Raw genomic sequence first — 72,089 nt, 5'->3', positions numbered from 1 at the left:
AGAGTGCTGTTCGGCTCTCCATCATTTTATGAGCAATTTCCAGGTCGTTAAGTTGTGTAGATGGGAGCAGGAAGTTACAAAAGAACATGCTCAGACCAAGTGAGTGGGCAAAACTATGGCAAATGAAGTTCAATATGGGAAAGTTTGAGCTCATCCACTTTGGATCTGAGAAAGACAAATTGGAATACTGTCTTAATCATAGAATCATATAACACAAGAGGAGGCCATTCAGCCCATCATGCCTGTACCGGCTCTCAGAAAGAGCTACCAATTAGTCCCATTCTCCTGCTCTTTCCCCATAGCCGTGCAAATTTTTCCTTTTTAAGCATTTTTCCAATTCCCTTTTGAAAGTTACTTTTGAATCTGCTTCCACCACCCTTTCAGGCAGTGCATTCCAGATCATTACAACTCACTGCGTAAAGAAAATTCTCCTCATCTCCTCCCTGACATTTTTGCCAATTATCTTAAATCTGTGTCCTCTTGTCACTGACCCTCCTGCCAGTAGAAACAGTTTCTCCCTGTCTACTCTATCAAAACCCCTCATAATTTTGAACACCTCTATTAAATTTCCTCTTAACCTTCTCTGCTCTAGGGAGAACAATCCCGGGTTCTCTAATCTCTCCACATAACTGAATTCCCTCATCCCTGGTACCATTCTGATAAATCTCCCCTGCAGCCTCTCCAAGGCCTTAACATCCTCTCTAAAGTGTAGTGCCCAGAATTGGATGCAATACTCTAACTGAGGTCTAACCAGTCATTTATAAGGGTTTATCATAACTTCCTTGCTTTTATACTCTATGCCTCTATTTATAAAGCCAAGGATCCCATTTGCGTTTTTAACAGTTTTATCAACTTGTCCTGCCATTTCCAAAGATTTGTGTCGGTAACCCCAGGTCCCTCTGCTCCTGCACCCCCTTTAAAATTTTACCATTTAGTTTATATTGCCTCTCCTCATTTTTCCTTCCAAAATGCATCACCTCACACTTCTGTGCATTGAATTTCATCTGCCATGTGTTTTCCCATTTCACCAATCTATGTATGTCCTCCTGAAATCTGCTACTATCCTCCTCACTGTTTGCTACATTTCCAAGGTTTGTGTCATCCGTATACTTTGAAATTATGCCCCCTTATTGGTGAGAGACTATGAGCTGTGGAAGAGCAAAGGGATTTAGGTGTCCTTGCACACAAATCACTAAATGCTGGTGCACAGGTTTCAAAAAGTAAACAAAAAGGCTGATAAAATGTTGGCCTTTATATCAAAGGGGTAGGAATTCAAAAGTGAGGAAGTGATGCTTCAGTTGTACAGAGTCTTTGGTCAGACCCCACATGGAGTACTGCGTTCAGTTTTAGGCACCGCACCTCAGGAAAGATATATTGGCCTTGGACAGGGTATGACGCAAATTCAGCAGAATGATACCAGGACTTAAAGGGTTAAATTATGAGAACATAAACCAGACTTATATTATGTAGAGCTGAGAAGGAGTGATCTAAGCAAGGTGTTTAAAATGATAAAGGGATTCAAAGAGGTAGAATTAAGAGAAATTATTTCCTCTGGTGGGGAAATCTAGAACAAGAGGCCATAAACTTAAAATTAGAGTGAGGCTATTTAGGATCTTTTCAAGCAAAGGGCAGTGAAAATCTGGAACTCGCTCCCCCAAAAGGCTGTGGATGCTGAGTCAGTTGAAAATTTCAAGACTGAGATCGATAGATTTTTGTTGGTTCAGGCTATCTATCAAGGGATATGGGGCAAAGGCAAGTGAATGGAGTTGAGGTAAAGATCAGCCCTGATCTAACTGAATGGCGGAACAGGCTTGAGAGGCTGAGTGCCCCACTTCTGTTCCTATGTTCCTATGTCTCTGAACTGCCTGCAGACCTCCCTCTCTATCTCATCTCTGTTGTTCAGTTTATAATGCACATCAAAGTTGTACCATTTCCTTGCCTATTTCTTAAATCTATCCATATTGATTTTGTCTGAAAACACCCCCAGAACATCGTTGTATTCTTGTGCCATGATAGAATATTCAGACTGCCCCCCCCCACCCTCTTTTTCCCCTTCTGGGGGTATTATAAGTTGGAATATTAAGTTCTCAGTCCTGTCCAGACCTGAGTTACATCTCCATTATAGTTACTAAAGTATGTCCCTCCATGGTTATTAATGCTTCTAATTCTTCAATTTTGTTTTATGCATTCACAAATATACCACTCAATCCTGAATCCAACTTTTTGAATCATTGGGGGTAATTTTGACTTTGGGTAATAATGTTAAACAGACCATATCGATTCAGCCATCCGTGACACACCTCTCCCGATTATTATTTCCATTGACTTCAATGCAGCTGATTCGACATTGTCCATTTTACTCAGCCACCTAAAGTCAAAATTACCCCCTTTGACCCTTTCCTGGTTTTATCATTTATTTTTGAAATCTCTTATCCCTTCTACAACAGTGTCTGTATCTCTCACTACCTCACAGCCTGTTTCTTTCTCTTTCTCCTCTGCTAATATTTTCTCATTATTTATTTCAGTTATGCCTTCTATTTCTATTCTACTGCTTCTATTCTGCTTTAATAATCCTACTCTCCCTCTCTAGTCTCAAATCTAAACTTTCCCCACCCCCATCATATTAGTTTAAATCCTCCTTCACTGCACTTTGAAGGACACTGGTGCTGTGTCAGTTCAGATGAAAGCCATCCCTTCAGGATAGCCTTCCCTTGATCCAGAAATCATTCCAATGCCCTAAGAATGTGAACTTCTTGCACTAGCCTTGCAGTCACTGTTGACCTTACTAATCTTCCTCTCCTGTCCAGCCTAAGGCACAGGAAGGAATATGGAGTTTATCATCTTTTGAGGTCTTGTTTTTCAATCTAGTGCCTAACTCTTTAAACTCCCCCTACAAGGCCTCAAATATACTTCTATCTATTTTATACATTTTTGGAACAAGAAGATAGAATAGAAATGTACCTTGGATGATAAATTTTCAACACAGTGAAGCAGCAGAAGGATCTAGGTGTGCAGATACATAAATTCTTCCTACATTACTACAGTGATTACACTTCAAAAGTACTTCATTGGCTGTAAATACTTTGGGACGTCCTGAGGTCGTAAAAGGTGCTATATATCTTTCTTTCTTTCTTTAAGGTGTGTGGATAGGTTTAAAAAATCCATTAAAAAAACAAATCAGATTTTGGGTTTATATCAAGAATAAAAAAACACTGAATGCAAATGCAAAAATGTTTAATGGCTGCAAAATGATGTTTAGGTCATATCTGAAATACTGGTTGCAGATTTGGGCTCTTCATTTATTTGGAGGTACATAATAGCCCTGCAAAAAGTACAATGCAGATTTAATAGGATGATACCAGGAATGAGGAGGCCTGAGGTACAAGGAGAAAGGTAAGAGGAACTGAAAGATTCAGAAAGAATTTGATAGTTATGTTCAAAATGATAAGATAAACATAGCTAATTTCACTGGTAGGTACATTTAAGTCAAGGGTCATGATCTCACAATAAGCCCTAGATATATAAAGGGGAAGATTAGAAAAACTTTTCATGCTGACTTATCAGAATGTTTTACCACAAGTGGTGATCGATGTTAAATCAATTGCAGTATTCAAAAAAAGCATTAGATAATTCCTTGAAGAAGATTCTAAATGGGTGTAGGGAGAAGGCAGAAAAATGAGATTAGTTTGGGGAGACAGCAAGAAAATGTAAAATCAGTCCTTAAGAGGAATCTAAATTCAGCCCCATGTAAGAAGGGCTGAAAGGCTTTCACCTGTGCTAAATATTTCCATTTTTCTGTATTCCTGTCTGTATTGGTGAAGTCCTTCTTACTTTCTAAAATGGTGATCTTTGCATACTTAAACACGTGGTAAATGTGGTGAACTCATCTGTGAAGAGACATATTACATTATTAGAATTTGAACTGTGTGTGGGCTTCTGATATAACTACAGTAAGTTGCTGCAAAATCAAAAGCAAAATTGTTCAAATTATTATTTACTAGGAGCAGATCAAATGAATACGGGTGCAGGACATTATTATCAGATGGTTTGCAAGACTTGACTACACCAATAGGGAAGAATTGCTCGGGTCACAATGTGTAGCGACTTCATAAATCTGATCATGTAGAGTGCATCAAAAACACATTTATGGTTTTACTAGAAATACTGACCAGAGGAAATCTTCATGATTGGACTTACAAGGTCACTGCACACAGCAACCAAAGCAATTCTTCTCTCATAGATGGCATATAACAATGAGCTTTATGAGCTTTACAATATTATGCATTTATGATTGCAAAGGGAACGTAAATTGTTGTATAACTGGTCAGATTCTTCAGCAGCTTCAGATGAGGAGATGGTGTCAATATTACACTTCAGTCTTACAGGAGGGAGCTATGATACATGCTTTGTCAGAGGTTTTCTGGGTGGCATTTGGTATTCAGCTGGTATTGTTTTCCATTTTCTGTTGTGTTCCAATTTGCATTTTGTTGATCTTTTTTATGCATCAATGCATTTCTGCATAGTTTAGAATGTGTTAGCTTTAAGTGATACGAGCCCAAGCTGTGATTCATTCTTGTGGTTTAAAGTTTCTTATGTTCCAAAGAATGATTTTTTTCAATTGTCAGAGTTCCATTACTGGAATAAAATGTTCAACTTCACTAAAAGATGATTGCCTATCCTATTTCTCAGATGCATTTACTGCTCCCAGCATAAGTCCCATCTTTTGCATTGGTCAAGTGACTCGTATACATGAGTAAATGTGAAAAATATTGAACATGGTAGCAATTGTTTGATTGTATGATTACATTTCTGATGATAGTGTGATGAAATTGAAATGATTAAAAAAACTGGGTGTTAATCACTTTGAGCAAATTTAACTGGAAAATGTTGGAAGGACCCACTGTCTGATAATCTAAAAATTTCTTCCTTGGACTCTTAGAAGAAGAAAGAAGGAAAGAGAGAACAAACTTGCATTTATACGTGCCTTCCACATCCTCAGTGAGCTTCATAGCCATTGGATTATTTTTGAAGTACAATCCCTGTGATTATGCAGGTGAGTGTTGCAGGCAGCTTGCACACGGCAAGGTCGCACAAACAGCAAAAGAATGGGTGACTGGATAATCTGTTTTTGGTGGTGGTGTTTGAGGGAGGAATGTTGGCTCGTACCATCGGAGAACTCTCCGTTCTTCCTTGAACAGTGCCATGGGATCTTTTATATCTAACTAGGTATCAGCCTTGGCTCAGTGGTAGCGCTCTCACCTCTGAATCATGAAGGCCATGGGTTCAAGTCCCACTCCAGAGATTTGAAGTACATAATCTAGGCTGACACTTTGGTGCAGTACTGAGGGAGTGCTGCACTGTCAGTATGAGATGTTAAACCTGCCCCCTCAGGTGGATGTAAACGATCTCATGGCACTATTTAGACAAAGTTCTCCCTACTGTCTTGGCCAACATTTATCACTTAAAAAAAAAACAGATTATCTGGTTAATATCTCATTGCTGTATGTAGGCACAAGTTGGTTGCTATTCTTCCCTACATTACAACAGTAACTACACTTCAAAAGCATTGTACTTCATTGACAGTAAAGTGCTTTGGGACGTCCTGAGGTTGTGAAAGGCACTATGTATATGCAAGCTCGCTCTTTCTCATTGAACTGGAAGTTTAACATCTCATTCGAAAGTTGGCACCTCTGTCAATGCAGCACTTCCTCAGTACTGCACTGAAGTGGTAATCTAGATTGCATGCTCAAGTCTGTAGTGAGGTTTAAACTCACAACCTTCCACCTCATAGAATAGAGTGCTACAAAATGAACCAAGCTGGCACCTGTTTAGCTATATATTATTCGGAATTGGGCTCATTATACACCTATTAAGTGAACATTAGTTTAAAAAGCCACATTGTTTGTCAGTGAGGCCATTTGCATGGGATGCCATTATAAAATTAAAGCACAGGTGTTCCAGCTCTTTTTCTTCCTGTGAGGAGGATAACGAGGTAGATTTGAACTATCGGGTGGTCGATTGGTGGAGTGTGCTGAGAGAAAGACTTGCATTTATTTAGCGCCTTTCATGACCTCAGGGTGTCCCAAAGTGCTTTACAGCCAATTGAATACTTTTGAAGTGCGGTCACTGTTGTAATGTAGGAAACGGGACAGCCAATTTGCGCCCAGCAAGGTCCCACAAACAGCAAGGTGATGATGACCGGATAATCTAATTTAGTGATGTGAGTTGAGGGATAAATATTTACCAGGGCACCGGGGAGAACTCCCCTGCTCTTCATCGAAATAGTGCCATGGGATCTTTTACATCCACCCGAGAGGGCAGACGGGGCCTCGGTTTAACGTCTCATGGCACCTCTAACCGTGCAGCGATCCCTCAGTACTGCACTGAAATGTCAGCCTGGATTATGTGCTCAAGTCTCTGGAGTGGGACTGGAACACACGACCTTCTGGCTATCGGGCAGCCCAGGGGGCGACCTGGCCTGCAGATCCAGGCAGGGCGGGGGGTTGCCCTTTCGCGGAAAAGAGGCAGCAGCCCACACACTCCTGCTCCTCCTGGCCCCCTGGAAAATAATTAAAAATGACCTTTTGGTTCCCCTTTGGCTGGACCACCAGGTGAATAATAAGGTTAGAGAGTGTACGGTGAACGCTCTGCCCAGTTGTGTTCCAAAATGGCAATCGAAGTCCTAGGATCTCGATTGGCACAGTAAAAGGGCATACCGCTGAACCGGGCGGCTGATCTGGTTGGCCAGCAGTGGGCCCTTCCAAAGATGGCTGGATGGGGAGGGGGAACGGAGCGGTCGGCTTTTCTACACCATTTTAGGGCCGCTGCTACCCTGTTTCACGCAGGGACACCAGAGAAAATCTGCAGCAGTGTTTCTTTCGGTGCAATATAAAGGAGATGTCTTGTTTGCCATTTTCATCCTGAGAGTGGTGTGTGTATATATATATATATATATATGTATAATTTTGGAATTGTAGTACCTTCAAAATGAAGTCCACGGGGAAAGTAAATGAAATTGCTCGCTTGAGCAAACAATGCTTCAGTCACCCGCTTAATGCAGCACTGCACTGCACTGCAGACTGACTGATGTTACTGATTTTCCCTCTGGCTCCTGGAAAGAGCCTGAAACAAAAGGCTCAAGGCGACTGTCTCCTTGACTGCAACTGGAAGCACTGTACCTGCCCTGGTGTTCGGCTGCATGTCCTCTTGCAGCAAGTGATACAACTTAGTCATGGCCTCCATGTTGAATCTGAGCATGCAAAGGCATAGCTCCTCTGTAAGGTCCAGATACTTCTGTAGGACAAGATATATTCAGTCAGGTTGGTAGCTGCAGGTAGGAGCCCTCCTTCTCCAATGATGCCAGGCATCCTTGGCATCCTGCAGTTCCTGTTTGTCCTCTTCTTTCTCCAAGTATCACAAAAATAGCGGGGTTCCAAAGGGGATTTCTATTGTGTAAGGGGAATGATGGCAGGTGACAAATACGCCTCCAAAACAATCCTTGGAATCCCTTGTTGCCACATTGACAAGGTCCAAAGTTGGATTTACACACTCCTGCTCCTAGGCATTTAAAATGACAAAAAGACACTGCTGCTTGCCACTCTTTTAAGCGTTCTCAGGTTTAACGTGCAGCCAGGCAAAACTTACTACCCCCTTTATCTGAGCAGCTACATATTTTATTTTCCTGCCTGTTGTAAAATGAACAGAATGACAAGGAAGATGTTTTGGTGTCACTTCCAAGTCATTTCAATGTAATCTACATGATGCCACCTGACTCTTCAATCCAATGTTTCAGCCCCCACCAGTGACCCAGAAAAGCGAGTCATTCACTGTTGGAATGCAGACCCAGTGTAAAAGGATCTATGTTCATTTTTCCTCTGAATACCAACCAGATCAAGACTGTGCTTTCAAGAGCTTTGAACAGAATTGCACAGTTATCAGACTGCCTCTTTTCTTGTTTTTAGATAGTTTGTTTTTGTGTATTTGATTCTTGAACCATTTCAGCATCTTGCTGTGTCTTTTTCTTCTTTATATTAGTTCATCTGTAAATGAATTTGACTAAGTTATGTTACCGTGTATCTATTGGGCAGATGGTTATTTTCCACCATCAGAGGTGATGGGAAAACATGGAGGGTATCAGGTATTCATCAGTGAAGAAAGCACTGCGATTTGGGGTTAGTGGTTAAATTTTGTCACACAATGCCCGACACAGAGGTCAATAAGGACACAAGTCTTGGTTTATAAGGAGCTGGATCTGTTTATGGAAACAACTTCATCAACATGAGAGCAAGTGTTGGGGGAAAAGCCCAACCTGTAGCAACTGTGAAATCTTTTCTTTAGGCTGGTAGCAGAATTTGTGCTTAACAAGGATTAAATAAATAATTCAGGAGAATGATACCGCTTTCTTCTTCGCACCAGCTGTGACCAACAGCACTCCCAAATTAGGAATAGAATGGGTTAGATGCAGGTCACAGTTCCAGAAAAATGACGGTAACAATGGGGTTGATTTTCAACTTGTTGCTGGGGCATAATACTGGAGATTGGCCGCCAATTATAGAAACCGACCCATTTTCATTTCCATTCAATGGCATTGAAAAGCGAATGGTTTCTATAATGGGCGGCTGATCTGTAATGCCATTTTTACACCCGAGTGGCAAGTTGAAAATCTCTTCCAATATGCCTCAGTCCCAACTACCCCCACCCGAGTATGTGTCAATATGAATTTTCCATCTTGTGAACTAAACATCTTCACACGGATTCTCTGAATGTCACCAACAAGTTAACGTCAGATTCTGAACAGTTTGGTACCATGGATTCACTGGTTTGAGACTGCCCCTGCTCATTTCACTTCGATTCTTAACAGCAAACAGAAAAATGAGGGATGGGTCGTGTCTGTCTGGTAGGTCCCAGAGGTGAAAGCTTGACATGTGTCCGATCTGCTCAGTTTTTCACTCAACCCAACCCCACCCATCCCACCCCAAGTAGCTGAGAATTTCCTGCTTTATTGAACTGATTACAACATTACCTGATTCCACCAATCAGTTCATTGATCAGTTCTTGATGCAGGCCGAAGGCAGCTGTGGTGAAGTATTTAATTCCATGGAAACAGCCCCATGGGATGTCACTTCAAATAATGTTGTTATTTCTTATTAAAGATCAGCTTAATCACAAGAATGGAAGTCTTGTGTAAAGCTGAATTGTACAGGATAATTAAGCACAAAACTAGAACTGCCATTGATTTTTAAAGAAAGGAAAATGTACTGCTGATCTGTGCAATGATTCTTTATCACGTTGAAAGCAATTTTTTAACGTGAAAGCAAATTGTCCTTCACGTTCAACAGTTTAGACCCATGAACAGGATTATCTCTAATCCAAGAGGTTCTTGGGGTGGCCTTTTGGAGATTGGGCAAGGTGGGACTTTCTCGTCCCAAACACTGGGGTCAGGGGTATTTGCATAATGTGGACAGGTGCCTTCGCTGTTTTCGGCACTACTGGGTGCCCGCCTCAACGTCCCCAAGAGTGTTTTTTCTGCGGAACCATCCAGCAGCGTAAGAAGACCGATGCTACCAGCCAAGAATCATCAAATATTTTTTGAAGAGTCCAATTTTAAATTTGCTGCTCTCTGGAAAACCAATCTTAAAAAGAAAAATGAGCCCTACCTCTGCCAGGATGTGGTCATGCCATGCTAGTACACCTACATCATGCAGGCATACATAAGCATGACTGGGTCCCACCCAAATTCTTCCCCTGCGCGCCCAGAAAATTACATCTTTGCACCCCAGTATCTTTGGGAAATATATCTCATCACTCACTCTTAATAGGATGTTAGGCACAACATAATGACAATGCTTCCATTTAGTGATGTCTCTATTTAAATAAAGTTGTTAACATAAGTTTGTCAGTTAACCAATTCGTATCCAGATTGAGGAAATGCTTTAATTTTAGTCTGTCTATGTATAACAGACCTTTTGTTGATTTGTTATATGTTGACAATGAATTTGGCAACACATATTAATGACCTGGACTAAGGTATACAGGGTATATTTGCAAAGTTTGCAGATGACATGAAACTTGGAAATATAGTAAACAATGAGGATGATAGTAACAGATTTCAAGAGGACACAGACAGACTGGTGAAATGGGCAGACACATGGCAGATGAAATTTAACAAAGAGAAGTGTGAAATGATACATTTTGATAAGTAGCAATATAAACTAAGTGGTACAATTTTTAAGGGACAGAGAGATCTGGGGGTGTATGTACACAAATCTTTGAAGGTGGCAGGACAAGTTGACAAGGCTGTTAAAAAAGCATATGGGATCCTGGGCTTTATTAATAGAGACAGAGGGGGAAAAATTAAATGGGACCGTTTTTGGGCGTAGGTAGCGTGATGCGCTATTACCCTGCGTCCAATGGCCCCTGCGTCCAATGGCCCCTGCGTCCAATGGCCCCTGCGTCCAATGGCCCCTGCGCAGGCAGGACGCAAGTTTGGACCCACCCGAGGATTTACCTGCAATCAGCGTTCCATTCCAGGCCTTGCACGTGGAATCAGCGCAATTCGCATTTTCCACCACCAGGGGAGCTCAATCTCAAGTGGCATCTCTTACCAACTGCACCACAAGCCGCATCCACTCCTCCACGCACTGAACCCCCCAACACCCACCTACCAACAAACTCTTTCCATCAGTACTCAACTCTTCCAACCAGATGCTTCCTCTCACCCTCACACATTACCACTGTTTCAAGCCGCCACCCAAAACTCACAGGCCACACACACTGGCAGCTATTCAACCATGACAGGCACATCATCCAGACACACGTCCCACTTTCTTGCAGGAGAAGGTAGCACACATTAAGAGGCAGCAAGTGGCAGTGGCATTTAGCCCCTTAAGCCTGTTCCACCATTCAATGAGATCATGGTGGACCTGTGACCTAACTCCATATACCCAACTTATCCCCATATCCCTTAATACCCTTGGTGCACAGAAATCGATCAATCTCAGATTTAACATTCATAAGTGAGCTAGCATCAACTGCCGTCTGCAGAAAAACGTTCCAAATGTCTCCCACCCTTTGTGTGTAGGAGCATTTCCTAACTTCACTCCTGCACGTCCTGGCTTTAAATGTTAGGCTATGTCCCCGCATCCTAGTATTCAAGTCCAGGAGACCTCCAAAAACAGTTACAAATGTCTCGGCAGCCAGAAGCAATAATCCAGCCACTAACCTGTAAATCCTGCATGGTCCCTTTAAATGGCGCTGGTGGTGGGTCCTCCAGGCACTCTAAGACACTTTCAGATGGTCGGGGTTAAGACTGCGCGTTGAGTTGAGCGTTAAGTCCCAAAATGGTGTCTATCACTTTAAATCTGCATTGCACACTGATTGAAGCCATTTTCTCCCTACTTTACATGATTCTAGCGTTCGTTATGTGCGCCTGCACTCACTCCTATACCAAGATGGCATCTGGCGCACGTCACGCTGGAAACGTGCGTGTGCATCCAAGACACCATCTTGTATGTCAGAGAGGCCGTGTAGTGCCAAAACAACGGGTGCAACATGGCCCAATTTAACGCCTAAAGAGTACAAAAGCAAGGAAGTTATGCTAAACCATTATAAAACACTGGTTAGGCCGCAACTAGAGTATTGTGTTCAATTCTGGGCACCACACATTAAGAAGGATGTCAAGCCCTTTGAGAGGGTGCAGAAGAGATTTACGAGAATGGTACCAGGGATGAGTTAGTTTACAGAACTTGTCTTCAAATACAGACAAATTGCACAGCTTGATAGCAGACTCTTCCATCACCATCCCTGGGTATGTCCTGTCCCACCGGCAGGACAGACCCACCAGAGGTGGCGGTACAGTGATATACAGTCAGGAAGGAGTGGCCCTGGGAGTCCTCAACATTGACTCTGGACCCCATGAAATCTCATGGCATCAGGTCAAACATGGGCAAGGAAACCTCCTGCTGATTACCACCTTCCGTCCTCCCTCAGCTGAGCACCACTTGGAGGAAGCACTGAGGGTAGCAAGGGCACAGAATGTACTCTGGGTGGGGACTTCAATGTCCATCACCAAGAGTGGCTCGGTAGCACAACTACTGACCGAGCTGGCCGAGTCCTGAAGGACATAGCTGCCAGACTGGGCCTGCGGCAGGTGGTGAGCGAACCAACACGAGGGAAAAACTTACTTGACCTCGTCCTCACCAATCTACCTGTCGCAAATGCATCTGTCCATGACAGTATTGGTCGGAGTGACCACCGCACAGTCCTCGTGGAGATGAAGTCCCGTCTTCGCACTGAGGACACCATCCAACGTGTTGTGTGGCACTACCACCGTGCTAAATTGGATAGATTCAGAACAGATCTAGCAGCTCAAAACTGGGCAACCATGAGGCGCTGTGGGCCATCTGCAGCAGCAGAATTGTATTCCAGCACAATCTGTAACCTCATGGCCCGGCATATTCCTCACTCTACCATTACCAACAAGCCAGGGGATCAACCCTGGTTCAATGAGGAGTGTAGAAGAGCATGCCAGGAGCAGCACCAGGCGTACCTGGTGAAGCTACAACTCAGGACTTCATGCATGTTAAACAGCGGAAGCAACATGCTATAGACAGAGCTAAGCGATTCCACAACCAACGGATCAGACCAAAGCTCTGCAGTCCTGCCACATCAAGTCGTGAATGGTGGTGGACAATTAAACAACTAACGGGAGGAGGAGGCTCTGCAAACATCCCCATCCTCAATGATGGCGGAGTCCAGCACGTGAGTGCAAAAGACAAGGCTGAAGCGTTTGCAACCATCTTCAGCCAGAAGTGCCGAGTGGATGATCCATCTCGGCCTCCTCCCGATATCCCCACCATCACAGAAGCCAGTCTTCAGCCAATTCGATTCACTCCACGTGATATCAAGAACAGGCTGAGTGCACTGGATACAGCAAAGGCTATGGGCCCCGACAACATCCAGCTGTAGTGCTGAAGGCTTGTGCTCCAGAACTAGCTGCGCCTCTAGCCAAGCTGTTCCAGTACAGCTACAACACTGGCATCCACCCGACAATGTGGAAAATTGCCCAGGTATGTCCTGTCCACAAAAAGCAGGACAAATCCAATCCGGCCAATTACCGCCGCATCAGTCTACTCTCAATCATCAGCAAAGTGATGGAAGGTGTCGTCGACAGTGCTATCAAGCGGCACTTACTCACCAATAACCTGCTCACCGATGCTCAGTTTGGGTTCTGCCAGGACCACTCGGCTCCAGACCTCATTACAGCCTTGGTCCAAACATGGACAAAAGAGATGAATTCCAGAGTTGAGGTGAGAGTGACTGCCCTTGACATCAATGCAGCATTTGACCGAGTGTGGCACCAAGGAGCCCTAGTAAAATTGAAGTCAATGGGAATCAGGGGGAAAACTCTCCAATGGCTGGAGTCATACCTATCACAAAGGAAGATGGTAGTGGTTGTTGGAGGCCAATCATCTCAGCCCCAGGACATTGCTGCAGGAGTTCCTCAAGGCAGTGTCCTAGGCCCAACCATCTTCAGCTGCTTCATCAATGACCTTCCCTCCATCATAAGGTCAGAAATGGGGATGTTCGCTGATGATTCCACAGTGTTCAGTTCCATTCACAACCCCTCAAATAATAAAGCAGTCCAAGGCCACATGCAGCAAGACCTGGACAACATCCAGGCTTGGGCTCATAAGTGGCAAGTAACATTCGTGCCAGATAAGTGCCAGGCAATGACCATCTCCAACAAGAGAGAGTCTAACCACCTCCCCTTGACATTCAACGGCATTACCATCGCCGAATCCCCCACCATCAACATCCTGGGGTTCACCATTGACCAGAAACTTAACTGGACCGCCATATAAATACTGTGGCTACGAGAGCTGGTCAGAGGCTGGGTATTCTGCGGCGAGTGACTCACCTCCTGACTCCCCAAAGTCTTTCCACCATCTACAAGGCACAAGTCAGGGGTGTGATGGAATACTCTCCACTTGCCTGGATGAGTGCAGCTCCAACAACATTCAAAAAGCTCGACACCATCCAGGATAAAGCAGCCCGCTTGATTGGCACCCCATCCACCACCCTAAACATTCACTCCCTTCACCACCGGCACACTGTGGCTGCAGTGTGTACCATCCACAGGATGCACTGCAGCAACTCGCCAAGGCTTCTTCGACAGCATCTCCCAAACCCTCGACCTCTACCACCTAGAAGGACAAGAGCAGCAGGTACATGGGAACAACACCACCTGCACGTTCCCCTCCAAGTCACACACCATCCCGATTTGGAAATATATCGCCATTCCTTCATCGTCGCTGGGTCAAAATCCTGGAACTCCCTTCCTAACAGCACTGTGGGAGAACCGTCACCACACGGACTGCAGCGGTTCAAGAAGGCGGCTCACCACCACCTTCTCAAGGGCAATTAGGGATGGGCAACAAATGCCGGCCTCGCCAGCGACGCCACATCCCATGAACGAATAATACATTTTTTTTTAAAAATGAGTAAATTACCTTCTGAGGAACATGTTTGGTGCAATAGGTTGGAATGCTGTCTTCTCACCTCAGGGATCTCCATTTGAATTCTGATGAAAGTCTCCATTTGAATTCTGATGAAAGTCTCCTCTCAGGTTGGCTGCCAAACATGAGCTCAGGCCGTCTCAAACCAATTTCTACAACTCATCGGCTGATAAGCACATAACGCTCTGGAAGACCATAAGGATGGCTCGTGGATAGAGTGAGGAACGTAAACATTTCACTTTGCTGCGAAAGAAAGACTTGCATTTAGATCGTGCCTGTCCCATTGCTCAGAAATATTTGAAAGCGCTTCAGATACAACGAGTTACTGTGAAGTGCAGTGACTGCTGTTATGTAGGTAAGTGTAACAGGAGATAGGCACACAGCAAGATCCTTTTAGTGATTTAGATGAATGACTAGTTAATCTGTTTTAGTTGGGTTGACTGCAGGAGGAATGTTGTTCAGAACACCAGTGAACTCTCTTCTTTTGTGTAGTGCCGTGGGATCTTTAATGTCGACCTAAACCATTGAGGCAAGCACATGGAACTTCAGTTTAACATCTACTCTGAAGAATAGTCACTGCAACAATGAACACTCACCGAGTAGTTGAAGGAGCCTCAGTCTAAATTATGTGTCCAAGTTCTGGAGTGGCAATATTTGGCCTTCGTGTTACCAGTATCTTCTGAAGTGCTCCTCTGAGATTGAGACTAAGGCACGTTGTTGGGACAGAGCAGGGAGTGCTTTACTCTGCATCGAAACGTGCTGAATAAGACCTGGGAGTGTTTGATACTGACACTGGATGCTCAAATCCATTGTCCAATGTCAAATCTCTTACCTTGATAAGCAGAAAAATTCACTTAAAAAATTAAAACAGAAGAACTCTGTGTTTTGATTGTATCAAACATTGGAGTAATCGCTGAAAACTCGAAACAACGGAGATAGTTTTAATCCTATCCGCCCGGTAGAAACCGGCTGGGTGGGCAGTTAGAATAATCCAAATTAATTACTCATCCTGAAGACATGGGGAGCTGAGAAGTTTGGATTTTCACCTGCTGTCCTGATTTTCACCTGCGGCAAGCACACCCACCCAAAGCCGATGGGGCACATTTTTAGCATGTCGGTTCCAGATGATGGCGTCAGGACCCGATTGCAATTTTAACTCGGGGGGGCTGAGCGAGACATGGCAGTGAGTTTGCCTTGTTGGGTCAAAAGGAGCAGGACTGTTGCCCTGGGCCCCACAACAAAAGTTTAGACTTCCCCTGTCACTACTTGCTCCCTCCAACCCTCTCCCCACCCCCCCCCCCCACCCCACAATTCCGAGATCCCAGTAGGATAGCCCAGCAGCTGATCTCGCCACTTGCCTGCTATCGGAGGGCATCTCCAGGCCGTGCGATTTTCTGCTACTTCCTGCTGACTTCCCACCTGGTAAGATGGTAAGGAGGTAAAATACCCAGGGCCTGATTTGTGGAGTAGCGAGTGAGTTCGTGAATAACATTAAAAAAACACAAACTACAGACGTACGGAGCACCTCCTTTGGAGTCTGAGGTAATGTTTTTGAGATTAAGTGGAAATTCTGCTGTTACCTTTAAAGTCATTGCATTAACATTTTTCCATATTCTGGTCAATTTGTGTGAATCTTTTATGAAAAAAATCCTTGTTATGGTTATATATAGAAAGGTAATTTCATTTTTGTTATCATAAACGCCCCATGCTACCTAGTTTATGTTAGCTAACAGTCTATAATACACCACTGAGCAAACTCAGTGAAGGGTAGCATTTTATTCATGGATTCAATTTTGTAAAGCCAAGAAAGATTTCCTCTGGTCGATATGTGTTACGAACATTGTTGACATAGTGGGCACATTTTCTCTGATTGCAATTTCTACTAATCGCTAAAAATTTAGCAAACGTGATATTTTCCCACCGTGACACTGACAGGGATATATTTTTGTCTATAGTATTAATAGCGATGAATTTCTGGCGCTAAGAGCACATCAGGAATTTGGGCACGTACCCAATTTGCAAGTACGTGATTTCCAGTCAGTTAACTTAACTAATTATGACCAAAGTAAAGCTTTGCCCCAAGTGACATGCAACTACTCTCGGTAACCCAACAAAACAAGTTCTCGAAAACTCCAGCACTAAACTACACAACAACAAATTAACCTGTCACTGAGATTCAGAATGGAGACTTCAGATAAACGAATAAGATGTGCCCCAGATTACTGAGCTCAATATGTCACATGTGGCAAATTTGCCCTAAAAATGGCGTTTTCAGCAATCTTGAAAACAAAAAGAGCTAATAGGCTGGAAATTTCTCTGAGCGACGAACACATGTCGCCCACCACTGGTAAGTAACTAACACAGCCACAAACTTTTCGCGGTCTTCTGGGCACCGACTTAGAATCATAGAATGGTTACAGCATGGAAGGAGGCCATTTGTCCATCGAGTCCGCTCCGGCTCTCTGCAAGAGCAATCCAGCTAGTCCCAGTCCCTCGCCCTTTCCCCAAAGCCCTGCAGATCTTTTCCATTCAAGTACTTATCGAATTCCTTTTGAAAGCCACGATTGAATCTGCCTCTACCACCCCCTCAGGCAGTCCATTCCAGATCTTAATCACTCGCTGTGTAAAAAAGATTTCCCTCATGTCGCCTTTGGTTCTTTTGCTAATCACCTTAAATCTATGTCCTCTGGTTCTTGACCCTTCCACCAATGGGAACAGCTTCTCTCTATCTCCCTTCATGATTTTGAATACCTCTATCAAATCTCCTCACAACCTTCTCTGTTCCAAGGAGAACATCCTCAGCTTCTCCAGTCTATCCATGCAACTGGAATCCTTCATCCCTGGAACCATTCTAGTAAATCTCTTCTGCACCCTCTCTAAAGCCTTCACATCCTTCTGAAAGTGCGATGCCCAGAACTGGACACAATACTCCAGTTGTGGCTGAACCAGTGTTTTATAAAGGTTCATCATAACCTCCTTGCTTTTATACTCTATGCCTCTATTTATAGAGCCCAGGGTCCCGTATGTTTTTTTAACCGCTTTCTCAACCTGCCCTGCCACCTTCAAAGATTTGTGCACATATACCCCCAGATTTCTCTGTTCCTGTACCCCTTTTAGAGTTGTACCCTTTAGTTTATTTTGCCTTCCCTCATTCTTCTTACTAAAATGTATCACTTCACACTTTCCTGCGTTAAATTTCATCTGCCATGTGTCTGCCCATGCCACCAGCCTGTCTATGTCCTCTTGAAGTCTATCACTATCCTCCTCACTGTTCACTATCCTTCCAAGTTTTGTGTCATCTGCAAATGTAGTAATTGTGCCCTGTACACCCAAGTCCAAATCATTAATATATATCAAAAAAGCAGTGGTCCGATTAAGAACCCCTGGGGAACATGACTGTACACCTCCCTCCAGTCTGAAAAAACACCCTTCACAACTACTCTCTGTTTCCTGTCACTTAGCCAAATTCGTATCCATGCTGCCACTGCCCCTTTTATTCCATGGGCTTCAACTTTGATGACAAGCCTATTATGTGGCACTTTATCAAACGCCTTTTGGAAGTCGATATACATCACATCAACCGCATTGCCCTCATCGACCCTCTCTGTTACCTCATCAAAAAACTCAATCAAGTTAGTTAAACACATTTTGCCTTTAACAAATCCGTGCTGGCTTTCCTTAATTAATCCAGACTTGTCCAAGTGACTATGAACTGTGTCCCGGATTATCGTTTCTAAAAGCTTCCCCACCACCATGGTTAAACTGACTGGCCTGTAGTTTTTTATCAAGGGTGTAACATTTGCAATTCTCCAGTCCTCTGGCACCACCCCCGTATCCAACGATGATTGGAAGATTATGGTCAGTACCTCTGCAATTTCCACCCTTACTTCCCTCAGCAACCGAGGATGCATCCCATCCGGGCAGAGTGACTTATCTACATTAAGTACAGCCAGCCTTTCTAATACCTCCTCTTTATCAATTTTTGGCCCATTCATTACCTCTTTTTTACTGTGACTTTGGCAGCATCTTCTTCCTTGGTAAAGACAGTTGCAAAGTACTCATTGAGTATTTCAGCCATGCTCTCTGCCTCCATGCGTAGATCTCCTTTTTGGTCCCTAATCGGTCCCACCCCTCCTCTTTCTACCTGTTTACTGTTTATATGCCTATAGAAGACTTCTGGATTCACTTTTATGTTGGCCGCCAGTCTATTCTCATTCTCTCTCTTTGCCCCTCTTATTTCTTTTTTCACTTCCCCTCTGAACTTTCTATATTCAGCCTTGTTCTCACTTGTGTTATCAACCTGACATCTTCATACGCCCCTTTTCCAGCTTCATCTTATTCTATCTCTTTTGTCATCCAGGGAGCTCTGGCTTTAATTGCCCTACCTTTCTCCCTCGTGGGAATGTATCAAGACTGTACCTGAACCATCTCACCTTTAAAGGCCACCAATTGTTCAATTACAGTTTTGCCTGCCAATCTTTGATTCTAATTTACCTGGGCCAGATCCGTTCTCAAGCCACTGAAATTGGCCCTCCTCCAATTGAGTATTTTTACTTTAGAGTGGTCCTTGTCCTGTTCAATAGCTAATCTAAACCGTATGATACGATGATCGCTGTTCCCTAAATGTTCCCCCACTGACACTTGCTCCACTTGGTCCACCTCATTCCCCAGAACCAGATCCAGCAATGCCTCCTTCCTCGTTGAGCCGGGAACCTACTGGTCAAGAAAGTTCTCCTGAACACACATCAAAAATTCCTCCCCCTCTTTGCCCTTTACACTATTACTATCCCAGTCTATATTAGGATAGTTGAAGTCCCCCATTGTCATTACTCCATGGCTCTTGCACCTCTCTGTATTAACCCTGCAAATTTTCTCCTCTATATCCTTCCCACTAGTTGGTGGCCTATAGAATACACCCAGTAGTGCAACAGCACCTCTATTGTTTTTTGAAGGGGTAACCAAGAAGATAGATGAGGGCTGTGCAGTAGACGTGGTCTCCATGGACTTTAGCAAAGCCTTTGACAAGGTACCGCATGGTAGGTTGTTACATAAGGTTAAATCTCACAGGATCCAAGGTGAGGTTGCCAATTGGATACAAAATTGGATTGACGACAGAAGACAGAGGGTGGTTGTAGAGGGTTGTTTTTCAAACTGGAGGCCTGTGACCAGCGGTGTGCCTCAGGGATCGGTGCTGGGTCCGCTGTTATTTGTTATTTATATTAATGATTTGGATGAGAATTTAGGAGGCATGGTTAGTATGTTTGCAGATGACACCAAGATTGGTGGCATTGTGGACAGTGAAGAAGGTTATCTAGGATTGCAACGGGATCTTGATAAATTGGGCCAGTGGGCCGATGAATGGCAGATGGAGTTTAATTTAGATAAATGTGAGGTGATGCATTTTGGTAGATCGAATCGGGCCAGGACTTACTCCGTTAATGGTAGGGCGTTGGGGAGAGTTATAGAACAAAGAGATCTAGGAGTACAGGTTCATAGCTCCTTGAAAGTGGAGTCACAGGTGGATAGGGTGGTGAAGAAGGCATTCAGCATGCTTGGTTTCATTGGTCAGAACATTGAATACAGGAGTTGGGATGTCTTGTTGAAGTTGTACAAGACATTAGTAAGGCCACACTTGGAATATTGTGTACAGTTCTGGTCACCCTATTATAGAAAAGATATTATTAAACTAGAAAGAGTGCAGAAAAGATTTACTAGGATGCTACCGGGACTTGATGGTTTGACTTATAGGGAGAGGTTGGATAGACTGAGACTTTTTTCCCTGGAGAGTAGGAGGTTAAGGGGTGATCTTATAGAAGTCTATAAAATAATGAGGGGCATAGATAAGGTAGATAGTCAAAATCTTTTCCCAAAGGTAGGGGAGTCTATAACGAGGGGACATAGATTTAAGGTGAGAGGGGAGAGATACAAAAGGGTCCAGAGGGGAAATTTTTTCACTCAAAGGGTGGTGAGTGTCTGGAACGAGCTGCCAGAGGCAGTAGTAGAGGCGGGTACAATTTTGTCTTTTAAAAAGCATTTGGACAGTTACATGGGTAAGATGGGTATAGAGGGATATGGGCCAAGTGCAGGCAATTGGGACTAGCTTAGTGGTATAAACTGGGCGACATGGACATGTTGGGCCGAAGGGCCTGTTTCCATGTTGTAAACTTCTATGATTCTATGATTCTATGATTGTTTCTTAACTCTAACCAAATAGATTCTGTCCTTGACCCGTCCAGGACATCCTCTCTCTCCAGCACTGCAATATTCTCCTTAATACTGCCACCCTCCTCCTTTCTTTCCTCCCATATTCTTCCTGAATAGTTTGTATCCAGGAATATTTAGTACCCAATCCTGCCCTTTTTTGAGCCAGGTCTCCGTTATCGCCACAACATCATATTACCATGTGGCTAATTAGGCCTGCACTCACCAACCTTGTTTACTACGCCTCGTGCATTTACATACATGCACTGCAAACCAATCTTAGACCTTCTTGTACTCTCTCTTAGTCTGATCCCATCTAATACCGTACTATTTCTTGCTCTAGTGCTATCTGTCACTCCCAATCCTTTGTGCACTTTGTTTCTCCTTTCCAATGCTACATCCTGGTGCCCATCCCTCTGCCCAATTAGTTTAAACCCTCCCCCACAGCCCTAGCGAACCTCCCCGCAAGGACATTGGTCCCAGCTCTGTTGAGGTGTAACCCATCTGGCCTGTACAAGCCCCAATTCCCCTAGAACTGGTCGCAATGCCCCAGGAATCTAAAGCCCTCCCTCCTGCACCATCTCTCCAGCCACGCATTCATCTGCTCTATCCTCCTATTTCTATACTCACTAGGGTGTGGCACTGGGAGTAATCCGGAGATTACTACCTTTGAGGTCCTGCTTATTAATCTCTTTCCTAGCTCCCTAAATCTACCTATGTTGTTTGTACCGATATAGACCACGACCTCTGGCTGCTAACCCTCCCCCCTCAGAATGTTCTGCAGTTGTTTAGTGACATCCTTGACCCTGGCACCAGGGAGGCAACATACCATCCTGGAATCACGTCTGCGGCCGTAGAAACGCCTATCTGTTCCCCTAACTATTGAATCCCCTATCACTATTGCTCTCCTGACCTTTCTCCTCCCCCCTGTGCAGCTGAGCCACCCATGATGCTGTGGACTTGGCTCTGGCTGCACTCCCCAGAGGAACCCTCTCCTTCACCAGTATTCAGAACTGAATACTGGTTAGAGAGCGAGATGCACTCGGGGGACTCCTGCACTACCCGTCTGGTTCTCCTTGTCTGTCTGGCGGACACCCAGACCCTCTCTGCCTGAACTCTCAAACTGCGGGGTGACCACTTCCTGAAACGTGCTATCCATGAAACTCTCAGCCTCGCGGATACACTGCAGTGACGTCAGCCGCTGCTCAAAGTCCGAAACCCGGAGTTCGAGCTCCCTGCACCTGTGTCCAGGACATATGAAGTGTACTGGAGTTCCCACATGGCACAGGATGTGCATTCGATGGGTCTGAGCTGCCATTCCATGCCTCGATTTATTAGATTATTAACTAAACTTAACAGAAATAAACTAAAGACTTAAAAAAACGCTCAGCAGCTACTCACCAATCAGCTACTTCCCTTGTGCTGACATCAACCTGGTTTTATTTAACTAGTTTTTAAAAGTTTTTATTCAATCGGGTATTGATAGTTTTATTAATCTAGTTAATAAACTAGTTTAATTTGTTAAATTTAATAGACTACCAGCAGTTTTACGCTCCCAGCTCTTAATTTAATTTTACCCACTTCTCTAACTCAGAGAAAAGAAAAATCTTACCAGCCAATTAGCTACCTGCTGTCCTGTGACGTCAATCCTTGAAATTATTTTTCATCTCACCGACTGTCTCCTGGAGATCCGTCGTCTCCGATTCTCCGGTTCACGACCAGGTCTGCTCCCACCATCTCCGATTCTCTGGTTCACGACCAGGTCTGCTCCCGTCATCTCCGATTCTCCGGTTCATGACCAGGTCTGCTCCCACCATCTCCGATTCTCCGGTTCACGACCAGGTCTGCTCCCACCGTCTCCGATTCTCCGGTTCACGACCAGGTCTGCTCCCGTCATCTCCGATTCTCCGGTTCACGACCAGCTCTGCTCCCGTCATCTCCGATTCTCCGGTTCACGACCAGCTCTGCTCCCACCGTCTCCGATTCTCCGGTTCACGACCAGCTCTGCTCCCACCATCTCCGATTCTCCGGTTCACGACCAGCTCTGCTCCCACCTTCTCCGATTCTCCGGTTCATGACCAGCTCTGCTCCCACCATCTCCGATTCTCCGGTTCATGACCAGGTCTGCTCCCACCGTCTCCGATTCTCCGGTTCATGACCAGCTCTGCTCCCACCGTCTCCGATTCTCCGGTTCACGACCAGCTCTGCTCCCACCGTCTCCGATTCTCCGGTTCATGACCAGGTCTGCTCCCACCGTCTCCGATTCTCTGGTTCACGACCAGCTCTGCTCCCACCGTCTCAGATTCTCTGGTTCACGACCAGGTCTGCTCCCACCGTCTCCGATTCTCCGGTTCATGACCAGGTCTGCTCCCACCGTCTCCGATTCTCTGGTTCACGACCAGCTCTGCTCCCACCGTCTCAGATTCTCTGGTTCACGACCAGGTCTGCTCCCACCGTCTCCGATTCTCTGGTTCATGACCAGGTCTGCTCCCACCGCCTCCGATTCTCTGGTTCACGACCAGCTCTGCTCCCACCGTCTCAGATTCTCCGGTTCACGACCAGGTCTGCTCCCATCATCTCCGATTCTCCGGTTCATGACCAGGTCTGTTCCCGCAGTCTCCGATTCTACGGTTCATGACCAGGTCCACTCCTGCAGTCTCCGATTCTCCGGTTCACGACCAGGTCTGCTCCCGCAGTCTCCGATCCTCCAGTTCACGACCAGGTCTGCTCCCGCAGTCTCCGATTCTCCGGTTCACGGTCAGGTCCGCTCCCGCAGTCTCCGATTCATGGTCAGGTCCATTCCCGTCATCCCTGATGCTCCAGTTCACGACCAGGTCCGCTCCCGCAGTCTCCAATGCTCTGGTTCATGACCAGGTCCGCTCCCGCAGTCTCCGATGCTCCGGTTCATGACCAGGCCTGCTCCCACTGCCTCTGATTCTCCGGTTCACCACCAGGCCCGCTCCAACTGCCTCCGTGCTCCAGTTCACGACCAGGTCCGCTCCCGCAGTCTCCGATGCTCTGGTTCATGACCAGGTCCACTCCCGCAGTCTCCGATGCTCTGGTTCATGACCAGGTCCACTCCCGCAGTCTCCGATGCTCCAGTTCATGACCAGGTCTGCTCTCGCAGTCTCCGATGCTCCAGTTCATGACCAGGTCTGCTCTCGCAGTCTCCGATGCTCCAGTTCACGACCAGGTCTACTCCCGCAGTCTCCGATGCTCTGGTTCATGACCAGGTCTGCTCCCACTGCCTCTGATTCTCCGGTTCATGACCAGGTCTGCTCCCACTCCCTCCGATTCTCCGGTTCACCACCAGGCCTGCTCCCACTTCCTCTGTGCTCCGGTTCACGACCAGGTCTGCTCCCGCAGCCTCCGATTCTCCGGTTCATGACCAGGTCTGCTCCCGCAGCCTCCGATGCTCCAACTTGCTCTAATTGAGAGCTGCAAAAAATGCAGCAATCATTCCCAGGTTTCTCTGAGCTCTGAGGGGAGGAAAGAATCGTTCTTTCCCTTCCACTAATCAACTGAAGCAAGCCACACTGTGAGAACCAGGGAGTGAAGCTCATTCACAAACCACGCAGGGTCAGAACCAGGAAATGGCAGACAAGATTAGTAAATGTACACTAAAATGAGATAGAGAAAGTGAAATAAAGAGAGGGTATGATTTAAAGACTCAGATAATAGAGACAGAAAGAAAAAGTTAAAACGAAATTTTTAATTTTTAAATTTTTAAATTGTCTCTAAAAAAATGTCCAACAATGATTAAAGTCAGGAGTAATGAGACGCCATATTTTAAAAAGTTAATTTTTAGTGCCAGAGAGGTTGTTTATCAGTCATTAATACTTATCATGCTGTTAAAACTTAGTTTAGACCTAAAAAACTCATTGTGCCTATTTTATGGCGAGATTAGTTAGTTTCCAGCTGGGCAGGAGAGCAAGTTGCCGCTAGTCCCTTGATTGCAGCAGGCGATAGCCCTTTAACACGAAGCTTTGACATCACTGGCGAACCAGGAAGAGCAAGTTCTGGATTTCCGCGTTTGACTGCACATGTGCGATCGCTGGAACTTGCTCTTCGATATCACCACCAATAATGGTGAGCGCTATTGGGCTCACCATTACCATAAATGCAATTTCCAGCCCAATGTTAAGAATGATGGGCACTTCAAGGTAACACTGTGAGAGAAAAAAAGACCTACACATCGAGAACTAGTAGATCCGGTTTGCTAAGACCACAGATGTCGAGATAACGGGAACGATTTTCTTGTCTCTACTGCTCCACTTGCCTTACAGAATGGAGTGGTATCAGGATCAAAATAGTGCAACTGTTGCAGTGCCAACTTACTGCTTTGTTACCGCTCCCCCGCCCACCCCAGAGGTCCTGCCAGAAGTAGGCAGGAGCCTCGTGATTATATATTAATTGAGCTCAGATGACGTAGTTACGACCCTTGACATGTTTTTCGTATCTGTCTGCTGATCTACCACCAATTCCTGCTCCCGGGTCACCAAATGTATGTGGCAGAAATTGGGAGGTGGTGATTTTGAATATCCATTAAAAGGATCCTCAGCTGCAGTCAGGGAAAGCTGGAAGCACTTTTTTTTAAAATCCCAGTTGCCTGTGGGATTTGAAGCTTAAAAGCTTCCACAATTAATGTCCCTGCTGCTCTAGGTGCTGCAAACATTTTTCCTGAAGCTCAAAACTGGTGCTTCCTTTCACTCCTGACAGTTTTCATCCCTCCACTTTAAGGGGATTGCTGCAGGCCTTTCAAAATTGGCCACCCTGCCGTATTTCATGCCCCAAGATCAGAGAGCTGCCTACAGGAAGTGTGTTTCACACTGGCAGCTCGCTGAATTAATATAAATGAGGCCCAGCGCATAAATAGTACAGGCCCCATGCCGACTGTGTCAGGCAGACGCAGCACACAGTCTATCCAACGTCCACCTGATAGTTGCTCAAACCGAAAATCTCCCCAACATGTCTGGTTTTTATTTTGTCGTTACAATTGGTCCATTATAAGTTCTTGACAGGTGTCTGTTTAAGGTCATTGGCACTTAAAAAATTAACCCTTGCAAGTACAGGTATTACCCACACTGGTCAAGTGTCGGAAAATGAAGGTTTCACTTTGAGAATTAAATGTATAAAAGATTGCGTTTTATAACAACCGAGAAAAGTCTATCGGGACAGTTCCAGAGACTTTCAGATAATCAAGACGACCCTGAGAAAGAGAGGTTACAGGCCAGACAAGCTTGGATAATAGTAATTGTTTAAATGTGTCACTTATACATAAGAGAAGTTTCTATCAAAAGGGAAGTGAGATTTGTAGTCCAAATATGGATACTGATGTGAAAGGTGGATTTATCCAGGAGAGACAGATGGCCCAAAAGGGAACAGATACCACATCTACAGATGGAGATTCACAATGCTAATATCCCAGGAGAACAACATGAACATTCCAGAGAGAGGCAACCAACTCCACTATGTCAATTTGGAAGGATCAAGTTGTAAAAGATCCAAGAATCATTGCTAAAACGCTGTGGGCTCAGCAGCAATAAGCTGAACTCAGTAGACTATTAATGTATCGGCAAACTTGTCACTCAAAGCTGTCAACTTGACAGTCATATAAGGGGCATGATTTTAATATGCCGACTGGATGGTAGCGGGGGCGGGGGTTCAAAGGGCGTGCGGGAAACCCAAAAAATAAATCCCTACCTTTCCCCGTGTGATCGCAACTTAATTGGTGGCTCTTAACGTTAGTTCCGGGGTCACCGTCTGAAAGCTGCGCAGTGGGCGGACTGCGCACCCGCATGACCTGCTGTTACCTGGAGCGTCTGTATTTGAGGGGCCATTGCATCAGTGGCTTTTGCTGCACATAGGAAGAATTGGGCAGAATGGAGCAGCAGAGGGGCAAGCCAGCTCCAAGATTTAGTGACGCCTCACTTGAGGTGCTGCTGGCCCGGGGGTGAGGAGGAGGAGGGAAATATTGTACCCGGCCGACAGGAGGAAACGCCCTGCCTCTGCCACCAAGAAGGCTTGGCTCGACATGGCCGAGGAGGTCACCAGCAGGAGCAACATCTCCCGCCCCTGGGCCCAGTGCAGGAAGCGTTTCAATGACCTAACTAGGTCAGCAAAAGTGAGTGCACTTACTGATTCTCCTGCATTCCGTGGTGCACATCACCCCTCACCCCCCTCACATTGTAAACTGCCAAGACTACTCCATCACATCACTCCTCACACCCACTTAAGGCTCATTCTCAGCTTACCTTCACTTCCTGAGCACTTCCTCACCTCCCCATTTGTGACCCCACCACTACCACTCACCCTAATCCTGATCCAACGTGATGTCTCTGTCTGATACTCACCCTCTGATGCAACTCTTTCATGGTCAGCCTCACCCAAAGCAATGCATTCATCGGCTGAACACTTCACCCTCACTCACTCACACATCTGTACTTTCTCCCCTTGTAGGAGAAGAGAGCACAAAATGCACGGGAGAGGGTGAGGACTGGAGGGGGGCCACAACAAATAGTGGTCCTCACAGAGGTGGAGGAGGAGGCCCTAGAGATCAGCCGCACCCTCGAGCGCCTGTCCATCGGGGACGCCGAGACTGGCACCCCACAAACATCTGGTGACAAAACTTTAACATTCATCACACACAACGTGAATTGATGTTAACAATGATTGGCATGTTGAACACCTCCGTATACTGATTGCAACATGACACATCTGTGATAATTCAAAATATTGCCTTCTGTTCTCTTCCAGGCCCTTCAGTGACCGAAGTGACGGGAGGGAGCGATTCCTCAGAGGAGCTCCAGGCCTCTGAGGGTGCACGGTCATATCTTAGTGAGCCATCCACCCAGTGCAGATACTCACATCTCGGTGGGTCCTAGTAATGAGTTAGCTGGGTTGGCACCTGGTGAGTCACCACACACAAGTGAGCACGAGCAGACACTGGTGGCAGGGGCAGCTGCGGAGAGTCCGCGTCGGTGGGCGCACTCCTCTCCAGGCTCTGCTCAGCTGGATGCAGATGCTGAACCCTGGGGGCCTTCCTTTAAAAGGGGAATGATCGAGGGGCAGCAGCACATTTGCGAGGTACTGGAACAGTTGTCACGCAGACTCTCCACAAGAGCGGCGAGGATGGAGGAGTCCAACTCCTGCATGAGTGGAATGGTGGCACAGTTAAATGCGGGAATGGCTGCGATGAAGAGAGCGGCTCACAAATGAGCCCATTCAGGCCCTGACAATGGCCGTGCAGACTCAGGGTGAACAACATTCTGCCGCCTTAAACAGGCAGACAGATACTTTACAACTGGGCTTACAAGGCATCAAAAATCTCAACAGTCAGGGCATGAACATGAGTAACCTCTGCTACAGCCTCAGGGGATGCGCCACATAGAAGTAGTAGGAAGCGAAAGGCTAAGGTTTTGTGATCACAAAGGGTATGCACAAGGGTGTTTAATTCACATTAAATGTTATCATTCTCACCACTGCTGCCACGTCTTGCCCATTTTTGACTGGCTTTTGTGATAGCGCCCTTTCATGTGCTTCATCATGAATGGCGAGACTTGATGCCACCCATTGGGTGCGTTTACAGTGGGTGTATGTGTAGTTGTAGGACTGTTTTTTGTGAGTGTCGGGGGGTGTTGTTGGTGTTGGCAATGCTCGTTCCAGGTGGTCTGAGGACTGGACTATCCTCACTTTGCAGATCTCCTTATGGAGAATCAGTCAAATATTAGTGACTCCCTGGCGTCACGAGCAGCCAGGTGAGCCGCTGCTCTGCCGATGGGTTGCCCATCCTCCTCCTCCTCCTCCTCATCCTCCTGCTCCTCCTCAATGTTGATGGCAGATGTGGATGCTGGATGAGGGCATGGGGCTTCATCCACCGGTAACCTTCTCTGTTGCGCCATGTTGTGTAGGACAGACGACTATAATTCGACCCACTCTCGTTGGTGCGTACTGAAGTGCTCCCCCAGACCCATCCAGGCACCGAAATCACATCTTCAGCAGTCCTATCGCATGTTCAGTGACAGACCTGGTGGTGATGTGACTGTTGTTGTATCGTCGCTGTGCCTCGCTGATGGGGTTCCTCACAGGCGTCATGAGCCATGTCTACAGGTATCCGTTATCTCCGAGGAACCAGCCCTTAAGTCTGTTTGGTGCATGGAAGAGAGCCGGGATGTTGGATTCCCGCGGAATGAAGGAATCATGGCAGCTGTCAGGGAATCTGGCGCACACATGAAGAAATCTTTTCCGGTGGTCGCAAACGAGCTGCGCGTTGATGGTGTGATAATCTTTTCTGTTGATGAGCAGTCCTGGCTCGTGTGGAGGTGCTCTGATTGCTACCTGTGTACAATCAATGCACCCTGTATCCATGGGAAGCCAGCCAGAGAGTGGAAACCCACTGCCCACTCAGTCTGGCTGAGGTCAGCCATGGGGAAGTTGACGTATTGCGATGCCCTGCGAAACAAACCACCGGTGACCTTTCTTATGCACTTTTGGGCTGACGACTGAGAGACCCCGGCGATGTTACCGGTGGCACCCTGGAAGGATCTGGAGGTGAAGAAGTTGAGGGCAGTGGTGACTTTAACTGCGACAGGCGATGCGACCAGGCCAGGGAGCAGCTCTGCATGAAGGAGCGGGCAGATTGTCTGTAACCATCTGATGACTCACTCTGAGTCTTCATAGGCACTGCCCCTCAGTGGGGTCCAGGAAGCTCAGCCTCGGTCTGCAGACCCTCTCACCAGGGCATTGCGACGTTGGGCCCTCTGTTGTTCTCCTCTCTGCTCTTGTGCAGCTCCCTGTGGCGCACCTCTGTCTTGTGGAGCTACAAGTGGCGGAACTGCACGCCGCGCCTACCACAGATGGTGATGTGCCTCCTCCTCGGATGTACTGGTGAAAGCAGCCATTGCGTCCCCCCACACCCCCCATCCTGATGGTGTCAGTTTGAGGGGGTCCAAAAGGTAGGTAAGTATGTGTAAACAGAACAATTCTGAGTGTGAACCAAGAATTCTCTGTCAAAACACAAAACTCCCAGCCAAAAGTTTGTCTGAGAGAACTGAGTGCCCTGCGGCAATAACTCACCTTTTATCCCCATCTGTCAAACAGGGATTTGAATGGCTGCCGGCTGCAACCCGCCGAGTTTCCCATGGCGTGATTCACGCGGCACGGGAAACACGTTGAGGCAGCGTTCAAATCGTTTCCCTGCATCAATAAAAATAACAATATCAATCAGCATTTCAGCTACTTTAATGACATTAATTGTGGGTTTAAATATCATCCCGCCGGCTTTAATTGCAGGCTGGACTTCTGGCTTCCTGAAGATGGGTCTGGGTCGTCCGTGTTTTTCGGCGAGTTCGGCCTGGATTCCCTCCCCCTCCGGAAATCCCCGATTTTGTTTCCCCCCCCCACCTTGCCCCCAACGCACCCAGAATTCGAAGATAAAATCGCGGCCAAGGAGTGTAAATATAAACTAACCTTGTGAGTTTATTTTGACAATGAGCATTATGTTTATTTGTACGAAGTAGAGCCCAACTGATGCTGAGTTACAGTCACTGACTCGAACTGCCTTTGTAGATTTGTGTATTCATTCCATTAGTTAATAACATCTGTGTACCTTTAATGATTTGTATTAAAATGCTGCAAATTGTGCTATCATAAATGTTAGTTCATGTTCTCATTGCTTCTGATGACTTTGGCAAAAAGAAGTTAACACATTTACTCAGCAGTGCATTCGTCTTCTGAAGGGTGGCTGGTGTGACGGTTAACTTAATCGGTTAGCCTACGATTATTGAAGTGAGTCAAATTTAAGCATCTGATTATGCCCAAGATGTGGATAGTAAATCTTCAAACGTTTCTTAGATTAGGAGTTAAGATGACGGGGTTAACGATTTGTCGAGTTTATTTTTAGGCAAAATACCTTGTAAGGTTTATGGGTTTACTGACCACAGTATTCTTAAGAATTGAGTTTCATAAACAGTACGACACATACAGCATTTAAATAAATCTTAAAATAAATAAACTCACAAATGAATAAACTCTAGTGACTTTTGAAACAGAAGCATTACACAGCATGTCAGAATCTTTACTCTCTTAGATTATTCTCTGCATGGGTTTGCTCAGGCTGCTAGCCCGCTTTCTACTCTGACCAACGGCCTACATTATTTCCACAAACCTTCCAGCCAATTAAATTTGTGCACTAGAAGCCTTCAGGAAGCTGCTAAATTGTTCCATGGTATAACATTCCCAATCAACAACCCCAATTGTTGTTACTGATCATATGGTAATATAAAGAAAGAAGAAAGAAAGACTTGCATTTATATAGCACCTTTCATGACCTCAGGACGACCCAAAGCGCTTTACAGCCAATTAAGTACTTTTGAAGTGTAGTCACTGTTAGAATGTAGGAAATACATACACAACCCAAGTCAGTGAACTACCACCCCCTCCCAAATGCGCATAATTTTATTCCCCCTCCTCCCTCCCGCCAACCCCCTATGCCCACCCTCCCCCTCCACCCCATGCCAAACACCATTCCCCGCCTACAACGAATGCAGGGTATTTGCTTTGTGTCCCACTTTGCAGCACTCCAGCGCAGGAATTCAACCTGTGAGGAACCTTCATCTTACCACTTCAAGGGAGATCAAATTAGTCCAGCGATGCACTGCGTCACCACTCCATTATCAGAATCTATTTTAATATATCTGGTTTCTTTCATCTTCCTGTCATAATTATCGACTGCTCAAAATGTTTTTTCTCCTAAAAATATGTTCGATTTGAACAGGACTGTTTATTTTGTTAGAAAGACCATGGTAACAGATATTTAAATCCATGTTGGTTAGGCATTAGCATTGTTTTATTCACCCCATGAATTAGATTATTTTCAGTCGGAATAGGGTGATTTGTATGTGGTACATGAATTGCTTGGCTTCATTGCAAGATTTGTTTTTCAGAAAAATATCATCCACGTCAATGACACTTTCTTTGCTTCCTGTTGAGGCCAATATACTGCATTAATATTACAAATGTCTCAATTTACTCCTCTGGACAAAAGTTAACTGAATGAAAAAAAATGTTGGGCTCAATTTTCAAAGTGAAAAACAGGTGGGTTGGGGACAGGGGGACATTGAAAATTAGCACCTTTTCAGACCCGCCCATTCCTGGTTTTCACTGGGGAGGGAAGAGGGCTGGGCAATCAACCCGCATCCAGGAGGCGGGTTGGGCCTTAAAACCTTTCAAGGAGGCTTTGGGCCTCCATCTTTCTGAACTTCCCGATTTTAACCCCAGGGGGCTGGAATTCCCGGGCCTTCTGTTTTACGCCTCGTGAAAGGAGGCGAGAAAGCCCGAGGCCAACAGGTAGGTGCCTAGAAAGGCACAGCTTGTGGGCCCAGAGGTGTAGGAGTGCTTCCCCCAGGTTCAACAAGCCTACCTGCACTGACCCCCCCGACGATTGCGGACACCCCGGGATCGCGGACCCCTTGACCCCCAATCGCGGACACTTCCCCCCCCCGATCGTGGACCCCTGATCCCCGACCCCGATCCTCCCCCAACCCCCGACTCTGATCCTCGCCCCCCCTACTCCAATCCTCCCACCCCCCCGACACCGATCCTCCCACCCCCAGCTCCCGATCCTCCCCCTCAACGATCGCGGACCCCCGCGATGACTCCTGATCCCAACACCTCCCCCGTAACTGACCCCCAATCCCTCCTCCCATGTCTCACGATTCTGTGCCAACCTTTGCCCATCCATGCCCCATGCCCACCCATGCCCCATGTGCCTACCAATGCCACCATGCCTACCCATGCCCACCCTCCCATCCATACAAACATAGACTTACCTACAGACTTACCTGAACACGCCCTCTCCCTGGCTGGTCTCCCGTCCGACTGGGGCCAGCCTGTCAATCAGGCTGGTCAGTCGGACGGGAAACCAACAAAAAAATAAAAGATGTCCTTATGTCAAAATTGTAAGGACGTCCGGGAAACCAGTACCAATGGGTTTTCCAACCTCAATTTGACCCCCTCGCCCCTTCCCGGCTCGGTTTTAAAATTGAGCCCATATTCTTTGATTTTGGTAGTTTTGTTATTCTCATAAACTTTGCTCCGAATGAATCTTTTCATTTATTGCCAATAGCCCATAGCATTTATTACACTCCATAACTGATTTACAAGAGTCTCTGTGGCAAGAGCTTTTTTGAAGGGTTCTCAATAAATGTAAATTATTGCTAATGACAGTGTTAATGGTGGGTTCCACTAGACATTTCTTTAAGAAATTATACCGTTTCCATTCGAATACCGTTCTAAGAGCCTCAGACAATGTCAAGTGCAATCACTGTTATTGCAGTTGCTACGGTAATCAATTTAAGTCATAATGAAGGGAACAGAAGGAAATCAATAGACTCTGAAATTACAACTAAAGTGAAGCTATCATTTAAATGCATTTGGTTGCAATTGTCCATATTAATGGAGTCAGAAATGGCTCTGTCATTCAGAAGCATCATGATGCATAATTCAGTTGAGTGCATAAGGACGCCTAAAAGCTACTGGAGCAATAGGAAAATCTCACCAAGGAAATGATAGCTGCACAATGAACCCCAATATCATGCCAGAAAGCCTTTAGTTAATAGTACCCGTGGTTTTCTGGTGCAGCAAACAAATATTGTCGGTCTATCACTTGTAATGACACTGCTGGGCTACTAAAATGCACAAATGAACAATGTTTGGCTCAAATACATATTTTTCAGTAAAAGTAACCAGCAAATGAAAAGAGCAATATTCACAGCAGATCAATCAACATCTGAAGGAGAAAGATCAGTCACCTGTATTATCTGCACTTTCCATTTTCATTGTAAATTTACAGCATACGTGTTTCTCTTTTTATCTTAAAAAAATTCTAGTGCTTCCTTTTAAGGCTGAAAACTTTGTGAAATAAATACGAATATTGCACTACTGTCTTTTAATGAATAGAATCATAGAATCATAGAAAGGTTACAGCAAGGAAGGAGGCCATTCAGCCCATCGAGTCCACGCAGGTACTATGCAAGAGCAATTCAGCTAATCACACTCCCCCGCCGTGTCCCTGTCGCCCTGCAATTTTTTTCCTTTCAGTTTTATCAAGTTCCATTTTGAAGGCCATGATTGAATTTGCCTCCACCGCCCCCTCGGGCAGTGCATTCCAGATCCTAAACACTCGCTGTGCAAAAAAGGTTTTCCTCATGTCACCTTTGGCTCCTTTGCCAATCACCTTAAATCCAAGTCCTCTGGTTCTTGACTCTTCCACCAATGGGAACAGTTTCTCTCTATCACTCTGTCTAGACCCTTCATGATTTTGAATACCTCTATCAAATCTCCTCGCAACCGTCTCTGTTCCAAGGAAAACAACTTCTCCAGTCTATCCATGTAGCTAAAGTCCCTCATCCCTGAAATCATTCTAATAAACCTCTTCTGCACCCTCTCTAAGGCCTTCACATCTTTCCTAAAGTGCAGTGCCCAGAACTGGGCACAATACTCCAGTTGTGGCCATTTTATAAAGGTTCATCATGGCTTCCATACTTTTGTACTCTATGCCTCTATTTATAAAGCCCAGGATCCTGTATGTTTTTTTAACCACTTTCTCAACCTGCCCTGCCACCTTCAATGATTTGTACACATATACCCCCAGATCTCTCTGTTCCTATACCCCTTTTAGAATTGTGCCCTCTAGTTTATATTGCCTCTCCTCGTTCTTCCTACCAAAATGTATCACTTGGCATTTTTCTGCATTAAATTTCATTTGCTACACGTCCGCCCATTCCACCAGAGTGTCTATATCCTTTTGAAATCTGTCACTATCCTCCTCACTGTTCACTACACTTCCAAGTTTTGTGTCATCTGCAAATTTGGAGATTGTGCCCTGTACACCCAAGTCCAAGTCATTAATATATATCAAGAAAAGCAGTGGTCCCAGCACCGACCCCTGGGGAGCACTACTGTACACCTCCCTTCAGTCCGAAAAGCAACCGTTCACCACTACTCTCTGTTTCCTGTTCCTTATCCAATTCTGTATCCATGTTGCTACTGCCCCCTTTATTCCATGGTTTGCAATCTTGATGATAAGCCTACCATGCGGCACTTTATCAAACGTCTTTTGAAAGTCCATATACACCACATCAACTACATTGCCCTCATCTACCCACTCTGTTACCTCATCAAAAAACTCTATCAGGTTAGTTAAATATGCTTTGCCTTTAACAAATCCATGCTACCTTTCCCTAATCAATCCACACTCATCCAAGTGACTGTTAATACTGTCCCGGTATATCGTTTCCAAAAGTTTCCCCACCACTGAGGTTAAACTGACTGGTCTGTAGTTGCTGGGTTTATCCTTACACCTTTTTTTGAACAAGGGTGTAACATTTGCAATTCTACAGTCCTCTGGCACCACCCCTGTATCTACGGATGTTTGGGAGATTATGGCCAGTACCTCCGCAATTTCCACCCTTACTTCCCTCAGCAACCAAGGATGCATCCCATCCGGACCGGGTGACTTACCTACTTTAAGTACGGCTATCCTTTCTAGTACCTCTTCTTTATCAATTTTTAGCCCATCCAGTATCTTAACTATATCTTCCTTTACTGAGACTCTGGCAGCATCTTCTTCCTTGGTAAAGACAGATGCAAAGTACTCATTTAGTACCTCGGCCATCCCCTCTGCTTCCATGAGTAGATCTCCTTTATGGTCCCTAATCGGTCCCGTCCCTTCTCATACTACCCGCGAACTGTTTAAATGCCTGTAGAAGACAAACTTTTGGAAGCTCCTTCATACAGTATTGTGCATAACCCAGTCTCTGGGGGTGAATTTCCATTTACGCCATTTTACCTGGATTTCCACAGATCTTCTGTCAAAGTTACAACTGACGAATGGGAGAACATCCACAGAAATTCAACCTCCACGTTTTTGGGGAAGCATCAGTTGTTGGTGTCACTAGTTGATATAAAAGATGAAAGAAGTGTCTAATTTGCTGGCTTTTTTGAGTTGCGGGCTCTGATCTGATGGCGTTGAACGTTAACTCACCTTGAGTATCCATATTGCAGAACAGAACTTGCTTGTTTCCCAAATAGCCACTGGTGGACAGTTTGAAATGTGGGCCCTTCAGCAACTCTTTGGAAATTCTAATAGAATTTTGGCAATTAGTGCTGACTGGCCAGCTAATCAAATTATAATCTTGTGATGAAGAGCCCAGTAATGGCAAATAATATGTTCAGAGGCAGTTTATATACCCCATAAATATGAACAATCTTGGTTAAATACAGGTTAGGATTATAAAATTTGAAATGCATGTACAAATTTGATGTCTTTTTGACACAACTTTGATAAATTGTACAACTTTGAAACGTCCACTCCTTGAATATGGATTGCGGTACTAACACCATGTAATGCTCACAAAAGTCTGCCATTGATTGTCTTTGATCTTCTATACTCCTTGATCCGAACACATTAAGGCGTAGGTTTATTTTAGTTCTCTGGAGATCCCCAAATGTTCTTGTGTTTACTTAAGTGGCTCTTATAAAAGAAAAAGGCTTTAATTTAATAGCACCTTTGCACCAAAATAACAAACGCTGTCGAGGCAAAATATGCGTGGTTTTAGTTCATTCAGAGCAGGCTGTGCATGAAGACATATTCCACATGTTCCCGCAGTTCTGGTTCACAACTTCCAGCTTTAGAAATGTATCGACGGCCATTTGGAGATGAAAAATGATATGGAGCAGGTGCAGTTTCTGAAGGCCGTGAAGTAATTTGGCCCTCAGTAACATTAGTTTAAAATACCATCCCGTGAACCTTTCAAGGTGTAGTGAGGCCCCTTTCTCAGGTGCACTTAGAAACGGCTAGGGTGTCAGGTTTTAAAGACGATTCCTTTCAGTATTGAATGAAGTTTACAGCTGTAAAAATGTCTGTGACAAAATCCCTTTTGTTCTCTCTGTCACTTGAAGACCCTGACTCATACTGGGGTACAGTTCCATTGACAGTGTGTGCCCTCTCCCAAAAGGTCACTCTTCACATGTGAGCCTTGACAGTGAGGCCAAGATTATCCTTCCAGTGCTGGTGTTCTGGCAGGGTACTACTTTTGCCGAAACTGCCAGAATCCGAACTCAGTTTTCTTGGAGGGGTGGGATTCCTGCCACCAAGAGGGCGCCCACTATTGCCCCACCACAAAACCCCGGCAGAGCTGCAACAGACCCATCGCTGCAGCACCAGAAGAGGCAGCCGGGCTGTTAAAGGAGCAGAAGTGCCCCAAAGACTGGTTGCCTTATAGGTCTCAACAGAGACAGAGGCCCAAAAACAAGGTAGGTGGAGGCGGGAATGGGGAGAAGAGGCTGCTGCAAAACCCTCTCCCTCTGCAGGGGGACCACGGGGCCATTGCTACAGCTTCCAGGGACCTATACTGCCACCTTCTCCATAGTGGCCCTGGGAAGTGGCGGTATCATGGATTGAGGGGTGGAGGGGGGAGGGAAGTGGGCGGAGGGAGGGGAGGAGGAATCCACCTGCTGCCCCCTGTCACCATTTGCATGCAGTGGGCGGGTAAGGAGAAGTCAGTGGTGGTCCTGGCAGGGGTGGGTATGGGAAATACAGGTTGGGTGGGTTAGGTTGCGGTAGGCCTCACTGTCTATATTTTCCTTCATTCTCCGCTGTGATTCCTCCCAATTTGAGGTGGGATTGCGGAGGAGACTTCCGGCTGGACGTCAGTATGATATTCTCTCACAGGGCCATCATAACTGAGCCTGATCCTAGCCTCGTCTGCTGTCCCACGTTATTGTTCTCTCTATGCAGGAGGCTTTGTGCACTGGTCAAGAGTCATGATCCTGGATGATTTGACCGCTTCCAATTGTGAAACTCCAACTCCTGTCTGACTGAGATTTTCACAGACTAAAGTCCTGAGACCTTCCTCCTTTGTACAGCTGAGAAGCACATCACACCTCATAGTACTACATCAGTGAGTTGTGTGTGTTACTTTTAATGGCATAGAATCTGCAAGAATGAATTTCTGTGCATTCCCTGAATATTAAAAAGTAGAACTAGAAAAAAAAGGAACCACACACAAAATTTCAGTATTCCGACTATTCTCTGTGTAAAGTTTACTATGATACATGGAAGAAGGCCCCAGGTATAATTCAGTCAAGGGCATGAGAAAGCACATCTCATTAATTTCAGCATGACATATTTAATTTGCACTTCTTAGGTCAGTGAGGGATGGAGGAGTGAAAATTATACCAAAATAGTGCAGTAATGATTGGGACTTCAGGTAGGCAAACTGCTTGCTAGCCTCCACCAGGGCTTTCCTGGGCTGGCTTGAGACTGGCCAGGGGCTACTTATTGTCTGATGCTGCATCCAACCCTTCTGAAAAGTACTTGACCTGTAATGTGAATTTCCCCATGGCAAGCAAACCAAGATCAGGAGCTGCCCTCCGCCTCCCCCCCCCGCACTGTTCTTGCCTCCAGCTCCCCTCAAACCGGCCTCACCTGCTGGCCGGCTGTGTGTAGTGGCCGGCTAATTTTGCTCCTGTACAAACTGGCGAGCTGCAACCGCACTCCTGTTTGGTGCACGCAGCTCACCGGAAAAATGTCAATGAGGCCCGAACCTGAAAGTGGTCGGGCCTCCCAATGGCCGCAGTGGGTGAAATCCGCTGGAACACCGCCAGTATCATGACCTGAAAGTCTACCCCACGGTGAACAAGGTGTCAGCCTTGGCTCAGTGATAGCACTCTAGCCTCTGAGTCTGTAGGTTCAAACCCCTCAATCTGGAGATTTGAGCACATTATCTGGGCTGGCACTTCAGTACTGAAGGAATGTTGCATTATTAGAGGCAATGTCTTTCAGAGGTTAAAATAGGGCCCTGTCTGTCCTCTCAGGTGAACATAAAAGATCCATAGCACTTTTCGAAGCAGATCAGAGATGTTCTCCTGGCCAACATTTATCCTTCAAGCAATACCACCAAAAACAGATTTATCGCATTGCTGTTTGTGGGACTTTGCTGTGTGCAAATTGTCTGCCGCGATTGTTTACTTTACAACAGTGACTACGCTTCAAAAATACTTCCTTGACTGTGAAAGGCTTTGGGGTGACCTGAGGAGAGGCACTATATCAATGCCTGTTCCTTCTTTCTTTACAATTACTTCAGGAATATAAGAGAAAAATGTTCCACTTGTGCTCCCCTGTTGGAGAGCTGTGCCTGCTGAAAGCAGGCATCGGGAGATTGCAAGCATGAAGGCCACAACTTTCTGTCCATTCATTTTAATGGATTGACTATCATGGGCTAAGTGCGTGGAATTTCCAGATATATACTCCCAGCGGGCCAGGATCCACTCCAGGAGGATGGACGAGGAACTTTTACCCTATAGTTGTAATTTAGTGTCCTGCAGTTGGAGTTTGTTATCATGGTTCCTGCTGACAAACTAATGGCATTGGTGCATCCTTAAGGTCTGCCGGTACCCCATAGCCTCAGAACCAAAGTCAGCATTTGTCTTGTTATATCTTTAGCGTGACATTTATTTTGAAAAAGGAAAGCCTTTGGCAGTGGGGGTCCCTCCAGTTCTGAAGTCCCAGAGAAGCCGACAAAAGGATGGCAATAGACTTGGACGGGGTTGAAAAATGCAAGTCACATACTGCAATTGCACAATCCCAGGGAGAAATCTTAAAGAAATGTCTATTACAGATGAAGAAGCCAGACTGTATAGATGTCTCAGTATCAAGGAGGAGCATCACTAACACTGTTCAATCTAACGTATTTTCTCATCCTAGCACAAAGGAAGATGGTAGTGGTTGTTGGAGGCCAATCATCTCAGCCCCAGGGCATTGCTGCAGGAGTTCCTCAGGGCAGTGTCCTAGGCCCAACCATCTTCAGCTGCTTCATCAATGACCTTCCCTCCATCATAAGGTCAGAAATGGGGATGTTCGCTGATGACTGCTCAGTGTTCAGTTCCATTCGCAACCCCTCAGATAATGAAGCAGTCCGAGCCCACATGCAGCAAGACCTGGACAACATCCAGGCTTGGGCTCATAAGTGGCAAGTAACATTCGCGCCAGATAAGTGCCAGGCAATGACCATCTCCAACAAGAGAGAGTCTAACCACCTCCCCTTGACATTCAACGGCACTACCATCGCCGAATCCCCCACCATCAACATCCTGGGGGTCACCATTGACCAGAAACTTAACTGGACCAGCCATATAAATACTGTGGCTACGAGAGCAGGTCGGAGGCTGGGTATTCTGCGGCGAGTGACTCACCTCCTGACTCCCCAAAGCCTTTCCACCATCTACAAGGCACAAGTCAGGAGTGTGATGGAATACTCTCCACTTGCCTGGATGAGTGCAGCTCCAACAACACTCAAGAAGCTCGACACCATCCAAGATAAAGCAGCCCGCTTGATTGGCACCCCATCCACCACCCTAAACATTCACTCCCTTCACCACCGGCGCACTGTGGCTGCAGTGTGCACCATCCACAGGATGCACTGCAGCAACTCACCAAGGCTTCTTCGACAGCACCTCCCAAACCCGCGACCTCTACCACCTAGAAGGACAAGAGCAGCAGGCGCATGGGAACAACACCACCTGCACGTTCCCCTCCAAGTCACACACCATCCCGACTTGGAAATATATCGCCGTTCCTTCATTGTCGCTGGGTCAAAATCCTGGAACTCCCTTCCTAACAGCACTGTGGGAGAACCGTCACCACACGGACTGCAGCGGTTTAAGAAGGCGGCTCACCACCACCTTCTTGAGGGCAATTAGGGATGGGCAATAAATGCCGGCCTCGCCAGCGACGCCCACATCCCATGAACGAATAAAAAAAAAATCTTAGAATGTCTCTGATGTGGAATTCTGAATGTGCCGGTGAATAGATGTCCTGCAAGATGGATTTTGTGAGAAGGTCACTGGTGAAGAGTGGCCTATGTGTTCACTTGGTAAAAAAATCACAGGTACAGAGCAATAAATTTATGTATCATTTTTAAAATGGGAAGCAGACCTATGTTTGACGCCAGATGACATTATGCTCTGGTTTATCATCCGCTGTATCATTTATTGAAGTTTGTTAATCATTGATATAAATTCGTAAGGATTATTCTCAAACATATGGCAGTTCTTCAGCCAATCAGTGTAACAGTCAATGGGTACAAAAACAGCAAGCTTTTATTCTGTTTTCTCCACAAAACTATTCTATTCTTCTACAAGAGTTGACCTCTTATTGGGGTACTTCCATCGGCTCTACTTGTTCTTTGATACCTCCCCTGTGTAATTTTTTTTTATTCGTTCATGGGATGTGGGCGTCGCTGGCGAGGTCAGCATTTATTGCCCATCCCTAATTGCCCTTGAGAAGGTGGTGGTGAGCCGCCTTCTTGAACCGCTGCAGTCCGTGTGGTGAAGGTTCTCCCACAGTGCTGTTAGGAAGGGAGTTCCAGGATTTTGACCCAGCGATGATGAAGGAACGGCGATATATTTCAAGTCGGGATGGTGTGTGACTTGAAGGGGAACGTGCAGGTGGTGTTGTTCCCATGTGTTTGCTGCCCTTGTCCTTCTCGGTGGTAGAGGTCGCGGGTTTCGGAGGTGCTGTCGAAGAAGCCTTGGCGAGTTGCTGCAGTGCATCCTGTGGATGGTACACACTGCAGCCACAGTGCGCCGATGGTGAAGGGACTGAATGCTTAGGGTGGTGGATGGGGTGCCAATCAAGTGGGCTGCTTTGTCCTGGATGGTGTCGAGCTTCTTGAGTGTTGTTGGAGCTGCACTCATCCAGGCAAGTGGGGAGTAGTCCATCACACTCCTGACCTGTGCCTTGTAGATGGTGGAAAGGCTTTGGGGAGTCAGGAGGTGAGTCACTTGACGCAGAATACCCAGCCTCCGACCTGCTCTCGTAGCCACAGTATTTATGTGGCTGGTCCAGTTAAGTTTCTGGTCAATGGTGACCCCCAGGATGTTGATGGTGGGGGATTCGGCGATGGTAATGCCGTTGAATGTCAAGGGGAGGTGGTTAGACTCTCTCTTGTTGGAGATGGTCATTACCTGGCACTTGTCTGGCGCGAATGTTACTTGCCATTTATCAGCCCAAGCCTGGATGTTGTCCAGGTCTTGCTGCATGCGGGCACGGACGACTTCATTTTCTGAGGGGTTGCGAATGGAACTGAACACTGTGCAATCATCAGCGAACATCCCCATTTCTGACCTTATGATGTAATCATTACTCACGTATGAGCCTTGATGGTGAGTATGGACAGGCTGCTTGACATGGGGAACACCACAAGCCAGCTCAGTCCTATCCTAAGCTGACGTTCACAGATGTGTACATCCAATCGGAGTCATTGGATAGCGATCAGGAATGGGGGACCTATTTGACTTATACCCTCTCTAACCCAAGGACACAAAGGCCATTTGTAGCCCTTCTACTGCTGCCCTGGCTGAGATCAGTTAACTCATCACAGATTGTGCATCAGACCTGACGCCTTCTAGTCTGTAACAAACTGGATAAATACTGAGCTTTGGAGAAAGCCCACAGGAGGTTTTTTTTTTACTGATATTGTGATTCAGGGCTTAATGGAGGCCTGAGAAGGGGAAAGAAATTATGATGAATGTAAATATTTTTATATTCTCATTATTAGTGCACAATCTCTCCAAAAAAGGTGAGCTCTATCTTTATGAAACTTGAAACTTGTATTTGTCCTGCTAATGAGAAAAAATATATTAATGAATTATGCTAATCAGTCCAATTTGCATAGACAAATTAAATTAATTATAAACAGAAAAATCAAAAACCAATTAAATTAATAAATGTGGAGGCTATATTCATGATGCTGGAAGGGAAAATATATTAATGGAGTGTCCTAATCAGGTTCATTAGCGTATATAAATTTGGTTAATTAATTAATACATTTTATTTTGCTATTCAAGCCATATGCATTATTTTACATGGAATCTGGAATGTCCATTCGTCATGTTAAAAGTGAAAGTAGATTAATTATACCTATCATGGAGGCAAAGATTAGGTTAATACTGAGGTCTGTTGCTGTAATCTGGGCTCATCATTTGATGGCACAGGTGCGGATATCACTATCAGTGAAGCTCGGCCACTTATGCTGCTGGCCAGATGCACTCAGATGACAAAAAGCACTCATATATGGATAGACAGGTTTCCACGCACACGAGATTACATATATACAATATTCAGGTGCATTCCAAGAGTTTAAAAGTAATCTTAACTTTTCTTCCCTTACTCTCCGATCCGAAAGTGGCAAACATGATCTAGCATTGATTCCACAGGAAGAATCGTTCTCTGTTGCTACTCCCAAATGATTGTTCTGCATGTATGAAGCTGGACAGTGAGTGTTGGCAGACTCAAACCATGGGGACACATCAGATTGTGACCTCACCTGACATCTTTGCACGCAGTAAATCCCGATTTTGCAAGGCACCACCAGTGTTGTGGGGCCTTGTGGGGTCAGAAAATCAGGTGCCTGAATTTGCGTGACCAATTTACAGCATGCCTGACTTTCCAGTGGATGAATTGGGGAATAATAATGAAGCTGTGGATTTTTATAGGTGTACATTCACACACGTATTACATGGACTCATTGTATATTCTTAAAATATTTGTTCTTGGGATGTGGGCAGCGCTGGCAAAGTTCCATTTATTGCCCATCCCTAGGTGCCCTGAGAAGGTGGTCTGTCTTCTCCTTGAACCACTGCAGTCCTTGTGGCTCAATAGCATCACAGGAAGCAAGGGTGCCCACATGTCTCTGCTGTGCCATTGTGAGCATTGACACCCAGTCGGGGAGAGGAGGGGAGAAAGACAGAGAGAGAGAGAGAGAGAGAGAGAAAGAAGAAAAGAAAAAGAAAGAAGTGGTAAGCAGGAAAGTACTACCTCTCCCTGTCCAGTACATTGTACAATGTAAGGACTGAATGTGGGTGACCAATCCACAAGGCGAAGTGTGAAGCAGAAGGACCTACGATAATATAGGTGACTGTCTGGTTCGATGAGGTAAGTAAAGACCCATCAGGGGGTGAATGAACTAAGCTGGTTTAGATACCATAGTCTGCGTGTATAATTCACTCCTGGGTCCTGGGTCGGTAAAGGCCTGTTTCGGTAGTAAATGTAAAACAGATCGGCAGGCAACCTTTTGTAAATGCAATCTTGGGCCACCCACTCGGTTCACATTCTGTTGGGTGTCTTGCAGTTTAGTTAAAGTGAATTGTCTTCACCCACATCTGTTCCCGGGTCCTGCAGGTGTTGAGTCTGACCACCATCTCCTGCCTGGTATGGTGCATTGCTCTCCTCTGGAGAAGGTGCAGTGGAGTGCCAAACAAGGCTGCTCTCCTTGTACCTACCTTGCCAAACAGTATGTTCACTTTGCCAACCACCAAAGAGGGGTTCAGGTGTAGCATCACTCTGCCAATTTTCCACATATTCTGTTTCATCCCTTGGCAATTATTAACCCATAATACTTTCAGTGGCTTGACAACTGAGAAAGGAATTTGAAAGGTTAATAGAGTGTAGGGTTATACAGGCAGAGGAATGGAATATAATTTGCAGGAACGGCGTGATATGTGATGCATACCGTTAATCAGGCATTTGCGCTCTCTGTTCATCTCACATTATGGTTACGCCAAAATTTGCTGGAATATCGATCTGACAACGGTGCAGTGAGCTCAACGATGAACATGGGACCTCGTTCACGGCACAGCCAATGGCTTACCCCGCAGCCCAACCACAAGGCAATATTAAAAGCTGAGATCAGATGTAGTAACTCAGTGAGGCTTGGCACTGGGAGGTAAAAGAGCGGCATCTTCTGAAATCACCTTGAATCAATTTTTTAAAAATTCATATAAGATAAAATATTTTGCAAAATGCTCTAAAAAGTAATTTCCAGTGTCTGCACAAGAGGGCAGATGGCACAGAGATAGAGAGAAAGAGAAAGAAGAAAAGAAAAAGAAAGAAATGGTAAGCAGGAAAGTACGACCTCTCCCTATCCAGTACATTGTATAATGTAAGGACTGAATGTGCAAGAAAAGGGCCATGAACCTTGGTGGATGATGATCTGCTCCCCCTTGATGAAGTTGAGTTCAGGCGAGACTGGCTACTGAAGACACCAAGGGTGAGGGCTCTCCGCAAGGTCAGCCAGGTGGCATGGAGGGAGGCGGCAGAGGCTTTGAGCACCACATCAGTAATTACACGCTCGGGTGATCACTGCAGAAAAAAGTACAATGACCCGACCAAGGCAGGCAAGGTAAGCGGTCTCTGGGTTTAAATTCAGAACTCAACATTTTATTAAAAGTCATAGAGAAAAATAATCAAAAGTTGCCTCTCTATGTAACAGCAGTTGTTTTAAAGAAAGGCCTGAGCTGGAAAAGTGTTTTCCTTTTGTTGGGGGGGGGGGGAGATGGGGAGGTGGTGCTCCCCTATCTGCACAGTCCATCTCCTCCTTCTCATTCTCACCCTCAATGATCCCTGAGTCATTCTGAAGACGGTAGAATAGTTTGTAACTAGTTAGTTTGAAATTTAAAATTGTTGTTTTTTATAAGATGTTACATTGACACCTTTAGTTCTTTCAAAAATGATTATATTGTTGAAGAGATTTCCATTTGAAGTGTTTTTACATGAAAATGTTTGCACAATTTCTAATACTATGCACTACATTATAACCGACTACCTCAACACAGTGTTACCACCACTGGCCTTTTTGTCCTCAGCACTTTCCTTGTTGCTCCTGCTGCATTGCTGCCAACAATGCTGATGAATGTAATGGGGTTTAGACCTCACCTTCTTTTAGTGTCGGCTTCAAGACAGTTCAATTTTTAGTAGTTGCCTCTTGTGGAGTTTCCCTGATGAAAGTTTACTTTTTCTTTGTTCTCATCTGCTTTTACGTTGATGTTGTTTGCTGACTGTTCGTTATTGCACTTTTTTTTTTACTGAATACTGAATATTGTTACTGCAGCCCTCAAAGGGTTAAATGAATCAATCTGACGCTGTTAGCCAATCGATCAGGTGGAAGAAAAAAAAATCCATTGAATACAAACAGGATGAGCATTTATACTACTGGGTTCATATCTCATCCATTATTGTGTCCACTGGTCCATTCACTCAGTTCTATATACCTGTTTGATGTATAACACCGAACCGAGAGCAGATGGAAATGAAATTGATTCAAAAGAAAGCCTGGTGTAGCAGGAATGTAGCAACAAGTAAATCAACGTGCAGACACCAGGAGAAGGAGGAGAGAATTCCTCTGGGATGCCCTGGGAGAAGAAATTGAAATGTAGATATTTATTTTTGAGATATATATAAGGTTTTAGATCCTGTAGTTTTTGGAGGGGAGAAGTGAAGGCACTCACATTTTGCTGTGATGGGTGCAATGTCAAAAGAGGGAAGATGGACAGGGAGGACTACCAGGCAGCAGGGCCCAAAATAAATATACGTGAACATTCACAGATTGCGGGTTCATTTGAAAAAGATGTAATCAATTGGTTTCAGGAGGTGTGGCCTGGTGAGACCTACCAGGGGAAGAAAAGTGAAGAAAATAGGATCTCATACTCTCATTAAAAAACTCGTGGCACATTCACTGCATTGAGATGATGAGCAGTAAGGAAGGAAAAACTTGCATTTATACTGCGCCTTTCACGACCTCAGGGCACCCGAAAGTTCTTCACAGCCAATGAATTAAGAATTGCCCCAGCCTTTAATTTTGACCATCTGTGTAATTGAAGCTCTCCATGCAAAAATGCTGGGGTCTTATACCAGCTGCGTGAGATTTGGAGATGGAAGGTAAACTAGGGAAAATCAAATACAGGTTTGGGATTGAAAAGAACTTACAATTTTAGAACCATAAAAGTTTATAGCACGGAAGGAGGTCAAATCAGCTCTTGCCTGTGTCATTTTATTGCTAGTGAATGTCAATGTCCACAACGAATCCCTCTGCCCTGTTTTCTCCCCATAGCCTTGGATCTTCCCGTGCTCCAAATATTCATCCAATTTTTCCTTAAAAGTTGCAATGATCTCTTCCTCAACTACTCTTACTACTTTTTGATATATATTAATGACCTGGACTTGGGGAAAGAGGGTATAATTTAAAAGTTTGCAGATGACATGAAACTGGGAAATGAAGTAAACAATGTGAAGGATAGTAATAGACTTCAGGAGGACATAGACAGAATGGTGGAATGGGCAGACACACGGCAGATGAAATTTAATGCAGAGAAGTGTGAAGTGATCCATTTGTTAGAAAGAATGAGGAGAGGCAATATAAGCGAAATGGTACAATTTTAAAGAGGGTGCAGGAACAGAGAGACCTGGGAGTGCACATAAACAAATTTTTGAAGGTGGCAGACAAGTTGAGAAGGCTGTTAAAAAAGCATTTGGGATCCTGGGCTTTATTAATAGAGGCATAGAGTACAAAAGCAAGTAAGTTATGCTAAGCCTTTATAAAACACTGGTTAGGCCTCAACTGGAATATTGTGTTCAATTCTGGGCAACACATATTAGGAAGGATATCAAGGCCTTAGAGAGGGTGCAGAAGAGATTTACTAGAATGGTACCGGGGTGAGGGACTTCAGTTCTGTGGAGAGACTGGAGAAGCTGGGGTTGTTCTCCTTAGAACAGAGAAGGTTAAGGGATTTGATAGAGATGTTCAAAATCATGAACAGTTTTGACAACATAAATAAGGAGAAACTGTTTCCAGTGGCAGAAGCATTGGCAACCAGAGGGCACAGATTTAAGGTGATTGGCAAAAGAGCCAGAGGCGACATGAGGAAACATTTTTTTACGCAGCGAGTTGTAATGATCTGGAATGCACTGCCTGAAAGGGCGGTGGAAGCAGATTCAATAGTAACTTTCAAAAGAGAATTGGATAAATACTTGAAGTGAAAAAATTTACAGAACTCTGGGGAAAGAGCAGGGGAGCAGAACTAATTGGTTAGCTCTTTCAAAGGTACAGGTACGATGGACTGAATGGCCTCCTCCTGTGCTGTACCTACAATGATACTATGATATGATACTCCTTGTGACAAAGCGTTCCATGGTCCAATGACTGCATAAAATAATAGTGGAGATGTTTCAGTTGTGATTGAAAAAATTGCATTGAAGCATCTGTGTTCATTATAAATCGAGAAATGCGGAATCGGTCAGATGGGCTGAATTGCCTCTTTGTCATTCTTTGCATTTTTATAGCTTTGGTCTAAGGATCAAATCTTAAGGTTAATACAGATTTTGGGTTCAAATTCAAACTTTGTTGTGTCTAAAATCTAAAATCTGAATGTGAATGCGGTGGTATTAAAATGGTGATGATTCTACCTGTGCCTTATATAGTTATAGAATAGCTTCACCTATGGAAAAGGAGCATGGGCAAGGTGGCTAGCCATTGAGAATTGCTATGGTAGAATAGATTTAGTTACCTAACTTCAGCTAGTTACAAGAGAGACCCATCCCCATCACTACCACAAATACCTCCTTTACCTTCTAGATTATCTGTGATACACAGATACATCATTATCAAGAGGTCATTTACACTTCCTTTGAGAGGACAAAGAGGGATTGGATGAGTGATTGTCTAGGCACACAAAGCCACAAACCTCACATTCCATCTCTACGGCTTTAATCTCCTTTCAATAATAGGGCACCCAAAATTGCACACAGTGCTTTAACTGCAGCCTAACCAGTGTTTTGTACAAAATTATCATTACTTCTTTACACTTATATCCCTAGTTCTAAAACCCAGATTCTATTGGCCTTCCTATGGCTTTATCTACCTGCAATTGCACTTTCAGAGAATGAGAATTTTGGGTTAATTTTCCTATTCGAAATGCAGTGGTTTTCGGACGTTACTGATTACTACATTCAGTCAATGACTCTTCCTCACCTGATGGGCCTGGGTTTCCAACTTGATTTAGCTCTTGGCTCTACACTCGCCACAGTGTAAGGGAAAGACGACTGTTTAGCTGCCACTGAATATGGAGCAACATCAGTGCCAAACTGTAGTTACACAGGCTACAAACATAGAAATAGAATCTTCTGTCATGAATCCTCCCACTGTACTAAGACTGCTCTGGGCTCTCAGATCCAAAAAGGAGTCAACCATTGGCGAAGGATTCAAAGAGCTCAAAGGCCTATTGGGAGATAGATAGCATCCAGGAGTGGTATGTGTGGAAAAGCACAGGATTAGATGAGTGACAGTTATCTTTGGGCCACTACGTATCCCTGCGCACGTGTCTCCAGGCACCACTCCAGGAAATAAGGAGCCCCCAGCCACTACAGCACAGGAAAATCCTGGCACAGCTTCAGGATACATCAAAATTAGGCTTGGATTAGGGCCCTCCATATCATAGGAACATAGGGACAGGAGTAGGCCATTCAGCCCCTCATGCCTGCTCCGCCATTTGATAAGATCATGGCTGATCACATGCAGCTTGTCGGCTTGCTCAGTTGTCAACCACCATTGCTACTCCCTCAGCTAGAGAAGCATTTAACAGCAGGGCACACAATCAGAAATCCTTACAACAAAAACAACTTATATTTATACATATAAGAAAAGTTGCTAAGGTGCTTTACAGGGAGAGTGATGGACACTGAGCAGGAAATAGAGAAGAGATTGGGGGAGGTGATCAAAGGCCTGTTCAAAGAGGTAAGTTTTGAAGTGATTTTTGAAAGTGGAAAGAGAAGTAGGAAGTTGACTGAACCAAAAGACAAAATTGCCAGTATACTGAGCGATTTGACTGCAGTGTGACTTTTAGAATAGGATGCGGACCACAAAGTTCTGAATAAGTTAGAGTTTTTGCCGGACGGAAATAGAAAAGCTGATGAAAAGGACATTGGAGAAATCGAACCTTGAGATGACAAAGGTGTGGGTGAGGTGAGCTAGGGGGTAAGCTACCAATGTCCTGGACGTGGAAGTAGTCTTGGCGATCGACTAGAGCTGAGATTTGAAGCTCAGCTCGTAGTCGAACACCAAGATTTTAGACTTGTGGGTTCAATGTGAGTAAGCAGTCAAGAAGGAAGAAGGAAACAATGCCTCAGGCGCTGAAGTTTTTGGCAGGAACCAAATGACGTGGCTTTGGTCTGGATGATGTTGAGCTGAAGAAAGTTCTGACTCATCCAGGACTTGGTGTCAGACAGTCAGGCAGCATGGTGAAATCAACAGTTGCGGAATCAAGCACGGAGGCGGAAAGGTAGAACTGGCTATTATTGATACGATATGGAAAATGATGTGATGTGAGCAAATGATGTTGTTAAGAAGCGGCGAGGGCTAAGGACAGAGCCTTGGGACATGCTAGAGGAGAAGCCACTTGAAGAGATGAACTGACTGCCTTGGAACAGTTAAGAATTGAATCAGGAGAGGGCGGTACGATGGAAGAGAGGCTGTGGAAAAGGATGGAATGGTCAACTGCATTGAAGGACGAAAGGAAGGACAGCAAACCGCAGTCATAGTCAAAGTAGCTGCATCTGTTGTGGTACGCCCATTACATGAGACAGTTTGTTATGTGAGTAATGTCCCTTGGATGCCCTCTGCACTCCCAGACAACTCCTTCTTTGAGCTCCTGCTGCACTACAAAATAACCAGCAATGGCTGCTGTATCCATGCAATAGGGATGAATGCACCTCTCTAATATTCACATCTGAACAGTGGCAGATTTAGACCTGAGCACTAAAATGGCAAGAATTACTTTCTCAAAGGGGGTGTATCTGCAGTTATTCCTACCCCATCGCTCCCAGGAAATATAGATTTTTGACACAATATTTGGTGCATTTGTCAGTATTATATATGTATATATCATTTTTATTATACAGTTTCTCCCCTCCCCTTTTCTCTTAACGATGTTTACTCCTTGTTTCACATGCATCAGTTGCCATTCCCTCAGTGACCATTATTCATCTGAGAGCCTTGGCAGTGGCTTTGATCGGATACTCAATCACAGAGGGCACCAGAGCTGACTTTGATCCTGTCGCACCTGATGTTTACACATGTGTGCTTTCAACAGGGCGTCGATGGATAACTATCAAGAGTGGGAACCCTGGCTAGTTTTCCTCCCCCTAACCTGGAAACACTGAGATCAATTGCAGTGCCCCTACCGGCTCCTTGCTGAGACCAGCTAACTCAGCTCAGACCATGGGTCAAACTTGGAACCTCCCTAGTCTGTGTAGCTTTGCTACTCATGAAACTCACTGAACCACTGGGCGATGTGTATATTACTTCACATGACAGCAGTAAATGGTAATTTAGTAGAATACACCCAGGGAACTGAGCAGAAAACAATTATAATGATATACTGAGATTTACAGTGACTATCACAGTAATTGTCCAAATTATACATCATGTGGTGAGAGTAGAATTTTGGGGTGGAAATATGACGTCTGAATGATTGAAAATGAGCTTGCTTCATTCTGAAGTGTAAACATTTGATAGTTTGATGAAATCTGTTTTATATATCTTCTAGGAACTAATGTTTCTATCATATACATGTTCAAACTGGCAGCTATAATTTTTCCATAGATCACCCTTGACTTGTTCAACTACACAAGTAGTCATTGAAAGCAGCAACTGCGTATGTGGAGTAGACAGATAATTATATACTTGATGCACTTCAGTTTCAGCAGGAGTCAGGGCTGCTTGCTAGAGTCAGCTCAGGGCTGCTAACTAGAGTCAGCTCAGGGCTGCTAACTAGAGTCAGCTCAGGGCTGCTAACTAGAGTCAGCTCAGGGCTGCTAACTGGAGTCGGTTCAGGGCTGCTCAGCTCAGGGCTGCTAACTAGAGTCAGCTCAGGGCTGCTAACTAGAGTCAGCTCAGGGTTGCTAACTAGAGTCAGCTCAGAGCTGCTACCTGGAGTCAGCTCAGGGCTGCTTAGCTCAGGGCTGCTAACTAGAGTCAGCTCAGGGCTGCTACCTGGAGTCAGCTCAGGGCTGCTTAGCTCAGGGCTGCTACCTGGAGTCAGCTCAGGGCTGCTCAGCTCAGGGCTGCTAACTATAATCAGTTCAGGGCTGCCAGGTGGAGTCAGCTCAGGTCAGGTTTTTTGAAAGAGTCAGATTATATCACGGCTCCCAGCAGGAATTAGATGAGGACTGCCAGCAGGAGTGTCGTTCATATGGCTGCATCCCTCCTAAGTCTAGCATTGTTTCTACTGATGCTTTATTGAAACTTTGAAATCTTTCCCTTTCTTCCTACAACTAACCCTTGGATCTGGCTGTAAGTAAGGAACTCATTTGTCATATTACCCTCCCTGCCCGTGTATATTTTTTGTTGTTTGCCCATTAACAAGAGCTTAACAAGCAGGTTTTGGAGGAGGTGAAGGTCTAACTGTCACAAACATATTTCAGTTTGGGAGTAGTGTTAAAAACAGATGAAAAGTTGAAAGTTTACTCACATCTGTTTCAATAAAATCATTGAATAATTGAAAAAGTGCAGCCTTTAGGATGAAGAGGGCAATTCAGTCCTTTAAAAATACATACATGGCGGGGTGGAGAAATTCCGTGGGGAGTCCATTGGTCTCCTGCCATAACTCCAGTCGGACACTGGTGGAGCTCCTGTGGAATTTCAGGCCGATGCTACTTTATAGCTTGTCTATAGTTTATAGTTTGTTTTGTAAGATTCAATAGCATAGGTTCAAGTCATACAGGATCCTGTAAGAATATTTTGAATTAACTTCCTATGAGAATATCCTGGAATCTCCAAGATATTTCAATAAGGGATCTGTCAGTAGCAAGTTTTAATAGCTGTTCTAACCAGTCATGCACGCACTGACCATCTGACAGAGAGTGTATAAGTAGATGTTTCATAGATAGATGTTCACCATGAATATATGTAAGGGTGTAATCATTGTCACTTCAGGGTGTTTTAGTTGTTATATTGTGTAGAAGTGTAATGGTGAAGCATCCCTTTGTACACAAGGAACAATAAATCAATATCAAAATAATTTATCAGCTTTTAACTCTTGTTGTTCTTTTGTGGCAAACCAGTCAGTTAATGCAGTACAAATAAATCTAATTCATAAATTACTACAATACAATACTTTGCCTCAGGATGACGGCAAATAAAGTCAGGCCAAATCATTTCCTGTCTCTTTAGGGGTCCGACATACTTCAATTGACAAAAGATTTCTTCCCCCCTTCCTAACATATTGGTGAACACAACCTGCTGCTGCTGTTCAGATGTTTGTGCAGTTTGATCTGAAGTATTTAGCTTTCTGTCATGAGACCCAAGAGAGTCCTACCTGAGCGTATATAAAAGGAAATGGACGTTGATTTGAGAGTTCTGATGAAGCGTAGAGCAGGAGGTTGAAGGCAAACCCGTCCCCGAGGCTTTGTGTTTCCTGACAACTGCACTACATCCTGTTGCTGTGGAAATACAATTGAGTTTTACCAGCCTGACTTTTCAGGCCTCCCATCTGGCGGAAACGGGCCGATTGGGCCCCGAAAATCGATGGGAAAGACTTACCACCCTGTTTCCATTGACGTTGCTACAGACGCCATTTTCCTGTGGTCCTCGGGTGAGGCTTAATCACAGCAGTAGCCAAATAATCTTACGTTAAAAACAACAACAACTTGCACTTATATAGTGCCTTTGACATCATAAAACATCCCAAGGCACTTCACAGGAACGCTGTCAAACAAAATTTGACACCGAGCCACATTTGGAGATATTAGGACAGGTGACCAAAAGGTTGGTCAAAGAGATATGTTTTAAGGAGCGTCTTAAAGGAGGAGAGAGAGATAGAGTGGAGGAGAGGTTTAGGGAGGGAATTCCAGAGCTTAGGTTGTAGGAAGCTAAAGGCATGGCCACCAATGGTGGAGCGATTAGAATTGGGAATGCGCAAGAGGCCAGAATTGGAGCAGCTCAGAGATCCCGGAGGGTTGCAGGGCTGTAGGAGGTTACAGAGAGAGGGAGGGGTCAGGCTGTGGAGGGAATTGAAAATAAGGATGAGAATTTTAAAATCAAGGCGTTGCTAAACTGGCAGCCAATGTAGGTCAGCGAGCACAGGGATGATGAATGCACAGGACTTGGTGTGAGTTAGGATTCGGGCAGCAGAGTTTAGGATGAGCTCAAGTTTAGGGAGGGTGCAAGGTGATAGGCCGGCCAGGAGAGCATTGGAATAGTTGAGTCTAGAGGTAACAAAGATGTGGATGAGGGTTTCAGCAGTAGATGAGCTGAGGCAGAGGCCGAGACGGACATTGTTACGGATGAGGAAGTCGGCGGTCTTGGTGATTTTTAAAATTCGTTCATGGGATGTGGGCATCACTGGTGAGACCGGCATTTATTGCCCATCCCTAATTGCTCTTGAGAAGGTGGTGGTGAGCTGCCTTCTTGAACCGCTGCAGTCCGTGTGGTGAAGGTTCTCCCACAGTGCTGTTAGGAAGGGAGTTCCAGGATTTTGACCCAGCGATGATGAAGGAACGGCGATATATTTCCAAGTCAGGATGGTGTGTGATTTGGAGGGGAACGTGCAGGTGGTGTTGTTCCCATGTGCCTGCTGCCCTTGTCCTTCTAGGTGGTAGAGGTCGCGGGTTTGGGAGGTGCTGTCGAAGAAGCCTTGGCGAGTTGCTGCAATGCATCCTGTGGATGGTACACACTGCAGCCACTGTGCGCCGATGGTGAAGGGAGTGAATGCTTAGGGTGGTGGATGGGGTGCCAATCAAGCGGGCTGCTTTGTCCTGTATGGTGTTGAGCTTCTTCAGTGTTGTTGGAGCTGCACTCATCCAGGCAAGTGGAGAGTATTCCATCACACTCCTGACTTGTGCCTTGTAGATGGTGGAAAGGCTTTGGGGAGTCATGAGGTGAGTCACTCACCGCAGAATACCCAGCCTCTGACCTGCTCTTGTAGCCACAGTATTTATATGGCTGGTCCAGTTAAGTTTCTGGTCAATGGTGACCCCCAGGATGTGTGCCATTCCCATGGAGGCTCTGCCACTCACATGATCCTGTAGGACCTCACTGCTAATGATTTGTGGGAGATCAGACTGTAGGAGATCAGAGATTCTTTGGAAAACCCAAACCAATGTGTTCCACCAGCATTTTGAAGCTGGCAGACACTGAGGAACCCAGAGATGGTAAGGCACCAGTCTGAGTTTCGATCAAAGCTGTCGGTGCAGTGGTCCTGTCTGCAGCGTCCACAGACGTGACCACATGCTCCATGGTAAACTGCAGACTGCTCATTCCACTGACCAGAATATGGTACATGTTGGAACGGAATTCCTCCATATGCTCTGACATGCTGCAGCAACTCCTAGGCAGGTTGTCCAATACCCCCAACAACAGCTGGTGCATGTCAAGGAGTCTCCTTTTGTCGGCTGGGCCTCTGAGGTCTGCTTCTTGGTCCTCTGTTACAGAGCTACGAGCTAAATATGGAATGGCATTTTTTGCTTACCAGCTCTGTGAAGGACCCTGGAAGATTCCTCGCTTATTTCATCCGTAACATTTTTCACTGTTTTGTGCAGTGCATCCTTATTTTACCAGTGCGTATTTTGTGAAGTAAACCAAAAGTGACATACTGGAAGATGATCCTCAAGATTCCTATATCATAAGCACACTGGGCAGGGCAATGTCATCAACGTACCACCCTTAGCCTGCTGATTTCAAATGGTGGTCTTGCTGAACTCTACAATATTTGTTTAGAGTATAGTAGTCAGTAAGTGTAACACTGATGATTTATGCTTTAAATTTACTTCTTAATGACTGTAATAAAATCTGTTTATGATGCGATGCTCTTTAAATTTTGCAAAAAAATTCTGTTTCAGGACCGAAGATTCACTTCTAAAGCAGTACTCATTGAGATAAGTTTGTCAGTCAGTGCAGCTGTTAACATGTGCTCTCATAAAAATTAAACTCTCTGTCCATACATACTTGCCTTAGGATGCTCTTGACAGGATGCAAATTTGAACTTATTAGGACCAGACATGAGTCCAAAATGTAAATGATTGCAGTGCCAATTTATTGTGGAACTTTTCCATCACTAATAAGCCCATATAATATGACAACATGTCATTGCAAAGATGACAATGTAATAGTAGACCATTAAACACTTTTGAGCATATAATTGGTTAGTTCATGTCACTGGGGCTAATGGTGTCACAATAATTGAATTTCTCACTGTTGCATTGACTACTTTACAACAACCAATGTAACTGTGTGATTAAAAAATGTGAACATTTATTGTAATCGTTTCTGAAATCAGAGTTGCCAAAAATCTCAACTAGATGTTGGGTATCTATTCAGTCATCAAATTTTAATTAAGTATGATACTCCCTTGGTTGTTATTAGTCATTTTTTTAATAGATACCTTGATACATGCATATGGATGGGCAACAGCATTGGAACACTAAGAAATTTGAGAAATCATTTCAAAATGAAATTTGAGAAATCATTTAAAAAATCATTTCAAGATGAATGGTTTGCTGTCCGGCAGACTGAACTTAAACTTAAAATTTTATATTTATTTGTCTCTTATATAACAATTTGAGTAAACCACCAGAACCTCGGGTAGAGTGCAATGTCAAAAGTACAGTTGGGATAGATATAAAATTACAAAATTATGCAGAAGAACAATCTGGAGCTGCTGTAGCAGTAAACTGGCTGCAACAGCTCAAGAGACTGAGGAAGCCATTATATATCAGTTATCAATTTGGCTCACTGCAATGTCTGAGGTTGATGGCTCTTCAGGGCACTGAGACCCTTCATCTGAGGGATAAGTGTCTGCAAGAACATAAGAACATAAGAAATAGGAGCAGGAGTAGGCCTTACGGCCCCTTGAGCCTGCTCCACCATTCAATAAGATTATGGCTGATCTTCGACCTCAACTCCACTTTCCTGCCCGATCTCCCTATCCCCTGATTCCCCTAGAGCCCAAAAATCTATTGATCTCAGTCTTGAATATACTCAACGACTGAGCATCCACAGCACTTTGGGGTAGAGAATTCCAAATATTCTCGACCTCTGAGTGAATAAATTCCTCCTCATCTCAGTCCTAAATGTCCATCCCCTTATCCTGAGACTATATCCCCTAGTTCTAGACTCTCCAGCCAGGGGAAACATTTTCTCAGCATCTATCCTGTCAAGCCCTCTCAGAATCTTATATGTTTCAATGCGATCACCTCTCATTCTACTCAATCTTTCCTCATAGGACAACCCTCTCATCCCAGGAATCAAACTGGTGAAACTTTGTTGCACCGCCTCTAAGGCAAGTATATCCTTCTTTAGGTAAGGAGACCAAAACTGTACGCAGTACTCCAGGTGTGGTCTCACCAAAGCCCTGTACAATTGCAGCAAGACTTCCTTACTTTTGTACTCCAAACATCCTGCAATAAAGGCCAACATACCATTTGCCTTCCTAATTGCTCGCTGTATCTGCAACTTGTCTGTAACTTGCACACATGATCTAGGCCCAGTGGAAGGTGATGACCTTGACGATGAGTGTTACCTCCAGCAAGCCTTGCAAGGCTGATCAGACTTCAAAGACATTCAATGGCTTCTCTAGGGCAGCCACCAGGTAAGTTGTGTGGCACACTATCTGAGACTTACCAGCAATGTGCAGGAAGTTCTGCAATACCCTTCACACCTCCTTTTCATCTCCTGCAAGTGTTCCTATACTTACAGCTGAACAGTAAGGAACCAGTGGAACAGTCACACAATAGATATTTCATTGCCAACACCTGTTTTCAATCCTATTAAGGAATGCTTTCTGACACCCGGGGGTTACAGTCTGTTTCATGGCATGCAGAGTGCCTACAAACACTCTACTTCCTTCTTAAAGGGAGAACAGAACACAACCAAAGTCAAATAGTTACCTCAGTCTCTCAAGGCTCAGCATTAGCCAGTCACCTCAGAACCACATAATACTGTGTGCCCTTTCAACCTTAGCCTCCAAAGAGGCCAGACTGATCAGGCATTTTAGGCAGCTCCCGGCTCCTATCTACTGGTAACCATTTCTATCTGTCTGTAGACCCAGGCAGGATTACTTCACTGTGACCCCTCAGCAATGCTTGAGAAGGCTGTGTTTCCCTCATGACCCAATAGCTCAGTTGGGCCAGCTGCCGGACAACAGCTGGTACAGCTCATAAGGGGGACCTTCCCCTACCGATGATCCGAGCCCACTCCCAAATTAGTCTTGCCATCATGGGTCTCCTTGGCAATCAAATTTAACCTATTCTATTACAGCCATGTAGCACTCCTCCACAACTACCAAGGAACCTAAAAAAGTCCTGCTATTCCTTTGCACGGGTATTCTGGCACCTTGGCCCAAACCTTTACACAAGCATCCCATGAAATGTTTACCCTGAAAAAAATCTGACAACCGTTTGAGATCGCTGTGCTTCCCCTTGGTGTCCTTTCAATCTGCCTAAGGTGCCTGATTAGCCTGGCCTCGCTGCAGTGGTCCTTGTGATGCTTCTCGTCCTTTTTAAAGCATAGGAACAGGAAGGGACCTCAGGGAAACCTCACTATTTGAGGCCCATAACTCTGCAGTTTAAATAGCATTTGAAATTTTTACTTACCTCCGACTCCAGAACTGCTGTTGAAGGGGTCCAATGGTACATCTTTAAGAAGACTCTTCTGGAGGTCACTTCTGCAGCAACTTAGGACCGACCAACAGCCTTTTCCTTTGGCCTGACATAAGCAGGCCCCAGTGTCACTTTTCCTGAGGAATTCTTTACTGCTGGTAGTCGCAGAAATTCCACACTGCAGTTGCCTGGGGTGAGGATTTGGCAGTAAGGCTCATTTTCTTCCACTGGCTGCTCTGGAACAGGCTGAAAATAGGTCAAGGTGCAAAGGAAAATTCAGGCCTTTGTGAGCTCTTTATGAAAATAAAGGAAAATGTTTCTACAGTATGTATCATAAGAGGTAGAGTTTATCTCAGATCAGATCAGTCATGACCTCATTGAATGGCGGAGCAGGCTCGAGGGGCTTAATAGCTTACTCCTGTTACTATGTTCCTATGTTCCTATCTTCTTCTTAGTGTTCCCATATGATCCTTGGAATATCAAATGAATACAAAAGAAGTTTATCCTTTTCCAAGTGCTTATCTTCCTCCCTTGCAACTCATCCTGCTCCTGCTCTCTGACTAGGAGAGCTCCACTACTGTGTTCCCTGTAGGTGACCGGAGAGCTGAAGCATTGAGTGCGAGCATGGGCACAAGCAGATATCCACCACTTGTGAATATTGCTGAGTAACAATCATGTTCCATTTTCAGTTTTATGCTTTTACTGTTGATTGCCTTTGGCTTTTTGTTTTATTACAAATCTGCATCCAATCATAACAACAGTCATGACAGCATTTCAGCTAAATTACTATACTTGACTCATGTCAGAAATAAATTCATTTTGGTTTTTAATGCACAGGAAAATGGCTTTAATGTTCTGTTGTTTATCAAATATATGAGACATGTTATTAAAAGTCTACTTATAGCCTCACTGATCTCTACTTTGTAAAGCTTTATCACATCTATGTACTGCAGAGGCTACTTTTAAGGGAACAAGATGGTAATCATCTCTTCAGTGGAAGTAGCAGCAGTTTTTGGAAGTCCTTCAAATACTTGCGGCCATCATGAAACATTCATTCTCTATTCTCTTGGTTTCCCAATTTTTTAGAGCATGTTGCTTTGGGCTTTTGCTGAAAATGTCAAACACTAATCTATTTTTATTTTGAGAAGATACTAGTTCTGCTGTTTCCCTGCACTGTTCTCTGCTCTACCTGGAATTTTGCATTGCTCTCAATGGGGAGAAAAGCACATCAGGAAAACTTAATTATGATGGAATTCTGCATTCTTCCCATAGAAGATGAAAATAGGGTTTTCACATTAAAACATAAATATGACTCAGCACCGTATTTTGCATCTAGAATGGCACCAGTGCCATTTTAGGCAAAAATATTGTCTGAGGAGAGAAAACAGTGATGATAAGCAGACCCCAACTGTTGCTGAACTTGAATTATTTCCCATTAAGTTTAAAAGCCAGTTGCTCAAGGGCCAGCTGTTGTGGTGTCGGCTGACTTTTCCAGGATTAGAGAATTGTGTGTCTGGTTATTAATAAGCTGAGACCTATAAAAAGTTGCATGCTTCTATGTGCATCAGTTGGATGGCAGGAATATCTTTAGTCAACTTCGGATCTGAATATCAGTATTAAGGCAAAGAGTATTGATGCACTCTGCCCAGAAGGTGTTTACATGACATTTACAGAACAAGTGCAACAGCGTAGCGACCTCCCCTCTGCAATTCAAGAGAGTTATCCAGGAGCCCCAGAGAATGCAGCCATCATGGGGCCACGTGGATTATGGTTTTGTTTATTTTAACCATGAATAAAATCTCAGGTGCGGTCCACATACCATCAGACAAGCTGCATTTAACTCACTCACAGAAGAGGAATGCAATGTTTTGATGCATTAGGGTTAGGGTTACTTTTTGATGGCACAGTTTTAGTGCTTTAGACAATCATGTCTGGTTTGCAATTTGTGATGAATGACTTCAATAGACAGGTTGCACTTCTAATCTGAGAAGAGCAAAATGGGATTTATTATTATTTGTTCTTGAGATATGGATGATGCTGGCAAAGCTGCATTAAATGCTCTTCCCTAGTTGCCCTGAGAAGGTGCACATTAAGAGTCAACCGTGTAGAATGGAATGCAGTCACATGTAGACCAGACCAGGAACAGGTGGCGCGTTCCTTTCCCTGAAGCTTATTGGTGAACCAGTTGGGTTTTAACAATAATTCAGCAGCTTCTACAGTCATTTTTTTGTCCTGGTGCCAGCCCACAAATTACAAGATTTTTCAAACTTAGTCTCACAACTTGCCTACATTACAACTGTGAATCCACTTCAAAAGTGCATCATTGGCTATAAAGCATTTGGGACGTCCTGAGGTCAGGAATGGCGCCATATAAATGCAAGTTCTTCTTCATCTTTGTGTTGGGATTTGAACTCAACAACAACAACAACTTGCATTTATATAGCGCCTTTAATGTAGTAAAACATCCAAAGGCGCTTCACAGGAACGTTATCAAACAAAATTTGATACCGAGCCACATAATGAGATATTAGGACAGATGACCAAAAGTTCGATCAAAGAGGTAGGTTTTAAGAAGCGTCTTAAAGGAGGAGAGAGAGATTGAGAAGCAGAGAGGTTTAGTGAGGGAATTCTAGAGTTTAGGGCCTAGGCAGTTGAAGGCATGGCCGCCAATGGTGGAACGATTAAAATCGGGGATATGCAAGAGGCCAGAATCGGAGGAGGGCAGAGATGACGGAGAATTGTGGGGCTGAATGAGGTAGGGGCGAGGCCATGGAGGGATTTGAAAGCAAGGATTTTTTCAATACTCATCATTTTTGGGTTGTTCGTTCAGTACCACAAACCAGTATACTACCATACATTGTAAATTGTACTATGTTGGTGTCTCACCCTATCTATCAAAAAAGCCCAAACCAGCCTCTACTTCAGGAGCTGGTAAAATTCTGGTATTGCAAGCCCTAGTGCAATCAGCAACCTATTTATTCATCATCCCTGAGCTGAAGGGAGATTCAGAGAAGCAGGTTGCTACAAGAAGAAAATATTACCAGAAATAATTAGCTGTCAAGGGGCCACTAATTTTCCTCTTATATCTTTTTACATGCACAGCACACCGAAGGACTCAGACCTGAAAATGTTGTTGGGCTATTTTTGATTGCATTTTCACTTTTCAGCACATATTTCCATTTGTGATATATCTTAAGAACATAAGAAAATCCAGAACAAAAAGTAGGCATTCAGCCCATCCTTATCTGGCCTCTCCGGAATGAAAAAACAAGCTATGGTGTTCTCTACAATCCTCGATTCCACCTCTGAACAGATATTGATCCAATTACTTTTTAAAGACCAGTTCGTCTAATGTCAGTTGTAGGCAAGCTCTTTTGGGGTAATTTTTACTTACCCCACCCTAGCGGGAAACATATTCTGGTGCGGGCTCGCCGCCTATTTTACATTTCGCATGATTTTACTCTCCATTGACTTCAAGTGTAGAACGGGTGACTAATCCGCATTGGTCAGTTCCCCGCCGGGCGGGTTAAGTAAAAGTGATCTCTATAGAAGCAATAATTCATGATAAAATTAGTAAACATTTAGAAATGCTTTAAAGACAGCTAGCACAGATTTGTTAAAGGCAAGTCATGTTTGACAAATTTAATAGTTTTTTTGAAGAAGTGGCTAATTGGATAGATAAGGGAATGCAGGAAATGTAATAGCATGGCTAGAAGGTTGGTTAACAGACAGGAAACAACAATTTAGGATAAATGGAGGTTGTTTGGATTGGAGAAGATGGAAGTGGTGTCCCAAAGGGTCAGCTCTAGGTCCACTTTTGTTCTATATGTTTATAGATGATTTGGACATTTTCTGATGACACAAAACAAGGGGAAGAGCGCTATAAAAGACTCCAGGGAGGCACAGGTTAATGGAACGGGCAGACAGATGGCAGAAACAATTTAATGTTGAGAAGTGTGAGGTAATACATTTTGGGAATATACACTCAATGAAAAGATGCTGAAGGGTGCGGATAAAAGGAGAGGCCTAAGGGTTCAAAACCATAATTCCCATTTTGGGTTTTATAATCAGGGGCGTAGAGTATAGTAGTAATGATGAATTTGTACAAAACATCGGTTAGTCCACAGTTAGAGTACTGGGTGCAGTTTTGGGTGCCCCATAACATTAAAGCCATAGACAGCAGACAGCAGAGTTTCATCAGGATGGTGCCAGGGTTGGGAAACTATAGTTTTGAGGAGAGACTTGAGTTACTTGGATCATTTCCTGGCACAGAGAAGGCCAAGCAGAGATTTAATAGAAGTGTTTAAAATTATGAAGGGTTTTGACTGAGTGATTAGGGAAAGACTATTTCCTTTGATCGGGGAGTTGGTCATGAGAGATCATCAATTTAAAGTTTTCATTGAGAATGCTGAGAGAGGTTAGGAGAAATTTGTTTAAACAGGGAGTTGTTGGACCATGGAAGGCTTTGCCACAGGGAGTAATTGAGGCAGAAACCATTGCACTGGATAAATATTTAAAGCAGGTATGAAGAGAGTGGGGCAACGGGATTGATTTTGGATTGCTCTAACAAAGACTTGATGTAGACATGATGAGCTGAATGGTCTCCTGTGCTGTAAACTTCTTTGGTTCTATAGTTCTATAGTTTTTATACTCTCAAATCATTTTCCTTCTTTGCATCTGTAAATGAAGACCCTTTCACATTATACATACTGTTGGTTAGTTATTGTTGGTTAGTTAGAACATTTTTTTCAGCTGTAGGTGCTTTGCTTTACGATAGATGTCAAGGTCTTGGAGAGTGTGCAGAAGAGATTCACTGAGTTGATGCCAGGAATGAAAAGCTTTAGTTATGAGGAGAGACTAAAGAAACTGGAGCTCTTTGCTTTAGAGCTTAGATTTTAATAGGAGAACTAATAGAGGTCTCAATATCATTTGCACATACTATAAATATCAGGGTCCCACGAGAGATCCCTTTGAAATTCTCCGAGGCAAAGCATTTTCCATTCATCATCACCCTCAGTCTTCTGTTGCTAAGCCAGTTCTCAATCTATATAGAGAATTTATCAATTATTCCATAGGTCTTAAACCTCTTTATTAGCGTCACTTGAGGAACTTTATCAAATGCCTTTTGAATACCTAAGTGCGCTGTATCTACTGCATTACCCACGTCTGTTAGCTTCATTACCCCTTCAAAGAATTTCAGTAGTTTGTAAGCCATGATCTACTACGAAAACCTTGCTGACTGCTCCCTGTAATACCTGAGTTCTTTAAATGCTCATTTATAGTATCCCATTCAATGACCTCAAGCATAGATACTAGGTAACCTGGCCAGTAATTAACAGGTTCATGCCTAATTCCTTTTTGGATATTTGAATACATTTGGCATCCTTCAGTCCTCAGCATTTATGGAGGTCTGAAAAATATCAGCTAAAAATATCATCACCAATTTCCTCTATTAATTCCTTGAAGAGTCAATGTTTTACCCCATCTGGCCTAGGAACTTTGTGGATGTTTAATTTTTCCATTTTTCTATGTAACCCATTCTTTACTAACTTCTATATATTCCATGGATCATTAAGTCCCATTTACTAAAACTAGAATTTGACTACATTCCTCCTTTACGAAAACTGAACTGGAGAATGTATTCAATGTATCTGCTTTATCCTGATCATCTGTAATAGTTTTACCCAATTTATGTTTCAATAGCTCCATGTGTTCTTTGACCTTCATTCTACTATTAACACAGTTAGAAAAATGTTTATGAGTCCCATTTGTTGCACTCTGCGATTTGTCTCTCTACTTCTCTCATTTTCTTTAATTATCCTCTGTTGCCTTTTGTAGGGCCCCAATCCTCATTATGTTTTATTTTCTTGTATCACTTAAAGTATTTTTGCTTGTTTTTTATGTTCTTTTTAACCTCAATATTAAAGCCCTGTCGTCTAGCTCTTGTTATGCTTTTTTTTTAAATGGACTATTCTTTCTTTCCTGATCTGTATAATAGCCTTAAATACCTTTCATTTTCTTCTGTTCTATTTTTAACAATAGTTTCCAATTAGTGTTGCCGAAGACTCTTCTCATAGTTCCAAAATCTGCTTTTCCAATGTCCCATACCACCACATTATTATTTGTATCCTTAATTTTGAACACAATAACAAATGTAATAATACAATGATCCCTGAAGCTCAGGTGCTCATCAACTGCCAGTCAGCTCTGGTGGATTGCTAAGTTTCAAGTCAAATATAGTTTCTACTTTACAATCTTGTCTAACTTGTTGTATGAAGAAACCATCCCTGAATGCCTTAATTAATTTGTTGTATTTTATCTCTCCACCTATTCTACCCATTGTCTCCCTTCCCTACTGCCCATTGTCACCTCTTCTCCTATAGCCGTTGCCTCATGGTGACAGGACTGGGGCTTGTGATGGCAGAAGCAGCGGCTATGAGAGAGGAGGTGGCAATGGACAGGAGGGAGGGGAGAGAGTGGGTCGAATAGGTTTCAGTGGTGGCAACAACAGAGGAGGGCCTGGTGGATCTGGAAGATGTGAGTGGAGAATCAAGTCAAATTCCAACCAGTCACAAATAAATATAAATCAACAGATTAGTGCCACAGCGCTATCTAGCTTGGAGGTTCAGCTGGGAGGACTTAATCAATACTGAATCACAGAACAGTATGATAAATAAGATAATTGAAGTGTGACAAAAATAGTAAGACAGAAATATTGTGATAGAATAACGTGTTACAGGAAGTAACTGTAGCATTTACAGGAAGCGTGCATTATATGGAAAACTTTTAATATATTACTAGCAGATCGGCTGTGGCATTGCTCACTGAAAGTTGGATGAGCTGTTCTTTAACAATAAGGGTGTTATCCACAAAGCGTGAAGGGGAAAGTGTTACAGTAAGTAAGTGTGTCACAAGAAAAAATGTGTGCCATATTCAAATATTTTAATACATTACAGCAATCAGGGAGGATACAGCCTTAGTAATTTAAGAATAGAGTTAATGTTTCTAGCAAAATACAATATAATTTGAAATCTGTGACAGCAATTCCCCTTTTTGTTGTAATATTTAGGTTATTTTGGTAGTAAGCATTCTATTGGTTTGATTACCACCGGTTTGCATTTTCCACAATGAATTAACATAGCACGGTGAGTAAAATACCAATTAAATGAATTATTAAGGAGGGAGACTGACTAAAGTGAGAGAACCTGGATTGAATACAGTCATACTCAAAGTGTACTGAAAGACTCAGTTCAGGTAAGCTTAAATACTGTAGCACATTTTGACTACCTTAGCTACATTTTTGAGAAGCAGAAATGTCTCCTGTGAGTGAGGGTTTTATTTTGGGCATAGAATTTCACGGCAGCAAAGGAAACAGAGGTAGGAGACTAAGGGAGGAATTATCCTTTTTAGAGAATTTACAGGCTAAGAAACAACTATTTGCCGCTGATAGAGTAGCATTGTCTGCATTGCTTTTACCTCAAGAGAGCCATTCACATTGATATATATGACCTGTTAAATCCTGACTTGGAATCACCTTCTTTGACAGCCACTACATTATCTATAGTTAGGAAGGTAACAGTCGCCATGAATTTCTGTGCCCATTGACTGCTTCCAGGCACCGGGGAGTCATTACACTGGCAGCCTGTAGTCCATAATGTCAAACTGCATCCAGGTCACAGATGCAGTGCTAATGAGGGGTTCCAGATTCATCCATTTCCAAAATAAGAATAAATCAGTGGAGTAAAAGGTAATTTTGCAGCAATGTGTCCTCAGCATAGCAAGGTTTCTATGCGAACTGGGTATATTTGAAATGACTGTCGTTGAAGATTTATGTACTTAATCGCAATGTGATGTCATAGCTCATTCACGAAGGTGACATTCCATGACAATTCATTTGTAAATAATGTGCAAAGTCTAATCACTCACATTTATGCCAACTTCTTGGCTCAACAGGTAATTCTCTCAACTTAAGTAATCTTTGCCAAGCTGATTTGAGAGATGTGATAATAGATTATAAGACTGTCTTCTGAGTGGTATTAAATTAAGGGTCATGACATGGAAACACAAGATTATTGGAAATTATAATGACAAGAAAATTCCTCCCCTTCCATAGACCATGTAAAATCCAAGCAAACACAAATTCTATTCTATACTTCCAATCTCCTAAAGGAAAGTTATGCATAAAGACTCTTAGATCCCCAAAAGTAAGCAATCAGAGCTCCATCCATCCCTGCATTTTCATTATTCAATCCTGGCCACGTCTCCTCTCTACCGCACAACCCTGCTCCAACAGCACAGGAACATTATGAACTGCGGAATGTATGATTGGCCCAGAAATTGCTGGAAAAATAATCGAGAGCTCATGGCTCCAGCCATTATTAGTGCGTAAATAACCCCACGATTTGCGGCAAGGAAGGGATACGCCATGAATTGCGAATCGCCACAAATTGCTGAACGATTTGTGCCACTCCACTGTTAACCTCACGAAACCTGGAGCTCGCCGTGATTTATGGTCCTGACATGCCTGGAGGCCCAGAAAGGGAACAGTGAAACTGTGGAGTATCATTCCTGCAGGTAGTAAATTGTTCCTCGAAATTTTTTTAAATTTTAAATTTTAAATTTTTTTTCTTACTTTTCCTTTCTGTCTCTTTTTTCTCTATCTCTTAATCCACTCTCTTTCTTGCCCTACCTTTATTTCTCTTTCTGTATCTAATTTGACCCTAATGCACCTTATTTCCTTCTCTGCCATTCGCTCTGTTTCTTTCTTCATCTTTAAATTGGTTAAGGAGAGAGACCATTGGGTTGTGGAGGCAGGAACCCTCACAACATTCAAGAAGCATTTGGATGAGCACTTGAAATGCCATAGCATACAAGGCTACGGACCAAATGCTGGAATATGAGATTAGAGTAGACAGGGCTTGATGGCCGGCGTGGACACGATGGGCCGAAGGGCCTCTATCTGTGCTGTATAACTCTATGACTCTCTATGACCATTGGACCCGACGATCATGAGGTCCCAGATGTCTTGTTGACGTTGCTATGCCATTATTAATTAACATTTTCAGTAATTTGCGACACAAAAATAATACAATCTGAAGGGTGAGGTAAAAAAAATCCAATTCATGGCCCTCGCTCCAGCAATTTCTGGATCATGTCTCTCCCAGTTTGTGCTGAGGTTTTACTCTGAAGCCTAGGAACTCTTGCTTATGACTTAATATTTTGTTATTTTTTTCTCTGATCACTGTTATCTTCAAGGTGTGCATCTTTAACCCACTGCCATAAGGCGATCATCAAAATCCTTCAGAGTATCCATTATAATTAAACATGTAAACCAACAAAGGGTATTGTTGAAGAATATTCATCATGCGGAAATTTAGACACTAAAGAGGTGCCCTGCAATTTCCTCTGAGTAACACCACAATTGCTGTTGTTTATAAAGTTTCATGAATGTCGTTGTGGAACGGAAATTATAGTTTCCACATCTCAAAAAGTCTGCAAGGTATTTGTTGTTTGCTACTTTCTCCATAATTTAGTGATCCAAAAAGAGATCAGTCAATAACTCTAAAGGGATGATTTTAATTTGCTCCACCCATTGTAAAGTGGTAGCAGCCCTGTTTACGCTGGCACTCTGGTCGCCGTCATGTTGGAGAGGGCCCTGAGATGGGGGACTGGCGTGTCTGCCTTTTTAAGACAGGCTGCCACTTGAAATATGCAAATGAAGGTCCAATGACATACATATAACCCCGATTGCTATTTGAGGTACAAATGGGCAGACCACGCTTTGTCCAGGATGTGATTTTTTTTTTTGGAGGGGCCAGGAGGAGCAAGAGTGCTGCTCCGGGGGCCTACAGAAAATACGTCGGCCTGCTTTCAGTCCATCCGAGGCTCCCCAAGGTGTGGGAGCTGGCTGATTTCCTGACCTCCGCACACAGGCAAGCCACAGCAGGGGCACTTGCTTGGCGCTCGCAGCTCACCGGCGGCTTTTAAACGAGGCTCACGCCTCACGCCGGCACCAATGGGTAGATGGCAAGTATGTTTCACCCGCCGCCTGCCTGTTCCCCACTTGAAGTTAAAATTGGCTCTTGTGTGTCAACTGTTGGAGGTTTTAACTGAAAAATTTCTTATGGAAAACGAACAAGTTACAAACACATGACAACTATGCAATTTCCTCTGAGTAACACCACAATAGCTGCTGTTCATAAAGTTTAGTGAATTTTGTTGCGGAACGGAAATTATAGTTTCCAGCTTTAGCAAGAAGGAAATAAATCTCTTGATCCCTATTAGAATCAAATTGGGCACCAGTCCAGATACGCTGATCGATAATTTCTGAGCTATGACTTAGAAACTGTACAAAAAAGGTTTGTTTCTCTGCCACTGAGGTGTTAGTTATTGTACAAGAGGCTACTAGTCAGGAGAGTAGCAACATTTAACTCAGGCACATGCCCGTTCCCTTCAATCCATTCATGAGAAAACAAACTTGGAAGGTCACGACAAACAGGGCAGTGTTGTGTTCACTGTTCGTCGAACCTGGCAGGAGTTCTGGAAATATTTCTGTGGTGTTAAAAAAATGATACAAAATTAGCCTTCGACCACTAGGCACAAGGGTGAGTTCGGCAAAATACACAGTAGGCACATAATACTCATGCAAACAATCAATAAATGGATTTAAATCATTGTCTTTGCTTTTGTCCTCATTATATTTATCTCATGCTAGGCATAAAGCAACACTGTGTTCAGGTAATAGGAATGGATACTGGTATAATTAAAAGGGAGAAGACAAGAGTTACTATGGCAGATAATTTATAGTATCCAACAACTACTTGCATTTATTTAGCGCCTTTAATGCAATGAAACATCTCAAGGCGCTTCACAGGAGAGTTATCAAACAAAATTTGACACCAAGCCACATAAGGAGATATTAGGACAGGTGACCAAAAGTTTGGTCAAAGAGGTGGGTTTTAAGAAGCATCTTAAAGGAGAAGAGCAAGGTAGAGAGGCGGATCGAGTGATCATTATGTACAAGTCTCTGTAATGTTGGGTGTAAGGAACATTTGATTGGTCCTCATAAATGACCTACTATCCACAGGACAGGTCTGTGAAGTTTCTCATCTTGGCACTGGTGATTGGCCTAACTGAAATGGATGGCAATCAAATTGTCCTCAACCCTCAGTGTCAGTGTTACCACATCTTGTGCTGGCAGCTAGAATCCTTTAGCCTCTGGGCAAGGCATTGGAGTGCCCCTCATTCAGTTCAAAATAAAATCCTTTTCAATCATTTTGTACATTTTGGCTGACTCAAACCGTAAAGGCACCAGAATAGCTGCTTCAGCACACCAATGGTTTGCTCAATGACAGATAGATGATTGGCATGAGTTAGTCGTGAAAAAGTCCATTAAGAAGGAGCTGGATAAATATCAAATGCAAAACAGCATTAAAAGTTATGTGGATTAGGATAGATCCCGATGATTATGGAATCATCATTACAGTTCACACTACTGGCCCCATGAATGAAACACCTGCAGAATGCAACTGTCCTCATTTTAAATGTGGGTTGTAAAGTTGCATTAACATTCTGAGGGTAGAAGTTCTATAGGTTTTCTCCTGATCTCCAATGGAAATTCTACCTCCTGCAGCTTGTCTTGATTAATTAATATCACAAGACTTTTATCTTCTTGAGGCTGTCTTTCTCAGGAAACTAAATGGGGTAGAACCTAAAAATGTTGTGTGTGGGTTCGATGAGCTTCTCTTTATTGCATTCTTAAAGCCACATTGAATTTTTCATTGGCACTTTAACCAGAGGAAATGAATAATAAACGTCCCCATTGATCTGGCCTGTTTATCCAGTGGTTAGCTGAGCCATACCAATCAGGAAAGTTCCAGCTTGAGTTTCCAGTTTGTGGCGAGTTAGCTGATCTCGACCCGAGTGATGGTTGAGGCAGCATGATTGGCCTCAGCATCTCTGGGTTATGAACGGGAAATTGGTCAAGAGTTCCTGCTCCTGATTACGATCCCTGTTGGAGGTGTGTGTGTGTGTGTCGACATAAAGTGAGGATAGGATTAGGCTCAGCTGTGATCCTTCTTATGGATAAATAGTCTGCCAATACAGACTAGGCACACAGATGAATAATGCTCACAACAACAACAACAACAACAACAACAACAACAACAACTCACTGTTATATAGCACCTTTAACATAGTAAATCGTCCCAAGGTGCTTCTCAGGAGTGTTATCAAACAAAATTTTCCACCAAGCCACATAAGGAAATATTAGGACAGGTGACCAAATGCTTGGTCAAAGAGATAGGCTTTAAGGAGCATCTTAAAGGAGGAGAGAGAGGTAGAGAGGTGGAGAGGTTTAGGGAGGGAATTCCAGAGCTTAGGCCCTAGGCAGCTGAAGGCATGGCCGCCAATGGTGGAGCGATTAATATCGGGGATGTGCAAGAGGCAAGAATTGGAGGAGTGCAGAGATCACGGAGTGTTGTGGGGCTGAAGGAGGTTACAGAGGTCAGGAGGGGTGAGGCCATGGAGGGATTTGAAACAAGGATGAAAATTTTAAAATCGAGGTGTTCACGGACCGGGAGCCAATGTAGGTCAGCGAGCACAGGGGGTGATGGAAGAACGGGACTTGGTGCGAGTTAGGATACGGGCAGCAGAGCTTTGGATGTGCTCAAGTTTTTGGAGGGTGGATGATGGGAGGCCGGCCAGGAGAGCATTGGAATAGTCCAGTCTGGAGGTAACAAAGGCACGGACGAGGGTTTCGGCAGCAGGTGAGCTGAGGTAGAGGCTGAGACGGACGATGTTATGGAGGTGGAAGTAGAGAGTCTTGGTGATGGAGAGGATATGTGGTCGGAAGCTCATCTCAGGATCAAATAGAACGCCAAGGTTGTGAACGGTCTGGTTCAGCCTCAGACAGTGACCAGGGAGAGGGAGATGGAGTCAGCGGCTAGGGAATAGAGTTTGCAGTGGGGACCAAAGACAATGGCTTCAGTCTTCCCAATATTTAGTTGTGACTGTCGGACAAGCGGTGTGACCAATGAGAGACAGTGGAGAGAGGTGGTGGTGAGATAGAGCTTACATGTGGAATTTGACTTGTTTTCAGATGATGTCTCCGAGGGGCAGCATGTAGATGAGAAATAGGAGGGGCCAAGGATTGATCCTTGGGGGACTCCAGAGGTAACGGTGCGGTGGTGGGAAAAGAAGCCATTGCAGGTGATTCTCTGGCTACGACTGGACAGATAAGAATGGAACCAGGAGAGCGCAGTCCCACCCAGCTGGATGATGGAGGAGATGCATTGGAGGGGGATGTTGTGGTCAGCTGTGTGAAAAGCTGCAGATAAGTCAAGAAGGATGAGGAGGGATAGTTTACCACGGTCACAGTCACATGGGATGTAATTTGTTAACAGAGCACTTGGAGAGTATTAACGGGATTGGACAAATTCAGCATGGGTTTATGAAAGGGAAATCATGCTTAACAAATCTACTTGAGTTTTTTGAAGATGTAACTAGTAGAATAGATAGGGGAGAACCAGTGGATGTGGTGTATTTGGATTTTCAGAAGGCTTTTGATAAGGTCCCACACAAGAGGTTAGTGTAGAAAATTAAAGCACATGGGATTGGGGAGAATATGCTGGCATGGATTGAGAATTGGTTGACAGACAGGAAACAGAGAGTAGGAATAAACGGGTCTTTTTCCGGGTGGCCGGAAGTGACTAGTGGGGTATCGCAGGGATCAGTGCTTGGGCCCCAGCTATTCACAATATATATCAATGATTTGGATGAGGGAACTAAATGTAACATTTCCAAGTTTGCAGATGACACAAAGCTGGGGTGGAATGTGAGCTGTGAGGAGGATGCAAAGAGGCTCCAATGTGATTTAGACAAGTTGG

This window comes from Heptranchias perlo, chromosome 4 (genome assembly GCF_035084215.1).
Source record: "Heptranchias perlo isolate sHepPer1 chromosome 4, sHepPer1.hap1, whole genome shotgun sequence".
In the NCBI taxonomy this organism is placed as follows: Eukaryota; Metazoa; Chordata; class Chondrichthyes; order Hexanchiformes; family Hexanchidae; genus Heptranchias; species Heptranchias perlo.
The sequence above is the reverse complement of the archived record's forward strand: the minus strand, read 5'-3'. Positions refer to the sequence as shown.